Source organism: Heterodontus francisci, chromosome 33 (assembly GCF_036365525.1).
Source record: "Heterodontus francisci isolate sHetFra1 chromosome 33, sHetFra1.hap1, whole genome shotgun sequence".
NCBI lineage: Eukaryota > Metazoa > Chordata > Chondrichthyes > Heterodontiformes > Heterodontidae > Heterodontus > Heterodontus francisci.
Genome location: NC_090403.1, coordinates 15,942,496 through 16,013,466, shown reverse-complemented (window position 1 = coordinate 16,013,466; position 70,971 = coordinate 15,942,496).

The following is a 70,971-nucleotide window of genomic DNA, read 5'->3' as shown; positions in this document are numbered from 1 at the left end:
CAATGCGAATCAAGTTAGGAGCAGTGTGAAACTCGTTGGGAGCAGTGTGAATCAAGTTGGGAGTCGTGTAAATCAAGTTGGGAGCAGTGTGAATCAAGTTGGGAGCAGTGTGAATCAAGTTGGGAGCAGTGTGAATCAAGATGGGAGCAGTGTGAATCAAGTTGGGAGCAGTGTGAATCAAGTTAGGAGCAGTGTGAAACAGGTTGGGAGCGGTGTGAATCAAGTTGGGAGCAGTGTAAATCAAGTTGGGAGCAGTGTGAATCAAGTTGGGAGCAGTGCGAATCAAGTTAGGAGCAGTGTAAATCAGGTCGGCAGCAGTGTGGAACAAGTTGGGAGCAGTGTGGAACAAGTTGGGAGCAGTGTGAAACAAGTCGGGAGCAGTGTGAATCAAGTTGGGAGCAGTGTGAATCAGGTCGGGAGCAGTGTGAATCAAGTTGGGAGCAGTCTGAAACAAGTTGGGAGCAGTGTGAAACAAGATGGGAGCAGTGTGAATCAAGTCGGGAGCAGTGTGAATCAAGTCAGGAGCAGTGTGAATCAGGTCGGCAGCAGTGTGGAACAAGTTGGGAGCAGTGTGAAACTGGTCGGGAGCAGTGTGAATCAAGTTGGGAGCAGTGTGAATCAGGTTAGGAGCAGTGTGAAACAGGTTGGGAGCAGTGTAAATCAAGTTGGGAGCAGTGTGAATCAAGTTTGGAGCAGTGTAAATCAAGTTGGGAGCAGTGTGAATCAAGTTGGGAGCAGTGTGAATCAAGTTGGGAGCAGTGTGAATCAAGTTGGGAGCAGTGTGAATCAAGTTAGGAGCTGTGTGAAACAGGTTGGGAGCACTGTGAATCAAGTTGGGAGCACTGTGAATCAAGTTGGGAGCAGTGTGAATCAAGTTGGGAGCAGTATGAATCAAGTGTGGAGCAGTGTGAAACAGGTTGGGAGCAATGTGAATCAAGTTGGGAGCAGTGTGAATCAAGTTGCGAGCAGTGTGAATCAAGTTGGGAGCTATGTGAATTAAGTTGGGAGCAGTTTGAAACAAGTTGGAAGCAGTGTGAAACAAGATGAGAGCAGTGTGAATCAAGTCGGGAGCAGTGTTAATCAAGTTGGGAGCAGTGTGAAACAAGTTGGGAGCAGTGTGAAACATGATGGGAGCAGTGTGAATCAAGTCGGGAGCAGTGTGAATCAAGTTGGGAGCAGTGTGAATCAAGTTGGGAGCAGTGTGAATCAAGTTGGGAGCAGTTTGAAACAAGTTGGAAGCAGTGTGAAACAAGTTAGGAGCAGTGTGAAACAGGTTGGGAGCAGTGTGAATCAAGTTGGGAGCAGTGTGAATCAAGTCGGGAGCAGTGTGAATCAAGTTGGGAGCAGTGTGAAACAAGTTGGGAGCAGTGTGAATCAAGTTGAGAGCAGTTTGAAACAAGTTGGAAGCCATGTGAAACAAGATGGGAGCAGTGTGAATCAAGTCGGGAGCAGCGTGAATCAAGTTGGGAGCAAAGTGAAACAAGTTGGGAGGAGAGTGAATGAAGTTGGGAGCAGGTTGAAACAAGTTGGAGCAGTGTGAAACAAGATGGGGGCAGTGTGAAACAAGTTGGGAGCAGTGTGAATCAGGTCGGCAGCAGTGTGAATCAAGTTGGGAGCAATGCGAATCAAGGTAGGAGCAGTGTGAAACACGTTGGGAGCAGTGTGAATCAAGTTGGGAGCAGTGTAAATCAAGTTGGGAGCAGTGTGAATCAAGTTGGGAGCAGTGTGAATCAAGTTAGGAGCAGTGTGAATCAAGTAGTGAGCAGTGCGAATCAAGTTGGGAGCAATGCGAATCAAGTTAGGAGCAGTGTGAAACAAGTTGGGAGCAGTGTGAATCAAGTTGGGAGCAGTGTAAATCAAGTTGGGAGCAGTGTGAATCAAGTTGGGAGCAATGCGAATCAAGTTAGGAGCAGTGTGAAACAAGTTGGGAGCAGTGTGAATCAAGTTGGGAGCCGTTGAAATCAAGTTGGGAGCAGTGTGAAACAGGTTGGGAGCAGTGTGAATCAAGTTGGGAGCAGTGTGAATCAAGTTGGGAGCAGTGTGAATCAAGTTGGACGCAGTGTGAATCAAGTTAGGAGCAGTGTGAATCAGGTCGGCAGCAGTGTGGAACAAGTTGGGAGCAGTGTGGAACAAGTTGCGAGCAGTGTGAAACAAGTCGGGAGCAGTGTGAATCAAGTTGGGAGCAGTGTGAATCAGGTCGGCAGCAGTGTGAATCAAGTTGGGAGCTGTGTGAATCAGGTCGGCAGCAGTGTGGAACAAGTTGGGAGCAGTGTGAAACAGGTCGGGAGCAGTGTGAATCAAGTTGGGAGCAGTGTGAATCAAGTTAGGAGCAGTGTGAAACAGGTCGGCAGCAGTGTGGAACAAGTTGGGAGCAGTGTGAATCAGGTTGGGAGCACTGTGAATCAAGTTGGGAGCAGTGTGAAACAAGTTGGGATCATTGTGAAACAAGATGGGAGCAGTGTGAATCAAGTCGGGAGCAGTGTGTATCAAGTTAGGAGCAGTGTGAATCAGGTCGGCAGCAGTGTGGAACAAGTTGGGAGCAGTGTGAAACTGGTCGGGAGCAGTGTGAATCAAGTTGGGAGCAGTGTGAATCATGTTAGGAGCAGTGTGAAACAAGTTGGGAGCAGTGTAAATCAAGTTGGGAGCAGTGTGAATCAAGTTTGGAGCAGTGTAAATCAAGTTGGGAGCAGTGTGAATCAAGTTGGGAGCAGTGTGAATCAAGTTGGGAGCAGTGTGAATCAAGTTGGGAGCAGTGTGAATCAAGTTAGGAGCTTTGTGAAACAGGTTGGGAGCAGTGTGAATCAAGTTGGGAGCACTGTGAATCAAGTTGGGAGCAGTGTGAATCAAGTTGGGAGCAGTATGAATCAAGTTAGGAGCAGTGTGAAACAGGTTGGGAGCAGTGTGAATCAAGTTGGGAGCAGTGTAAATCAAGTTGGGAGCAGTGTGAATCAAGTTGGGAGCAGTGTGAATCAAGTTGGGAGCAGTGAGAATCAAGTTGGGAGCAATGCGAATCAAGTTAGGAGCAGTGTGAAACAAGTTGGGAGCAGTGTGATTCAAGTTGGGAGCAGTGTAAATCAAGTTGGGAGCAGTGTGAATCAAGTTGGGAGCAGTGTGAATCAGGTTGGGAGCACTGTGAATCAAGTTGGGAGCAGTGTGAAACAAGTTGGGATCATTGTGAAACAAGATGGGAGCAGTGTGAATCAAGTCGGGAGCAGTGTGTATCAAGTTAGGAGCAGTGTGAATCAGGTCGGCAGCAGTGTGGAACAAGTTGGGAGCAGTGTGAAACTGGTCGGGAGCAGTGTGAATCAAGTTGGGAGCAGTGTGAATCATGTTAGGAGCAGTGTGAAACAAGTTGGGAGCAGTGTAAATCAAGTTGGGAGCAGTGTGAATCAAGTTTGGAGCAGTGTAAATCAAGTTGGGAGCAGTGTGAATCAAGTTGGGAGCAGTGTGAATCAAGTTGGGAGCAGTGTGAATCAAGTTGGGAGCAGTGTGAATCAAGTTAGGAGCTTTGTGAAACAGGTTGGGAGCAGTGTGAATCAAGTTGGGAGCACTGTGAATCAAGTTGGGAGCAGTGTGAATCAAGTTGGGAGCAGTATGAATCAAGTTAGGAGCAGTGTGAAACAGGTTGGGAGCAGTGTGAATCAAGTTGGGAGCAGTGTAAATCAAGTTGGGAGCAGTGTGAATCAAGTTGGGAGCAGTGTGAATCAAGTTGGGAGCAGTGAGAATCAAGTTGGGAGCAATGCGAATCAAGTTAGGAGCAGTGTGAAACAAGTTGGGAGCAGTGTGATTCAAGTTGGGAGCAGTGTAAATCAAGTTGGGAGCAGTGTGAATCAAGTTGGGAGCAGTGTGAATCAAGTTAGGAGCTGTGTGAAACAGGTTGGGAGCAGTGTGAATCAAGTTAGGAGCACTGTGAATCAGGTTGGGAGCAGTGTGAATCAAGTTGGGAGCAGTATGAATGAAGTTAGGAGCAGTGTGAAACAGGTTGGGAGCAGTGTGAATCAAGTTGGGAGCAGTGTAAATCAAATTCGGAGCACTGTGAATCAAGTTGGGAGCAGTGTGAATCAAGTTAGGAGCAGTGTGAAACAGGTTGGTAGCAGTGTGAATCAAGCTGGGAGCAGTGTGAAACAGGTTGGGAGCAGTGTGAATCAAGTTGGGAGCAGTGTTAATCAAGTCGGGAGCAGTGTGAATCAGGTCGGCAGCAGTGTGGAACAGGTTGGGAGCAGTGTGGAACAAGTTGGTAGCAGTGTGAAACAAGTCGGGAGCAGCGTGAATCAAGTTGGGAGCTGTGTGAATCAAGTTAGGAGCAGTGTGAAACAGGTTGGGAGCAGTGTGAATCAAGTTGGGAGCAGTGTGAATCAAGTTAGGAGCAGTGTGAAACAGGTTGGGAGCAGTGTGAATCAAGTTGGGAGCAGTGTAAATCAAGTTAGGAGCAGTGTGAATCAAGTTGGCAGCAGTGTGAATCAAGTTGGGAGCAGTGGAAATCAAGTTGGGAGCAGTGTGAATCAATTTGGGAGCAGTGTGAATCAAGTTGGGAGCAGTGTGAATCAAGTTGGGAGCAGTGTGAATCAAGTTAGGAGCAGTGTGAAACAGGTTGGGAGCAGTGTGAATCAAGTTGGGAGCAGTGTAAATCAAGTTGGGAGCAGTGTGAATCAAGTTGTGAGCAGTGTGAATCAAGTTAGGAGCAGTGTGAAACAGGTTGGGAGCAGTGTGATTCAAGTTGGGAGCAGTGTGAATCAAGTCGGGAGCAGTGTGAATCAAGTTGGGAGCAGCGTGAATCAAATTCGGAGCAGTGTGAATCAATTTGGGAGCAGTCTGAAACAGGTTGGGAGCAGTGTGAATCAAGTCGGGAGCAGTGTGAATCAAGTTGGGAGCAGTATGAATCAAGTGTGGAGCAGTGTGAAACAGGTTGGGAGCAGTGTAAATCAAGTTTGGAGCAGTGTGAATCAAGTTGGGAGCAGTGTGAATCAAGTTACGAGCAGTGTAACAATAACAAGAAATGCTGGAATCACTCAGCAGGTCTGGCAGCATCTGTGGAAAGAGAAGCAGAGTTAACGTTTCGGGTCAGTGACCCTTCTTCGGAATTGACAAATATTAGAAAAGTCACGGTTTATAAACAAGTGAGGTGGGGGTTGGGCAAGAGATAACAAAGGAGAAGGTGCAGATTGGACCAGGCCACATAGCTGACCAAAGGTCACGGAGCAAAGGCAAACAATATGTTAATGGTGTGTTGAAAGACAAAGCATTAGTACAGATTAGGTGAGAATATACTGAATATTGAACAGCAGCAAGCGCAAACCTGAAGAAAAACAACCTGAAAAAAACGCGAAACGTTAACTCTGCTTCTCTTTCCACAGATGCTGCCAGACCTGCTGAGTGAATCCAGCATTTCTTGTTTTTGTTTCAGATTTCCAGCATCCGCAGTATTTTGCTTTTATTATAGGAGCAGTGTAAATCAAGTTGTGAGCAGTGCGAATCAAGTTGGGAGCAATGCGAATCAAGTTAGGAGCAGTGTGAAACAAGTAGGGAGCAGTGTGAATCAAGTTGGGAGCAGTGTAAATCAAGTTGGGAGCAGTGTGAATCAAGTTGGGAGCATTGCGAATCAAGTTAGGAGCAGTGTAAATCAAGTTGGGAGCAGTGTGAATCAAGTTGGGAGCAATGCGAATCAAGTTAGGAGCAGTGTGAAACACGTTGGGAGCAGTGTGAATCAAGTTGGGAGCAGTGTAAATCAAGTTGGGAGCAGTGTGAATCAAGTTGGGAGCAGAGCGAATCAAGTTAGGAGCAGTGTAAATCAGGTCGGCAGCAGTGTGGAACAAGTTGGGAGCAGTGTGGAACAAGTTGGGAGCAGTGTGAAACAAGTCGGGAGCAGTTTGAATCAAGTTGGGAGCAGTGTGAATCAGGTCGGCAGCAGTGTGAATCAAGTTGAAGCAGTGTGAATCAGGTCGGCAGCAGTGTGGAACAAGTTGGGAGCAGTGTGAATCAGGTCGGGAGCAGTGTGAATCAAGTTGGGAGCAGTATGAAACAAGTTGGGAGCAGTGTGAAACAAGATGGGAGCAGTGTGAATCAAGTCGGGAGCAGTGTGAATCAAGTCAGGAGCAGTGTGAATCAGGTCGGCAGCAGTGTGGAACAAGTTGGGAGCAGTGTGAAACTGGTCGGGAGCAGTGTGAATCAAGTTGGGAGCAGTGTGAATCAGGTTAGGAGCAGTGTGAAACAGGTTGGGAGCAGTGTAAATCAAGTTGGGAGCAGTGTGAATCAAGTTTGGAGCAGTGTAAATCAAGTTGGGAGCAGTGTGAATCAAGTTGGGAGCAGTGTGAATCAAGTTGGGAGCAGTGTGAATCAAGTTGGGAGCAGTGTGAATCAAGTTAGGAGCTGTGTGAAACAGGTTGGGAGCAGTGTGAATCAAGTTGGGAGCACTGTGAATCAAGTTGGGAGCAGTGTGAATCAAGTTGGGAGCAGTATGAATCAAGTGTGGAGCAGCGTGAAACAGGTTGGGAGCAATGTGAATCAAGTTGGGAGCAGTGTGAATCAATTTGGGAGCAGTGTGAATCAATTTGGGAGCAATGTGAATTAAGTTGGGAGCAGTTTGAAACAAGTTGGAAGCAGTGTGAAACAAGATGAGAGCAGTGTGAATCAAGTCGGGAGCAGTGTTAATCAAGTTGGGAGCAGTGTGAAACAAGTTGGGAGCACTGTGAAACAAGATGGGAGCAGTGTGAATCAAGTCGGGAGCAGTGTGAATCAAGTTGGGAGAAGTGTGAATCAAGTTGGGAGCAGTGTGAATCAAGTTGGGAGCAGTTTGAAACAAGTTGGAAGCAGTGTGAAACAAGTTAGGAGCAGTGTGAAACAGGTTGCGAGCAGTGTGAATCAAGTTGGGAGCAGTGTGAATCAAGTCGGGAGCAGTGTGAATCAAGTTGGGAGCAGTGTGAAACAAGTTGGGAGCAGTGTGAATCAAGTTGAGAGCAGTTTGATACAAGTTGGAAGCCATGTGAAACAAGATGGGAGCAGTGTGAATCAAGTCGGGAGCAGCGTGAATCAAGTTGGGAGCAAAGTGAAACAAGTTGGGAGGAGTGTGAATGAAGTTGGGAGCAGTTTGAAACAAGTTGGAGCAGTGTGAAACAAGATGGGAGCAGTGTGAAACAAGTTGGGAGCAGTGTGAATCAGGTCGGCAGCAGTGTGAATCAAGTTGGGAGCAGTGTGAATCAAGTTGGGAGCAATGCGAATCAAGGTAGGAGCAGTGTGAAACAAGTTGGGAGCAGTGTGAATCAAGATGGGAGCAGTGTAAATCAAGTTGGGAGCAGTGTGAATCAAGTTGGGAGCAGTGTGAATCAAGTTAGGAGCAGTGTAAATCAAGTAGTGAGCAGTGCGAATCAAGTTGGGAGCAATGCGAATCAAGTTAGGAGCAGTGTGAAACAAGTTGGGAGCAGTGTGAATCAAGTTGGGAGCAGTGTAAATCAAGTTGGGAGCAGTGTGAATCAAGTTGGGAGCAGTGTGAATCAAGTTGGGAGCAGTGTGAATCAAGTTAGGAGCTGTGTGAAACAGGTTGGGAGCAGTGTGAATCAAGTTGGGAGCACTGTGAATCAAGTTGGGAGCAGTGTGAATCAAGTTGGGAGCAGTATGAATCAAGTGTGGAGCAGCGTGAAACAGGTTGGGAGCAATGTGAATCAAGTTGGGAGCAGTGTGAATCAATTTGGGAGCAGTGTGAATCAAGTTGGGAGCAATGTGAATTAAGTTGGGAGCAGTTTGAAACAAGTTGGAAGCAGTGTGAAACAAGATGAGAGCAGTGTGAATCAAGTCGGGAGCAGTGTTAATCAAGTTGGGAGCAGTGTGAAACAAGTTGGGAGCAGTGTGAAACAAGATGGGAGCTGTGTGAATCAAGTCGGGAGCAGTGTGAATCAAGTTGGGAGCAGTGTGAATCAAGTTGGGAGCAGTGTGAATCAAGTTGGGAGCAGTTTGAAACAAGTTGGAAGCAGTGTGAAACAAGTTAGGAGCAGTGTGAAACAGGTTGGGAGCAGTGTGAATCAAGTTGGGAGCAGTGTGAATCAAGTCGGGAGCAATGTGAATCAAGTTGGGAGCAGTGTGAAACAAGTTGGGAGCAGTGTGAATCAAGTTGAGAGCAGTTTGAAACAAGTTGGAAGCCATGTGAAACAAGATGGGAGCAGTGTGAATCAAGTCGGGAGCAGCGTGAATCAAGTTGGGAGCAAAGTGAAACAAGTTGGGAGGAGTGTGAATGAAGTTGGGAGCAGTTTGAAACAAGTTGGAGCAGTGTGAAACAAGATGGGAGCAGTGTGAAACAAGTTGGGAGCAGTGTGAATCAGGTCGGCAGCAGTGTGAATCAAGTTGGGAGCAGTGTGAATCAAGTTGGGAGCAATGCGAATCAAGGTAGGAGCAGTGTGAAACAAGTTGGGAGCAGTGTGAATCAAGTTGGGAGCAGTGTAAATCAAGTTGGGAGCAGTGTGAATCAAGTTGGGAGCAGTGTGAATCAAGTTAGGAGCAGTGTAAATCAAGTAGTGAGCAGTGCGAATCAAGTTGGGAGCAATGCGAATCAAGTTAGGAGCAGTGTGAAACAAGTTGGGAGCAGTGTGAATCAAGTTGGGAGCAGTGTAAATCAAGTTGGGAGCAGTGTGAATCAAGTTGGGAGCAGTGTGAATCAAGTTGGGAGCCGTGTAAATCAAGTTGGGAGCAGTGTGAAACAGGTTGGGAGCGGTGTGAATCAAGTTGGGAGCAGTGTAAATCAAGTTGGGAGCAGTGTGAATCAAGTTGGACGCAGTGTGAATCAAGTTAGGAGCAGTGTGAATCAGGTCGGCAGCAGTGTGGAACAAGTTGGGAGCAGTGTGGAACAAGTTGCGAGCAGTGTGAAACAAGTCGGGAGCAGTGTGAATCAAGTTGGGAGCAGTGTGAATCAGGTCGGCAGCAGTGTGAATCAAGTTGGGAGCTGTGTGAATCAGGTCGGCAGCAGTGTGGAACAAGTTGGGAGCAGTGTGAAACAGGTCGGGAGCAGTGTGAATCAAGTTGGGAGCAGTGTGAATCAAGTTAGGAGCAGTGTGAAACAGGTCGGCAGCAGTGTGGAACAAGTTGGGAGCAGTGTGAATCAGGTCGGGAGCAGTGTGAATCAAGTTGGGAGCAGTGTGAAACAAGTTGGGATCAGTGTGAAACAAGATGGGAGCAGTGTGAATCAAGTCGGGAGCAGTGTGAATCAAGTTGGGAGCAGTGTGAATCATGTTAGGAGCAGTGTGAAACAAGTTGGGAGCAGTGTAAATCAAGTCGGGAGCAGTGTGAATCAAGTTTGGAGCAGTGTAAATCAAGTTGGGAGCAGTGTGAATCAAGTTGGGAGCAGTGTGAATCAAGTTGAGAGCAGTGTGAATCATGTTGGGAGTCGTGTGAATCAAGTTAGGAGCTGTGTGAAACAGGTTGGGAGCAGTGTGAATCAAGTTGGGAGCACTGTGAATCAAGTTGGGAGCAGTGTGAATCAAGTTGGGAGCAGTGTGAATCAAGTTAGGAGCAGTGTAAATCAAGTAGTGAGCAGTGCGAATCAAGTTGGGAGCAATGCGAATCAAGTTAGGAGCAGTGTGAAACAAGTTGGGAGCAGTGTGAATCAAGTTGGGAGCAGTGTAAATCAAGTTGGTAGCAGTGTGAATCAAGTTGGGAGCAATGCGAATCAAGTTAGGAGCAGTGTGAAACAAGTTGGGAGCAGTGTGAATCAAGTTGGGAGTCGTGTAAATCAAGTTGGGAGCAGTGTGAAACAGGTTGGGAGCGGTGTGAATCAAGTTGGGAGCAGTGTAAATCAAGTTGGGAGCAGTGTGAATCAAGTTGGACGCAGTGTGAATCAAGTTAGGAGAAGTGTGAATCAGGTCGGCAGCAGTGTGGAACAAGTTGGGAGCAGTGTGGAACAAGTTGCGAGCAGTGTGAAACAAGTCGGGAGCAGTGTGAATCAAGTTGGGAGCAGTGTGAATCAGGTCGGCAGCAGTGTGAATCAAGTTGGGAGCAGTGTGAATCAGGTCGGCAGCAGTGTGGAACAAGTTGGGAGCAGTGTGAAACAGGTTGGGAGCAGTGTGAATCAAGTTGGGAGCAGTGTGAATCAAGTTAGGAGCAGTGTGAAACAGGTCGGCAGCAGTGTGGAACAAGTTGGGAGCAGTGTGAATCAGGTCGGGAGCAGTGTGAATCAAGTTGGGAGCAGTGTGAATCAAGTTGGGATCAGTGTGAAACAAGATGGGAGCAGTGTGAATCAAGTCGGGAGCAGTGTGTATCAAGTTAGGAGCAGTGTGAATCAGGTCGGCAGCAGTGTGGAACAAGTTGGGAGCAGTGTGAAACTCGTCGGGAGCAGTGTGAATCAAGTTGGGAGCAGTGTGAATCATGTTAGGAGCAGTGTGAAACAAGTTGGGAGCAGTGTAAATCAAGTTGGGAGCAGTGTGAATCAAGTTTGGAGCAGTGTAAATCAAGTTGGGAGCAGTGTGAATCAAGTTGGGAGCAGTGTGAATCAAGTTGGGAGCTGTGTGAAACAGGTTGGGAGCAGTGTGAATCAAGTTGGGAGCAGTGTAAATCAAGTTTGGAGCAATGTGAATCAAGTTGGGAGCAGTGTGAATCAAGTTGGGAGCAGTGAGAATCAAGTTGGGAGCAATGCGAATCAAGTTAGGAGCAGTGTGAAACAAGTTGGGAGCGGTGTGATTCAAGTTGGGAGCAGTGTAAATCAAGTTGGGAGCAGTGTGAATCAAGTTGGGAGCAGTGTGAATCAAGTTGGGAGCATTGTGAATCATGTTGGGAGGAGTGTGAATCAAGTTAGGAGCAGTGTGAAACAGGTTGGGAGCAGTGTGAATCAAGTTAGGAGCACTGTGAATCAAGTTGGGAGCAGTGTGAATCAAGTTGGGAGCAGTATGAATGAAGTTAGGAGCAGTGTGAAACAGGTTGGGAGCAGTGTGAATCAAGTTGGGAGCAGTGTAAATCAAATTCGGACCACTGTGAATCAAGTTGGGAGCAGTGTGAATCGAGTTAGGAGCAGTGTGAAACAGGTTGGTAGCAGTGTGAATCAAGCTGGGAGCAGTGTGAAACAGGTTGGGAGCAGTGTGAATCAAGTTGGGAGCAGTGTTAATCAAGTCGGGAGCAGTGTGAATCAGGTCGGCAGCAGTGTGGAACAGGTTGGGAGCAGTGTGGAACAAGTTGGTAGCAGTGTGAAACAAGTCGGGAGCAGCGTGAATCAAGTTGGGAGCTGAGTGAATCAAGTTAGGAGCAGTGTGAAACAGGTTGGGAGCAGTGTGAATCAAGTTGGGAGCAGTGTGAATCAAGTTAGGAGCAGTGTGAAACAGGTTGGGAGCAGTGTGAATCAAGTTGGGAGCAGTGTAAATCAAGTTGGGAGCAGTGTGAATCAAGTTGGGAGCAGTGTGAGTCAAGTTAGGAGCAGTGTGAATCAAGTTGGCAGCAGTGTGAATCAAGTTGGGAGCAGTGTAAATCAAGTTGGGAGCAGTGTGAATCAAGTTGGGAGCAGTGTGAATCAAGTTGGGAGCAGTGTGAATCAAGTTGGGAGCAGTGTGAATCAAGTTGGGAGCAGTGTGAATCAAGTTAGGAGCAGTGTGAAACAGGTTGGGAGCAGTGTGAATCAAGTTGGGAGCAGTATAAATCAAGTTGGCAGCAGTGTGAATCAAGTTGTGAGCAGTGTGAATCAAGTTAGGAGCAGTGTGAAACAGGTTGGGAGCAGTGTGATTCAAGTTGGGAGCAGTGTGAATCAAGTCGGGAGCAGTGTGAATCAAGTTGGGAGCAGCGTGAATCATGTTCGGAGCAGTGTGAATCAAGTTGGGAGCAGTGTGAAACAGGTTGGGAGCAGTGTGAATCAAGTCGGGAGCAGTGTGAATCATGTTGGGAGCAGTATGAATCAAGTGTGGAGCAGTGTGAAACAGGTTGGGAGCAGTGTAAATCAATTTTGGAGCAGTGTGAATCAAGTTGGGAGCAGTGTGAATCAAGTTACGAGCAGTGTAACAAAAATAAGAAATGCTGGATTCACTCAGCAGGTCTGGCAGCATCTGTGGAAAGAGAAGCAGAGTTAACGTTTCGGGTCAGTGACCCTTCTTCGGAATTGACAAATATTAGAAAAGTCACGGATTATAAACAAGTGAGGTGGGGGTTGGGCAAGAGATAACAAAGGAGAAGGTGCAGATTGGACCAGGCCACATAGCTGACCAAAGGTCACGGAGCAAAGGCAAACAATATGTTAATGGTGTGTTGAAAGACAAAGCATTAGTACAGATTAGGTGAGAATATACTGAATATTGAACAGCAGCAAGCGCAAACCTGAAGAAAAACAACCTGAAAAAAACGCGAAACGTTAACTCTGCTTCTCTTTCCACAGATGCTGCCAGACCTGCTGAGTGAATCCAGCATTTCTTGTTTTTGTTTCAGATTTCCAGCATCCGCAGTATTTTGCTTTTATTATAGGAGCAGTGTAAATCAAGTTGTGAGCAGTGCGAATCAAGTTGGGAGCAATGCGAATCAAGTTAGGAGCAGTATGAAACAAGTTGGGAGCAGTGTGAATCAGGTTGGGAGCAGTGTAAATCAAGTTGGGAGCAGTGTGAATCAAGTTGGGAGCATTGCGAATCAAGTTAGGAGCAGTGTAAATCAAGTTGGGAGCAGTGTGAATCAAGTTGGGAGCAATGCGAATCAAGTTAGGAGCAGTGTGAAACACGTTGGGAGCAGTGTGAATCAAGTTGGGAGTCGTGTAAATCAAGTTGGGAGCAGTGTGAATCAAGTTGGGAGCAGTGTGAATCAAGTTGGGAGCAGTGTGAATCAAGTTCGGAGCAGTGTGAATCAAGTTGGGAGCAGTGTGAATCAAGTTAGGAGCAGTGTGAAACAGGTTGGGAGCGGTGTGAATCAAGTTGGCAGCAGTGTAAATCAAGTTGGGAGCAGTGTGAATCAAGTTGGGAGCAGTGCGAATCAAGTTAGGAGCAGTGTAAATCAGGTCGGCAGCAGTGTGGAACAAGTTGGGAGCAGTGTGGAACAAGTTGGGAGCAGTGTGAAGCAAGTCGGGAGCAGTGTGAATCAAGTTGGGAGCAGTGAGAATCAGGTCGGCAGCAGTGTGAATCAAGTTGAAGCAGTGTGAATCAGGTCGGCAGCAGTGTGGAACAAGTTGGGAGCAGTGTGAATCAGGTCGGGAGCAGTGTGAATCAAGTTGGGAGCAGTGTGAAACAAGTTGGGAGCAGTGTGAAACAAGATGGGAGCAGTGTGAATCAAGTCGGGAGCAGTGTGAATCAAGTCAGGAGCAGTGTGAATCAGGTCGGCAGCAGTGTGGAACAAGTTGGGAGCAGTGTGAAACTGGTCGGGAGCAGTGTGAATCAAGTTGGGAGCAGTGTGAATCAGGTTAGGAGCAGTGTGAAACAGGTTGGGAGCAGTGTAAATCAAGTTGGGAGCAGTGTGAATCAAGTTTGGAGCAGTGTAAATCAAGTTGGGAGCAGTGTGAATCAAGTTGGGAGCAGTGTGAATCAAGTTGGGAGCAGTGTGAATCAAGTTGGGAGCAGTGTGAATCAAGTTAGGAGCTGTGTGAAACAGGTTGGGAGCAGTGTGAATCAAGTTGGGAGCACTGTGAATCAAGTTGGGAGCAGTGTGAATCAAGTTGGGAGCAGTATGAATCAAGTGTGGAGCAGTGTGAAACAGGTTGGGAGCAATGTGAATCAAGTTGGGAGCAGTGTGAATCAAGTTGGGAGCAGTGTGAATCAAGTTGGGAGCAATGTGAATTAAGTTGGGAGCAGTTTGAAACAAGTTGGAAGCAGTGTGAAACAAGATGAGAGCAGTGTGAATCAAGTCGGGAGCAGTGTTAATCAAGTTGGGAGCAGTGTGAAACAAGTTGGGAGCAGTGTGAAACAAGATGGGAGCAGTGTGAATCAAGTCGGGAGCAGTGTGAATCAAGTTGGGAGCAGTGTGAATCAAGTTGGGAGCAGTGTGAATCAAGTTGGGAGCAGTTTGAAACAATTTGGAAGCAGTGTGAAACAAGTTAGGAGCAGTGTGAAACAGGTTGGGAGCGGTGTGAATCAAGTTGGGAGCAGTGTGAATCAAGTCGGGAGCAGTGTGAATCAAGTTGGGAGCAGTGTGAAACAAGTTGGGAGCAGTGTGAATCAAGTTGAGAGCAGTTTGAAACAAGTTGGAAGCCATGTGAAACAAGATGGGAGCAGTGTGAATCAAGTCGGGAGCAGCGTGAATCAAGTTGGGAGCAAAGTGAAGCAAGTTGGGAGGAGTGTGAATGAAGTTGGGAGCAGTTTGAAACAAGTTGGAGCAGTGTGAAACAAGATGGGAGCAGTGTGAATCAAGTTGGGAGCAGTGTGAATCAGGTCGGCAGCAGTGTGAATCAAGTTGGGAGCAGTGCGAATCAAGTTGGGAGCAATGCGAATCAAGGTAGGAGCAGTGTGAAACAAGTTGGGAGCAGTGTGAATCAAGTTGGGAGCAATGCGAATCAAGTTAGGAGCAGTGTGAAACAAGTTTGGAGCCGTGTAAATCAAGTTGGGAGCAGTGTGAAACAGGTTGGGAGCGGTGTGAATCAAGTTGGGAGCAGTGTAAATCAAGTTGGGAGCAGTGTGAATCAAGTTGGGAGCCGTGTAAATCAAGTTGGGAGCAGTGTGAAACAGGTTGGGAGCGGTGTGAATCAAGTTGGGAGCAGTGTAAATCAAGTTGGGAGCAGTGTGAATCAAGTTGGACGCAGTGTGAATCAAGTTAGGAGCAGTGTGAATCAGGTCGGCAGCAGTGTGGAACAAGTTGGGAGCAGTGTGGAACAAGTTGCGAGCAGTGTGAAACAAGTCGGGAGCAGTGTGAATCAAGTTGGGAGCAGTGTGAATCAGGTCGGCAGCAGTGTGAATCAAGTTGGGAGCAGTGTGAATCAAGTTGGGAGCAGTGTGAATCAAGTTGGGAGCAGTGTGAATCAAGTTGGGAGCAGTTTGAAACAAGTTGGAAGCAGTGTGAAACAAGTTAGGAGCAGTGTGAAACAGGTTGGGAGCAGTGTGAATCAAGTTGGGAGCAGTGTGAATCAAGTCGGGAGCAGTGTGAATCAAGTTGGGAGCAGTGTGAAACAAGTTGGGAGCAGTGTGAATCAAGTTGAGAGCAGTTTGAAACAAGTTGGAAGCCATGTGAAACAAGATGGGAGCAGTGTGAATCAATTCGGGAGCAGCGTGAATCAAGTTGGGAGCAAAGTGAAACAAGTTGGGAGGAGTGTGAATGAAGGTGGGAGCAGTTTGAAACAAGTTGGAGCAGTGTGAAACAAGATGGGAGCAGTGTGAAACAAGTTGGGAGCAGTGTGAATCAGGTCGGCAGCAGTGTGAATCAAGTTGGGAGCAGTGTGAATCAAGTTGGGAGCAATGTGAATCAAGGTAGGAGCAGTGTGAAACAAGTTGGGAGCAGTGTGAATCAAGTTGGGAGCAGTGTAAATCAAGTTGGGAGCAGTGTGAATCAAGTTGGGAGCAGTGTGAATCAAGTTGGACGCAGTGTGAATCAAGTTAGGAGCAGTGTGAATCAGGTCGGCAGCAGTGTGGAACAAGTTGGGAGCAGTGTGGAACAAGTTGCGAGCAGTGTGAAACAAGTCGGGAGCAGTGTGAATCAAGTTGGGAGCAGTGTGAATCAGGTCGGCAGCAGTGTGAATCAAGTTGGGAGCTGTGTGAATCAGGTCGGCAGCAGTGTGGAACAAGTTGGGAGCAGTGTGAAACAGGTCGGGAGCAGTGTGAATCAGGTTGGGAGCAGTGTGAATCAAGTTAGGAGCAGTGTGAAACAGGTCGGCAGCAGTGTGGAACAAGTTGGGAGCAGTGTGAATCAGGTCGGGAGCAGTGTGAATCAAGTTGGGAGCAGTGTGAAACAAGTTGGGATCAGTGTGAAACAAGATGGGAGCAGTGTGAATCAAGTCGGGAGCAGTGTGTATCAAGTTAGGAGCAGTGTGAATCAGGTCGGCAGCAGTGTGGAACAAGTTGGGAGCAGTGTGAAACTGGTCGGGAGCAGTGTGAATCAAGTTGGGAGCAGTGTGAATCATGTTAGGAGCAGTGTGAAACAAGTTGGGAGCAGTGTAAATCAAGTTGGGAGCAGTGTGAATCAAGTTGGGAGCAGTGTGAATCAAGTCGGGAGCAGTGTGAATCAAGTTGGGAGCAGTGTGAATCAAGTTGGGAGCAGTGTGAATCAAGTTGGGAGCAGTTTGAAATAATTTGGAAGCAGTGTGAAACAAGTTAGGAGCAGTGTGAAACAGGTTGGGAGCGGTGTGAATCAAGTTGGGAGCAGTGTAAATCAAGTTGGGAGCAGTGTGAAACAAGTTGGGAGCAGTGTGAATCAAGTTGAGAGCAGTTTGAAACAAGTTGGAAGCCATGTGAAACAAGATGGGAGCAGTGTGAATCAAGTCGGGAGCAGCGTGAATCAAGTTGGGAGCAAAGTGAAACAAGTTGGGAGGAGTGTGAATGAAGTTGGGAGCAGTTTGAAACAAGTTTGAGCAGTGTGAAACAAGATGGGAGCAGTGTGAATCAAGTTGGGAGCAGTGTGAATCAGGTCGGCAGCAGTGTGAATCAAGTTGGGAGCAGTGTGAATCAAGTTGGGAGCAATGCGAATCAAGGTAGGAGCAGTGTGAAACAAGTTGGGAGCAGTGTGAATCAAGTTGGGAGCAATGCGAATCAAGTTAGGAGCAGTGTGAAACAAGTTGGGAGCAGTGTGAATCAAGTTGGGAGCCGTGTAAATCAAGTTGGGAGCAGTGTGAAACAAGTTGGGAGCAGTGTGAATCAAGTTGGGAGCAATGCGAATCAAGTTAGGAGCAGTGTGAAACAAGTTGGGAGCGGTGTGAATCAAGTTGGGAGCAGTGTAAATCAAGTTGGGAGCAGTGTGAATCAAGTTGGACGCAGTGTGAATCAAGTTAGGAGCAGTGTGAATCAGGTCGGCAGCAGTGTGGAACAAGTTGGGAGCAGTGTGGAACAAGTTGCGAGCAGTGTGAAACAAGTCGGGAGCAGTGTGAATCAAGTTGGGAGCAGTGTGAATCAGGTCGGCAGCAGTGTGAATCAAGTTGGGAGCAGTGTGAATCAAGTTGGGAGCAGTGTGAATCAAGTTGGGAGCAGTTTGAAACAAGTTGGAAGCAGTGTGAAACAAGTTAGGAGCAGTGTGAAACAGGTTGGGAGCAGTGTGAATCAAGTTGGGAGCAGTGTGAATCAAGTCGGGAGCAGTGTGAATCAAGTTGGGAGCAGTGTGAAACAAGTTGGGAGCAGTGTGAATCAAGTTGAGAGCAGTTTGAAACAAGTTGGAAGCCATGTGAAACAAGATGGGAGCAGTGTGAATCAAGTCGGGAGCTGCGTGAATCAAGTTGGGAGCAAAGTGAAACAAGTTGGGAGGAGTGTGAATGAAGGTGGGAGCCGTTTGAAACAAGTTGGAGCAGTGTGAAACAAGATGGGAGCAGTGTGAAACAAGTTGGGAGCAGTGTGAATCAGGTCGGCAGCAGTGTGAATCAAGTTGGGAGCAGTGTGAATCAGGTCGGCAGCAGTGTGAATCAAGTTGGGAGCTGTGTGAATCAGGTCGGCAGCAGTGTGGAACAAGTTGGGAGCAGTGTGAATCAAGGTAGGAGCAGTGTGAAACAAGTTGGGAGCAGTGTGAATCAAGTTGGGAGCAGTGCGAATCAAGTTGGGAGCAATGCGAATCAAGGTAGGAGCAGTGTGAAACAAGTTGGGAGCAGTGTGAATCAAGTTGGGAGCAGTGCGAATCAAGTTGGGAGCAATGCGAATCAAGTTAGGAGCAGTGTGAAACAAGTTGGGAGCAGTGTGAATCAAGTTGGGAGCAGTGTAAATCAAGTTGGGAGCAGTGTGAATCAAGTTGGGAGCAATGCGAATCAAGTTAGGAGCAGTGTGAAACAAGTTGGGAGCAGTGTGAATCAAGTTGGGAGCCGTGTAAATCAAGTTGGGAGCAGTGTGAAACAGGTTGGGAGCGGTGTGAATCAAGTTGGGAGCAGTGTAAATCAAGTTGGGAGCAGTGTGAATCAAGTTGGACGCAGTGTGAATCAAGTTAGGAGCAGTGTGAATCAGGTCGGCAGCAGTGTGGAACAAGTTGGGAGCAGTGTGGAACAAGTTGCGAGCAGTGTGAAACAAGTCGGGAGCAGTGTGAATCAAGTTGGGAGCAGTGTGAATCAGGTCGGCAGCAGTGTGAATCAAGTTGGGAGCTGTGTGAATCAGGTCGGCAGCAGTGTGGAACAAGTTGGGAGCAGTGTGAAACAGGTCGGGAGCAGTGTGAATCAAGTTGGGAGCAGTGTGAATCAAGTTAGGAGCAGTGTGAAACAGGTCGGCAGCAGTGTGGAACAAGTTGGGAGCAGTGTGAATCAGGTCGGGAGCAGTGTGAATCAAGTTGGGAGCAGTGTGAAACAAGTTGGGATCAGTGTGAAACAAGATGGGAGCAGTGTGAATCAAGTCGGGAGCAGTGTGTATCAAGTTAGGAGCAGTGTGAATCAGGTCGGCAGCAGTGTGGAACAAGTTGGGAGCAGTGTGAAACTGGTCGGGAGCAGTGTGAATCAAGTTGGGAGCAGTGTGAATCATGTTAGGAGCAGTGTGAAACAAGTTGGGAGCAGTGTAAATCAAGTTGGGAGCAGTGTGAATCAAGTTGGGAGCAGTGTGAATCAAGTTGGGAGCAGTGTGAATCAAGTTGGGAGTAGTGTGAATCATGTTAGGAGCTGTGTGAAACAGGTTGGGAGCAGTGTGAATCAAGTTGGGAGCACTGTGAATCAAGTTGGGAGCAGTGTGAATCAAGTTGGGAGCAGTATGAATCAAGTTAGGAGCAGTGTGAAACAGGTTGGGAGCAGTGTGAATCAAGTTGGGAGCAGTGTAAATCAAGTTGGGAGCAGTGTGAATCAAGTTGGGAGCAGTGTGAATCAAGTTGGGAGCAGTGAGAATCAAGTTGGGAGCAATGCGAATCAAGTTAGGAGCAGTGTGAAACAAGTTGGGAGCAGTGTGATTCAAGTTGGGAGCAGTGTAAATCAAGTTGGGAGCAGTGTGAATCAAGTTGGGAGCAGTGTGAATCAAGTTGGGAGCAGTGTGAATCATGTTGGGAGCAGTGTGAATCAAGTTAGGAGCAGTGTGAAACAGGTTGGGAGCAGTGTGAATCAAGTTAGGAGCACTGTGAATCAAGTTGGGAGCTGTGTGAATCAAGTTGGGAGCAGTATGAATGAAGTTAGGAGCAGTGTGAAACAGGTTGGGAGCAGTGTGAATCAAGTTGGGAGCAGTGTAAATCATATTCGGAGCACTGTGAATCAAGTTGGGAGCAGTGTGAATCAAGTTGGGAGCAGTGTGAAACAGGTTGGTAGCAGTGTGAATCAAGTTGGGAGCAGTGTGAATCATGTTAGGAGCAGTGTGAAACAAGTTGGGAGCAGTGTAAATCAAGTTGGGAGCAGTGTGAATCAAGTTGGGAGCAGTGTGAATCAAGTTGGGAGCAGTGTGAATCAAGTTGGGAGTAGTGTGAATCAAGTTAGGAGCTGTGTGAAACAGGTTGGGAGCAGTGTGAATCAAGTTGGGAGCACTGTGAATCAAGTTGGGAGCAGTGTGAATCAAGTTGGGAGCAGTATGAATCAAGTTAGGAGCAGTGTGAAACAGGTTGGGAGCAGTGTGAATCAAGTTGGGAGCAGTGTAAATCAAGTTGGGAGCAGTGTGAATCAAGTTGGGAGCAGTGTGAATCAAGTTGGGAGCAGTGAGAATCAAGTTGGGAGCAATGCGAATCAAGTTAGGAGCAGTGTGAAACAAGTTGGGAGCAGTGTGATTCAAGTTGGGAGCAGTGTAAATCAAGTTGGGAGCAGTGTGAATCAAGTTGGGAGCAGTGTGAATCAAGTTGGGAGCAGTGTGAATCATGTTGGGAGCAGTGTGAATCAAGTTAGGAGCAGTGTGAAACAGGTTGGGAGCAGTGTGAATCAAGTTAGGAGCACTGTGAATCAATTTGGGAGCAGTGTGAATCAAGTTGGGAGCAGTATGAATGAAGTTAGGAGCAGTGTGAAACAGGTTGGGAGCAGTGTGAATCAAGTTGGGAGCAGTGTAAATCAAATTCGGAGCACTGTGAATCAAGTTGGGAGCTGTGTGAATCAAGTTGGGAGCAGTGTGAAACAGGTTGGTAGCAGTGTGAATCAAGCTGGGAGCAGTGTGAAACAGGTTGGGAGCAGCGTGAATCAAGTTGGGAGCAGTGTTAATCAAGTCGGGAGCAGTGTGAATCAGGTCGGCAGCAGTGTGGAACAGGTTGGGAGCAGTGTGGAACAAGTTGGTAGCAGTGTGAAACAAGTCGGGAGCAGCGTGAATCAAGTTGTGAGCTGTGTGAATCAAGTTAGGAGCAGTGTGAAACAGGTTGGGAGCAGTGTGAATCAAGTTGGGAGCAGTGTGAATCAAGTTAGGAGCAGTGTGAATCAAGTTGGGAGCAGTGTGAATCAAGTTGGGAGCAGTGTGAATCAAGTTGGGAGCAGTGTGAATCAAGTTAGGAGCAGTGTGAAACAGGTTGGGAGCAGTGTGAATCAAGTTGGGAGCAGTGTAAATCAAGTTGGGAGCAGTGTGAATCAAGTTGTGAGCAGTGTGAATCAAGTTAGGAGCAATGTGAAACAGGTTGGCAGCAGTGTGAATCAAGTTGGGAGCAGTGTGAATCAAGTCGGGAGCAGTGTGAATCAAGTTGGGAGCAGCGTGAATCAAGTTGGGAGCAGTGTGAATCAAGTTGGGAGCAGTGTGAAACAGGTTGGGAGCAGTGTGAATCAAGTCGGGAGCAGTGTGAATCAAGTTGGGAGCAGTGTGAATCAAGTTGTGAGCAATGTGAATCAAGTCGGGAGCAGTGTGAAACACGTCGGGAGCAGTGTGAATCAAGTTGTGAGCAGTGTGAAACAGGTCGGGATCAGTGTGAATCAAGTTGGGAGCAGTGTGAATCAAGTTGGGAGCAGTGTGAAACAAGTCGGGAGCAGTGTGAATCAAGTTGGGAGCATTGTGAAACAAGTTGGGAGCAATGTGAAACAGGTCGGGAGCAGTGTGAATCAAGTTGGGAGCAGTGTGAATCAAGTTCGGAGCAGTGTGAAACAATTTGGGAGCAGTGTAAATCAAGTTGGGAGCAGTGTGAATCAAGTTGGGAGCAGTGTGAATCAAGTTAGGAGCAGTGTGAAACAGGTTAGGAGCAGTGTGAATCAAGTTGGGAGCAGTGTGAATCAAGTTGGGAGCAGTGTGAATCAAGTTGGGAGCAGTGTGAAACAAGTAGGGAGCAGTGTGAATCAGGTCGGCAGCAGTGTGGAACAGGTTGGGAGCAGTGTGGAACAAGTTGGTAGCAGTGTGAAACAAGTCGGGAGCAGCGTGAATCAAGTTGTGAGCTGTGTGAATCAAGTTAGGAGCAGTGTGAAACAGGTTGGGAGCAGTGTGAATCTAGTTGGGAGCAGTGTGAATCAAGTTAGGAGCAGTGTGAAACAGGTTGGGAGCAGTGTGAATCAAGTTGGGAGCAGTGTAAATCAAGTTGGGAGCAGTGTGAATCAAGTTGGGAGCAGTGTGAGTCAAGTTAGGAGCAGTGTGAATCAAGTTGGCAGCAGTGTGAATCAAGTTGGGAGCAGTGTAAATCAAGTTGGGAGCAGTGTGAATCAAGTTGGGAGCAGTGTGAATCAAGTTGGGAGCAGTGTGAATCAAGTTGGGAGCAGTGTGAATCAAGTTAGGAGCAGTGTGAAACAGGTTGGGAGCAGTGTGAATCAAGTTGGGAGCAGTGTAAATCAAGTTGGGAGCAGTGTGAATCAAGTTGTGAGCAGTGTGAATCAAGTTAGGAGCAGTGTGAAACAGGTTGGGAGCAGTGTGAATCAAGTTGGGAGCAGTGTGAATCAAGTCGGGAGCAGTGTGAATCAAGTTGGGAGCAGCGTGAATCAAGTTGGGAGCAGTGTGAATCAAGTTGGGAGCAGTGTGAAACAGGTTGGGAGCATTGTGAATCAAGTCGGGAGCAGTGTGAATCAAGTTGGGAGCAGTGTGAATCAAGTTGTGAGCAATGTGAATCAAGTCGGGAGCAGTGTGAAACACGTCGGGAGCAGTGTGAATCAAGTTGTGAGCAGTGTGAAACAGGTCGGGATCAGTGTGAATCAAGTTGGGAGCAGTGTGAATCAAGTTGGGAGCAGTGTGAAACAAGTCGGGAGCAGTGTGAATCAAGTTGGGAGCATTGTGAAACAAGTTGGGAGCAATGTGAGACAGGTCGGGAGCAGTGTGAATCAAGTTGGGAGCAGTGTGAATCAAGTTCGGAGCAGTGTGAAACAATTTGGGAGCAGTGTAAATCAAGTTGGGAGCAGTGTGAATCAAGTTGGGAGCAGTGTGAATCAAGTTAGGAGCAGTGTGAAACAGGTTAGGAGCAGTGTGAATCAAGTTGGGAGCAGTGTGAATCAAGTTGGGAGCAGTGTGAATCAAGTTGGGAGCAGTGTGAAACAAGTAGGGAGCAGTGTGAAACAAGTCGGGAGCAGTGTGAAACAATTTAGGAGCAGTGTGAAACACGTTGGGAGCAGTGTGAGTCAAGTCGGGAGCAGTGTCAACCAAGTCGGGAACAGTGTGAATCAAGTTGGGAGCAGTGTGAAACAAGTCGGGGGCAGTGTGAATCAAGTTTGGAGCCATGTGAAACAGGTTGGGAGCAGTGTGAATCAAGTTGGGAGCAGTGTGAATCAAGTAGGGAGCAGTGTGAAACAAGTCGGGTGCAGCGTGAGTCAAGTCGGGAGCAGTGTCAACCAAGTCGGGAACTGTGTGAATCAAGTTGGGAGCAGTGTGAAACAAGTCGGGAGCAGTGTGAATCAAGTTGGGAGCAGTGTGAATCAAGTCGGGAGCAGCGTGAATCAAATCGGGAGCAGTGTGAAACAAGTTGGGATCAGTGTGAAGCAAGTCGGGAGCAGTGTGAAACAGGTTGGGAGCAGTGTGAAACAATTTGGGAGCGGTGTGAATCATGTTGGGAGCAGTGTGAAACAAATTGGGAGCAGTGTGAATCAAGTTGGGAGCAGTGTGAATCGAGTTGGGAGCAGTGTGAAACAAGTCGGGAGCAGTGTGAATCAAGTTGGGAGCCGTGTGAATCAAGTTGGGAGCAGTTTGAAACAAGTTGGGTGCAGTGTGAATCAAGTTGGGAGCAGTGTTAAATAGGTCGGGAGCAATGTGACACAGGTCGAGAGGAGTGCAAGTCAGGTCGGTATCAGTGTAAAGCAGACCGGGAGTGGATGGGGCTGTGATCTGTGATTCTGAACCAAATAGGGGAGGAGAAAAAAGGAAAATAATCACAAAGCCACATCACAGGTCATGGAGTTATTTGGGGTCAGTACACTGGTAGGCTTTTAATTTAATGTGAATTAATCAACTTTAAAGGAATATTTGATCAATTGATTAGCATAAAAACTGAAAACTAAAGCCAATTTAATAATTTATCATAGAATTAAAAATAGTGCTGTAATAATTAATCAGATAAAGTTAAAATTAAATAACAGGGGTTAGCAAAAGTAAAGTCTGAATTTTTCAGTAAATTGTATCCAAGGTTTTTAGATAGTAAGAGTTAGGAGCAGTGTGAAACAGGTTGGTAGCAGTGTGAATCAAGCTGGGAGCAGTGTGAAACAGGTTGGGAGCAGTGTGAATCAAGCTGGGAGCAGTGTGAAACAGGTTGGGAGCAGTGTGAATCAAGTTGGGAGCAGTGTTAATCAAGTCGGGAGCAGTGTGAATCAGGTCGGCAGCAGTGTGGAACAGGTTGGGAGCAGTGTGGAACAAGTTGGTAGCAGTGTGAAACAAGTCGGGAGCAGCGTGAATCAAGTTGGGAGCTGAGTGAATCAAGTTAGGAGCAGTGTGAAACAGGTTGGGAGCAGTGTGAATCAAGTTGGGAGCAGTGTGAATCAAGTTAGGAGCAGTGTGAAACAGGTTGGGAGCAGTGTGAATCAAGTTGGGAGCAGTGTAAATCAAGTTGGGAGCAGTGTGAATCAAGTTGGGAGCAGTGTGAGTCAAGTTAGGAGCAGTGTGAATCAAGTTGGCAGCAGTGTGAATCAAGTTGGGAGCAGTGTAAATCAAGTTGGGAGCAGTGTGAATCAAGTTGGGAGCAGTGTGAATCAAGTTGGGAGCAGTGTGAATCAAGTTGGGAGCAGTGTGAATCAAGTTGGGAGCAGTGTGAATCAAGTTAGGAGCAGTGTGAAACAGGTTGGGAGCAGTGTGAATCAAGTTGGGAGCAGTATAAATCAAGTTGGCAGCAGTGTGAATCAAGTTGTGAGCAGTGTGAATCAAGTTAGGAGCAGTGTGAAACAGGTTGGGAGCAGTGTGATTCAAGTTGGGAGCAGTGTGAATCAAGTCGGGAGCAGTGTGAATCAAGTTGGGAGCAGCGTGAATCAAGTTCGGAGCAGTGTGAATCAAGTTGGGAGCAGTGTGAAACAGGTTGGGAGCAGTGTGAATCAAGTCGGGAGCAGTGTGAATCATGTTGGGAGCAGTATGAATCAAGTGTGGAGCAGTGTGAAACAGGTTGGGAGCAGTGTAAATCAATTTTGGAGCAGTGTGAATCAAGTTGGGAGCAGTGTGAATCAAGTTACGAGCAGTGTAACAAAAATAAGAAATGCTGGATTCACTCAGCAGGTCTGGCAGCATCTGTGGAAAGAGAAGCAGAGTTAACGTTTCGGGTCAGTGACCCTTCTTCGGAATTGACAAATATTAGAAAAGTCACGGATTATAAACAAGTGAGGTGGGGGTTGGGCAAGAGATAACAAAGGAGAAGGTGCAGATTGGACCAGGCCACATAGCTGACCAAAGGTCACGGAGCAAAGGCAAACAATATGTTAATGGTGTGTTGAAAGACAAAGCATTAGTACAGATTAGGTGAGAATATACTGAATATTGAACAGCAGCAAGCGCAAACCTGAAGAAAAACAACCTGAAAAAAACGCGAAACGTTAACTCTGCTTCTCTTTCCACAGATGCTGCCAGACCTGCTGAGTGAATCCAGCATTTCTTGTTTTTGTTTCAGATTTCCAGCATCCGCAGTATTTTGCTTTTATTATAGGAGCAGTGTAAATCAAGTTGTGAGCAGTGCGAATCAAGTTGGGAGCAATGCGAATCAAGTTAGGAGCAGTATGAAACAAGTTGGGAGCAGTGTGAATCAGGTTGGGAGCAGTGTAAATCAAGTTGGGAGCAGTGTGAATCAAGTTGGGAGCATTGCGAATCAAGTTAGGAGCAGTGTAAATCAAGTTGGGAGCAGTGTGAATCAAGTTGGGAGCAATGCGAATCAAGTTAGGAGCAGTGTGAAACACGTTGGGAGCAGTGTGAATCAAGTTGGGAGTCGTGTAAATCAAGTTGGGAGCAGTGTGAATCAAGTTGGGAGCAGTGTGAATCAAGTTGGGAGCAGTGTGAATCAAGTTCGGAGCAGTGTGAATCAAGTTGGGAGCAGTGTGAATCAAGTTAGGAGCAGTGTGAAACAGGTTGGGAGCGGTGTGAATCAAGTTGGCAGCAGTGTAAATCAAGTTGGGAGCAGTGTGAATCAAGTTGGGAGCAGTGCGAATCAAGTTAGGAGCAGTGTAAATCAGGTCGGCAGCAGTGTGGAACAAGTTGGGAGCAGTGTGGAACAAGTTGGGAGCAGTGTGAAGCAAGTCGGGAGCAGTGTGAATCAAGTTGGGAGCAGTGAGAATCAGGTCGGCAGCAGTGTGAATCAAGTTGAAGCAGTGTGAATCAGGTCGGCAGCAGTGTGGAACAAGTTGGGAGCAGTGTGAATCAGGTCGGGAGCAGTGTGAATCAAGTTGGGAGCAGTGTGAAACAAGTTGGGAGCAGTGTGAAACAAGATGGGAGCAGTGTGAATCAAGTCGGGAGCAGTGTGAATCAAGTCAGGAGCAGTGTGAATCAGGTCGGCAGCAGTGTGGAACAAGTTGGGAGCAGTGTGAAACTGGTCGGGAGCAGTGTGAATCAAGTTGGGAGCAGTGTGAATCAGGTTAGGAGCAGTGTGAAACAGGTTGGGAGCAGTGTAAATCAAGTTGGGAGCAGTGTGAATCAAGTTTGGAGCAGTGTAAATCAAGTTGGGAGCAGTGTGAATCAAGTTGGGAGCAGTGTGAATCAAGTTGGGAGCAGTGTGAATCAAGTTGGGAGCAGTGTGAATCAAGTTAGGAGCTGTGTGAAACAGGTTGGGAGCAGTGTGAATCAAGTTGGGAGCACTGTGAATCAAGTTGGGAGCAGTGTGAATCAAGTTGGGAGCAGTATGAATCAAGTGTGGAGCAGTGTGAAACAGGTTGGGAGCAATGTGAATCAAGTTGGGAGCAGTGTGAATCAAGTTGGGAGCAGTGTGAATCAAGTTGGGAGCAATGTGAATTAAGTTGGGAGCAGTTTGAAACAAGTTGGAAGCAGTGTGAAACAAGATGAGAGCAGTGTGAATCAAGTTGGGAGCAGTGTGAATCAAGTTGGGAGCAGTGTGAATCAAGTTGGGAGCAGTGTGAATCAAGTTAGGAGCAGTGTGAAACAGGTTGGGAGCAGTGTGAATCAAGTTGTGAGCAGTGTGAATCAAGTTAGGAGCAGTGTGAAACAGGTTGGCAGCAGTGTGAATCAAGTTGGGAGCAGTGTGAATCAAGTCGGGAGCAGTGTGAATCAAGTTGGGAGCAGCGTGAATCAAGTTGGGAGCAATGTGAATCAAGTTGGGAGCAGTGTGAAACAGGTTGGGAGCAGTGTGAATCAAGTCGGGAGCAGTGTGAATCAAGTTGGGAGCAGTGTGAATCAAGTTGTGAGCAATGTGAATCAAGTCGGGAGCAGTGTGAAACACGTCGGGAGCAGTGTGAATCAAGTTGTGAGCAGTGTGAAACAGGTCGGGATCAGTGTGAATCAAGTTGGGAGCAGTGTGAATCAAGTTGGGAGCAGTGTGAAACAAGTCGGGAGCAGTGTGAATCAAGTTGGGAGCATTGTGAAACAAGTTGGGAGCAATGTGAAACAGGTCGGGAGCAGTGTGAATCAAGTTGGGAGCAGTGTGAATCAAGTTCGGAGCAGTGTGAAACAATTTGGGAGCAGTGTAAATCAAGTTGGGAGCAGTGTGAATCAAGTTGGGAGCAGTGTGAATCAAGTTAGGAGCAGTGTGAAACAGGTTAGGAGCAGTGTGAATCAAGTTGGGAGCAGTGTGAATCAAGTTGGGAGCAGTGTGAATCACGTTGGGAGCAGTGTGAAACAAGTAGGGAGCAGTGTGAATCAGGTCGGCAGCAGTGTGGAACAGGTTGGGAGCAGTGTGGAACAAGTTGGTAGCAGTGTGAAACAAGTCGGGAGCAGCGTGAATCAAGTTGTGAGCTGTGTGAATCAAGTTAGGAGCAGTGTGAAACAGGTTGGGAGCAGTGTGAATCAAGTTGGGAGCAGTGTGAATCAAGTTAGGAGCAGTGTGAAACAGGTTGGGAGCAGTGTGAATCAAGTTGGGAGCAGTGTAAATCAAGTTGGGAGCAGTGTGAATCAAGTTGGGAGCAGTGTGAGTCAAGTTAGGAGCAGTGTGAATCAAGTTGGCAGCAGTGTGAATCAAGTTGGGAGCAGTGTAAATCAAGTTGGGAGCAGTGTGAATCAAGTTGGGAGCAGTGTGAATCAAGTTGGGAGCAGTGTGAATCAAGTTGGGAGCAGTGTGAATCAAGTTAGGAGCAGTGTGAAACAGGTTGGGAGCAGTGTGAATCAAGTTGGGAGCAGTGTAAATCAAGTTGGGAGCAGTGTGAATCAAGTTGTGAGCAGTGTGAATCAAGTTAGGAGCAGTGTGAAACAGGTTGGGAGCAGTGTGAATCAAGTTGGGAGCAGTGTGAATCAAGTCGGGAGCAGTGTGAATCAAGTTGGGAGCAGCGTGAATCAAGTTGGGAGCAGTGTGAATCAAGTTGGGAGCAGTGTGAAACAGGTTGGGAGCATTGTGAATCAAGTCGGGAGCAGTGTGAATCAAGTTGGGAGCAGTGTGAATCAAGTTGTGAGCAATGTGAATCAAGTCGGGAGCAGTGTGAAACACGTCGGGAGCAGTGTGAATCAAGTTGTGAGCAGTGTGAAACAGGTCGGGATCAGTGTGAATCAAGTTGGGAGCAGTGTGAATCAAGTTGGGAGCAGTGTGAAACAAGTCGGGAGCAGTGTGAATCAAGTTGGGAGCATTGTGAAACAAGTTGGGAGCAATGTGAGACAGGTCGGGAGCAGTGTGAATCAAGTTGGGAGCAGTGTGAATCAAGTTCGGAGCAGTGTGAAACAATTTGGGAGCAGTGTAAATCAAGTTGGGAGCAGTGTGAATCAAGTTGGGAGCAGTGTGAATCAAGTTAGGAGCAGTGTGAAACAGGTTAGGAGCAGTGTGAATCAAGTTGGGAGCAGTGTGAAACAAGTTGGGAGCAGTGTGAATCAAGTTGGGAGCAGTGTGAAACAAGTAGGGAGCAGTGTGAAACAAGTCGGGAGCAGTGTGAAACAATTTAGGAGCAGTGTGAAACACGTTGGGAGCAGTGTGAGTCAAGTCGGGAGCAGTGTCAACCAAGTCGGGAACAGTGTGAATCAAGTTGGGAGCAGTGTGAAACAAGTCGGGAGCAGTGTGAATCAAGTCAGGAGCAGTGTGAATCAGGTCGGCAGCAGTGTGGAACAAGTTGGGAGCAGTGTGAAACTGGTCGGGAGCAGTGTGAATCAAGTTGGGAGCAGTGTGAATCAGGTTAGGAGCAGTGTGAAACAGGTTGGGAGCAGTGTAAATCAAGTTGGGAGCAGTGTGAATCAAGTTTGGAGCAGTGTAAATCAAGTTGGGAGCAGTGTGAATCAAGTTGGGAGCAGTGTGAATCAAGTTGGGAGCAGTGTGAATCAAGTTGGGAGCAGTGTGAATCAAGTTAGGAGCTGTGTGAAACAGGTTGGGAGCAGTGTGAATCAAGTTGGGAGCACTGTGAATCAAGTTGGGAGCAGTGTGAATCAAGTTGGGAGCAGTATGAATCAAGTGTGGAGCAGTGTGAAACAGGTTGGGAGCAATGTGAATCAAGTTGGGAGCAGTGTGAATCAAGTTGGGAGCAGTGTGAATCAAGTTGGGAGCAATGTGAATTAAGTTGGGAGCAGTTTGAAACAAGTTGGAAGCAGTGTGAAACAAGATGAGAGCAGTGTGAATCAAGTTGGGAGCAGTGTGAATCAAGTTGGGAGCAGTGTGAATCAAGTTGGGAGCAGTGTGAATCAAGTTAGGAGCAGTGTGAAACAGGTTGGGAGCAGTGTGAATCAAGTTGTGAGCAGTGTGAATCAAGTTAGGAGCAGTGTGAAACAGGTTGGCAGCAGTGTGAATCAAGTTGGGAGCAGTGTGAATCAAGTCGGGAGCAGTGTGAATCAAGTTGGGAGCAGCGTGAATCAAGTTGGGAGCAGTGTGAATCAAGTTGGGAGCAGTGTGAAACAGGTTGGGAGCAGTGTGAATCAAGTCGGGAGCAGTGTGAATCAAGTTGGGAGCAGTGTGAATCAAGTTGTGAGCAATGTGAATCAAGTCGGGAGCAGTGTGAAACACGTCGGGAGCAGTGTGAATCAAGTTGTGAGCAGTGTGAAACAGGTCGGGATCAGTGTGAATCAAGTTGGGAGCAGTGTGAATCAAGTTGGGAGCAGTGTGAAACAAGTCGGGAGCAGTGTGAATCAAGTTGGGAGCATTGTGAAACAAGTTGGGAGCAATGTGAAACAGGTCGGGAGCAGTGTGAATCAAGTTGGGAGCAGTGTGAATCAAGTTCGGAGCAGTGTGAAACAATTTGGGAGCAGTGTAAATCAAGTTGGGAGCAGTGTGAATCAAGTTGGGAGCAGTGTGAATCAAGTTAGGAGCAGTGTGAAACAGGTTAGGAGCAGTGTGAATCAAGTTGGGAGCAGTGTGAATCAAGTTGGGAGCAGTGTGAATCACGTTGGGAGCAGTGTGAAACAAGTAGGGAGCAGTGTGAATCAGGTCGGCAGCAGTGTGGAACAGGTTGGGAGCAGTGTGGAACAAGTTGGTAGCAGTGTGAAACAAGTCGGGAGCAGCGTGAATCAAGTTGTGAGCTGTGTGAATCAAGTTAGGAGCAGTGTGAAACAGGTTGGGAGCAGTGTGAATCAAGTTGGGAGCAGTGTGAATCAAGTTAGGAGCAGTGTGAAACAGGTTGGGAGCAGTGTGAATCAAGTTGGGAGCAGTGTAAATCAAGTTGGGAGCAGTGTGAATCAAGTTGGGAGCAGTGTGAGTCAAGTTAGGAGCAGTGTGAATCAAGTTGGCAGCAGTGTGAATCAAGTTGGGAGCAGTGTAAATCAAGTTGGGAGCAGTGTGAATCAAGTTGGGAGCAGTGTGAATCAAGTTGGGAGCAGTGTGAATCAAGTTGGGAGCAGTGTGAATCAAGTTAGGAGCAGTGTGAAACAGGTTGGGAGCAGTGTGAATCAAGTTGGGAGCAGTGTAAATCAAGTTGGGAGCAGTGTGAATCAAGTTGTGAGCACTGTGAATCAAGTTAGGAGCAGTGTGAAACAGGTTGGGAGCAGTGTGAATCAAGTTGGGAGCAGTGTGAATCAAGTCGGGAGCAGTGTGAATCAAGTTGGGAGCAGCGTGAATCAAGTTGGGAGCAGTGTGAATCAAGTTGGGAGCAGTGTGAAACAGGTTGGGAGCATTGTGAATCAAGTCGGGAGCAGTGTGAATCAAGTTGGGAGCAGTGTGAATCAAGTTGTGAGCAATGTGAATCAAGTCGGGAGCAGTGTGAAACACGTCGGGAGCAGTGTGAATCAAGTTGTGAGCAGTGTGAAACAGGTCGGGATCAGTGTGAATCAAGTTGGGAGCAGTGTGAATCAAGTTGGGAGCAGTGTGAAACAAGTCGGGAGCAGTGTGAATCAAGTTGGGAGCATTGTGAAACAAGTTGGGAGCAATGTGAGACAGGTCGGGAGCAGTGTGAATCAAGTTGGGAGCAGTGTGAATCAAGTTCGGAGCAGTGTGAAACAATTTGGGAGCAGTGTAAATCAAGTTGGGAGCAGTGTGAATCAAGTTGGGAGCAGTGTGAATCAAGTTAGGAGCAGTGTGAAACAGGTTAGGAGCAGTGTGAATCAAGTTGGGAGCAGTGTGAAACAAGTTGGGAGCAGTGTGAATCAAGTTGGGAGCAGTGTGAAACAAGTAGGGAGCAGTGTGAAACAAGTCGGGAGCAGTGTGAAACAATTTAGGAGCAGTGTGAAACACGTTGGGAGCAGTGTGAGTCAAGTCGGGAGCAGTGTCAACCAAGTCGGGAACAGTGTGAATCAAGTTGGGAGCAGTGTGAAACAAGTCGGGGGCAGTGTGAATCAAGTTTGGAGCCATGTGAAACAGGTTGGGAGCAGTGTGAATCAAGTTGGGAGCAGTGTGAATCAAGTAGGGAGCAGTGTGAAACAAGTCGGGTGCAGCGTGAGTCAAGTCGGGAGCAGTGTCAACCAAGTCGGGAACTGTGTGAATCAAGTTGGGAGCAGTGTGAAACAAGTCGGGAGCAGTGTGAATCAAGTTGGGAGCAGTGTGAATCAAGTCGGGAGCAGCGTGAATCAAATCGGGAGCAGTGTGAAACAAGTTGGGATCAGTGTGAAGCAAGTCGGGAGCAGTGTGAAACAGGTTGGGAGCAGTGTGAAACAATTTGGGAGCGGTGTGAATCATGTTGGGAGCAGTGTGAAACAAATTGGGAGCAGTGTGAATCAAGTTGGGAGCAGTGTGAATCGAGTTGGGAGCAGTGTGAAACAAGTCGGGAGCAGTGTGAATCAAGTTGGGAGCCGTGTGAATCAAGTTGGGAGCAGTTTGAAACAAGTTGGGTGCAGTGTGAATCAAGTTGGGAGCAGTGTTAAATAGGTCGGGAGCAATGTGACACAGGTCGAGAGGAGTGCAAGTCAGGTCGGTATCAGTGTAAAGCAGACCGGGAGTGGATGGGGCTGTGATCTGTGATTCTGAACCAAATAGGGGAGGAGAAAAAAGGAAAATAATCACAAAGCCACATCACAGGTCATGGAGTTATTTGGGGTCAGTACACTGGTAGGCTTTTAATTTAATGTGAATTAATCAACTTTAAAGGAATATTTGATCAATTGATTAGCATAAAAACTGAAAACTAAAGCCAATTTAATAATTTATCATAGAATTAAAAATAGTGCTGTAATAATTAATCAGATAAAGTTAAAATTAAATAACAGGGGTTAGCAAAAGTAAAGTCTGAATTTTTCAGTAAATTGTATCCAAGGTTTTTAGATAGTAAGAGTTAAATAAAAGCATTTCAGTTAACCTCCCTTTCAAATAAAGTGACATCAGCACATGAGAAGCAGCTGATTGGTGAGTAACTGGCGAGTGTTTATTTCTTTAAGTAGTAAGTTTAATGGTATAATAAATAGAGACATGGCAGGGCAGGTTGAACCTGTGGAGTGCGCATCATGTTCAATATGGGAACTCTGGGACACTCCTCATGTCTGGGCCAACCACATGTGCAGGAAGTGTTGTCAGCTGGAGAAGCTCCAGCTCCGGGTTTCGGAGCTTGAGAAGCAATTGGCATTGCTGTGGCACATCCGCAAGAATGAAAGTTTCATGGATGGCATGTTTATAGATGTGGTCACCCTGCAGCTGAAGGGTATGGAGGCAGAGGAGGAATGGGTGACTACCAGGCCGTCATGAAGGACCAGGCAGGTAGTGCAGGAGAACCCTGTGTGAACCTCACTCTCCAACCAGCATTCCATTCTGAATACTGGTGAGAGTGATGGTTCTGCTGGGGTGTGCAGCTGGAGCCCAGTCCTTGGCACTATGGCTGGTTCAGCTGTACAGGGGGGCAGGAGGAAGATTGTAAAATAGGGGATTCGTTAGTTAAGGCAACAGACAGGCATTTCTGCAGCTGCAGGCGTGAATCCAGGGTGGTATGTTGCCTGCCTGGTTCCAGTGTCAAGGATGTCACTGAACGGCTGCAGAGCACTCTGAGGGGGGAGTTCCATATTGGAACCAATGACATAGGTAGAAATAGGGATGACGTCCTGCAGGCAGAAGCTATGGAAGAAACTAACAAGCAGGACCTCAAAGGTAGTAATATCCAGATTACTCCCAGTACCACGTGATAGTGAGTACAGAAATAGGATGGAGTAGATGAATGCTTGGCTGGAAAGATGGTGCAGATGGGAGGGCTTTAGATTCCTGGGATATTGGGATTGTTTCTGGGGGTGACGGGACTTGTACTGGCCAGACAGGTTGCAGCTGAACAGAGCTGGGACCAATGTCCTTGCGGGGTGATTTGCGGGTGAAATTGGGGAGGGTTTGCACTAAATTACATAAGAAAATAAGAAATAGGAGCAGGAGTAGGCCACTTGGCCCCTCAAGCCTGCCCCGCCATTCAATAAGATCATGGCTGATCTGCCCCAGATCTCAACTCCTCTTTCGTGCCAGCTCCTCATAGCCCTCAACTTCCCGATATTTCAAAAATCTATCTACCTGCTCTTCAAGTACTTTCAATGATCTAGCCTCCACAACTCTCTGGGATAGAGAATACCAGACATTCACTATCCTCTGAGAGACGAAATTGCTTCGCATCTCAGTTTTAAATGAGTGTCCCATTATTCTGTAACGATGTCACCTAGTTCGTGATTCCCCCACTGGTGGAAACATCTTCTCAACATCTACCCTGTCAAGCCCCCTCAGAATCTTGTACGTTACAATAAGATCACCCCTCATTCTTCTAAACCCTAATAAATAAAGGCCTAACCTGTTTAGCCAGTCTTGATAAGTCATCCCCTTCATCCAGGAATCAGCCAAGTGAATCTCTTTTGAACTGCCTCCAATGCCAGTAAATCCTTCCTTAAATACAGGGACCAAAACTGTACACAGTACTCCAGGTGTGGCCTTACCAACACCCTGTACAGTTATAACAAGACTTCCCTATTTTTAAACTCCAACTCCCTAGCAATAAAGGCCAAAATTCCATTTGCCTTCTTAATTACTTGCTGCACCTGCATGCTAACCTTTTGTGTTTCATGCACAAGAACACCCAGATCCCTCTGTGCTGCACTTTTTTGAAGTCTCTCTCCTTTTAAATAATAGTCTGCCTTTTGATTCTTCCTACCAAAGTGCATGACCTCACACTTTCCTACATTAAACTCCATCTGCCAAGATTTTGCCCACTCACTCAACCTAACGATATCACCTTGCAGATTCCTTATGTCCTCATCACAACATGCCCTCCCACCTATTTTTGTATCATCAGCAAATTAGGATATATTACTCTCTGCCCCCTCCTCCAAGTCATTAATATAGATAGTAAATAATTGAGGCCCTAGGACTGATCCTTGTGGCACTCCACTAGTTACGTCTTTCCAACCTGAAAAGACCCATTAATCTCGACTCTCTGTCTTCTGCGTGTTAACCAATCCTCAAACCATGCTAATGCATTACCCCCAATACACTTTATCGAATGCCTTCTGGAAATCCAAATACACGACATCTACCGTTCCACTTTATCAACTCTACTTGTTATATCCTCAAAGAACTCTAGCAAATTTGTCAAACATGATTTCCCTTTCACAAAACCATGATGACTGTTTGATTGCGTTAAACTTTTCTAAATGTCCTGCTATTTCTTCCTTAATAATGGACTCTAGGATTTTCCCAATGACCGATTTTAGGCTGACCGGCCTATAGTTTCCTACTTTTTGTCTCCCTCCCTTCTTGAACAGGGGCATCACATTAGCGGTTTGCCAATCTGCTGGGACCCTCCCGGAATTCAGTGAGTTCTGGAATATTTCCACCAATGCCTCCACTATCTCTGCAGCCACTACCTTTAAAACCCTTGGATGCAGGCCATCAGGTCCTGGCGACTTGTCTGCCTTTAGTCCCATTAGCTTGTCAAAGACTTTGTCCCTTGTGATAGAGACTGTTACAGGATCTTTCCTCCCATTAACTCCTTGCTTATCTGATATCTGTGGGATGTTTATAGTGTCCTCCACTGTGAAGACCAATGCAAAATATTGGTTTAAATTATCTGCCATTTCTCTGTTCCCCGTTATCAATTCTCCAGTCGCATCCTCCAATGGTGCTACGCTTACTTTAGCTACTCTCTTTTTATATACCTGTAGAAGTTCTTGCTGTTTGTTTTTATATTTCTTGCCATATTAATTTCATAAATTGGCAGGGATGTGGGAGCTAGGAGGTAATATTAGAGAGGAAAATCAAGCTGCACAGAGAATTGGGAATGAGAGATGGCACTACAGTAGGAAATAGTAAGGTTACAAAATTCTTACAGGGCTCGACAGGGTTGATAAAGGAAGGATGTTTTCCATGACTGGTGAGTCCAGAACCAGGGGACACAGGCTCAGAATAAGGGGCTGGCCATTTAGGACTGAGGTGAGGAAGAATTTCTTCACTCAGATGGTGGTGAATCTTCGGAATTCTCTGCCCCAGAAAGCTGTGGAGGCTCAGTCATTGAGTGTGTTCAAGACTGAGATCGATAGATTTCTACATATTAAAAACATCAAGGGATATGGGGATAGTGCAGGAAAATGGTGTTGAAATAGAAGATCAGCCATGATCTCATTGAATGGCGGAGCAGTATTGAAGGGCTGAATGGCCTATTCCTGCTCCTATTTCTTATGTTCTTATGTCAGAGCAAGAGGGAATATGAAAGGTCTAAATTAGATTTTCTGTGCATATATGTGAATATGCAGAGTGTGTTAAATGAGGTTGGTGAGCTGCAGCTGCTGATGGCCATGTGGAAATATGATATCATGGCGATAGCGGAGACCTGGCTCAAAAAAGGGCAGGACTGGAGACTAAATATTTCTGGATACAAGGTGTTCGAGAAAGATAGGGAAGCAAAGAAAGGAGAAGAGGTAGCAGTATTGATTAAGGAGAATATTAGAGTGCTGGAGATAGAGGATGTCCTAGAGGGGTCAAGGACAGAATCTATTTGGTTAGAGCTAAGAAACAATAGAGGTACCATTACATTGTTCTATAGGCCACCAACTAGTGGGAAAGGTATAGAGGAACAAATTTGCAAGGACATTGTAGAGGGGTGCAAGAATTAAAGAACAGTTATAATGGGGACCTTTAATTATCCTAATACAGACTGAGACCGGGTAGAGAGGGGCAAGAGTTTCTAGAATGTGTTCAGGAGAGTTTTCCACATCAGTATCTTTCCAGTCCACCAAGAAAGGAGGCATAATAATAGTAAAAGCAAAATACTGCCGATGCTGGAAATCTGAAATAAAAACAAAAAGGGCTGGAAATACTCAGCAGATCTGGCAGCATCTGTGGAGAGAGAAGCAGAGTTAACGTTTCAGGTCAGTGACCTTTCATCAGAAAGGAGGCATTGCTGGATCTGGTCTGCGGAATGAGGTGGGTCAAGTGAATCAAATACCAGTGGGGGAACATAAGAACATACGAATTAGGAGCAGGAGTAGGCCACTCGGCCCCTCGAGCTTGCTCCACCATTCAATAAGATCATGGTTGATCTGATGGTCACCTCGACTCCACATGCCTGCCTACCCCCAGTAACCTTTAACCCCTTTGCTTATCAGGATTCTATCTACCTCTGCCTTATAAATATTTAAAGACTCTGCTTCCACTGCCTTTTGAGGAAGAGAATTCCAAAGACTCACAATGCTCTGAGAGAAAACATTTCTCCTCATCTCTGTCATAAATGGGCGACCCCTTATTTTTAAATAGTGATGCCTAGTTCGAGATTCTCCCACAAAGGGAAACAAATGCCTAATAAAGGTGTTCAAAATCATGAGGGGTCTGGACAGAGTAGATAGAGAGAAACTGTTCCCATTGGCGGAAGGATCGAAAACAAGAGGCCACTGATTTAAGGTGATTCGCAAAACAAGCAACGGCACAACGAGGAAGAATAGTTTCACACAGCGAGTGGTTAAGATCTGGAATGGACTGCCTGAGAGTGTAGTTGAAGCAAATTCAATCATGGCTTTCAAAATAGAATTGGATAATTATCTGAAGAGAAAAAAGAATTGCAGGGCGACAATGAAAACTCAGGGTAGTGGGACTAGGTGAGTTGCTTTTGCAGAGAACTGGCATGGACATGATGGGCCGAATGGCCTCCTTTCGTGCTGTAACTATTCTATGATTCGATGATATATACATACTGAGCTGGACCCAGCCAGACTGGTGTGGAGATAGAACCAGATTGATCTGGATCGAGCCAGATGAAAGCCAGAGTGAGCTGGATAGTTGGAAATGCTATGATTCTATTTATGACTCAAAATAAGTACTAAGGTAATGCAAAAATCTTACTGTAAAATGAGCGCAAAGAACAGAAACAGAAATGAAGTTGAGATAAACAATCATTTATTTAAACATAACACTGTATACAAACATTTCCAAATCATCCTATCTTAATAGGAACAGCAATAATGAAGTTCAGTCTAGTTGTTATAATATGTGCAAAACATGATACTCATGCAGAAAATGAATGCCCCTGCCTGGATGTTGTGATGATGGACACATATTGGGATGAAATAAAGTAGTGGTTGTCACAAATGTGTACAAAATAGACTATCCTTAAACAAGGAATGAATGAATTGTGAGGAGAGCGTGCAATAATGATCAGGATTATTTAAACAAGTTAAATACCAATGAAATGAAGGGTTAATTCCATTCATGAGGTAATTTTGACAAGTACCAAATCACTAACAGTAATATACACTGCTCTTATGTTTAAAAATAAAACTTCAAGCATTACAAGAAAGACTTGCATCTCAAAGCACTTTACAGCCAATGAGGTACTTTTGAGTTGTTAGAAATGTGTCAGCAAATATGCGCACAGCAAGCTCCCACAAACAGCAATGTGATAATGACCGTAATGTTCCAGTCGTGAATGGTGGTGAACAATTGAACAACTAACAGGAGGAGGAGGCTCCACAAAAATCCCCATCCTCAACTAAAATAAAAGCAAAATACTGCAGATGCTGGAAATCTGAAATAAAACCAGAAATGCTGGAAATACTCAACAGGTCTGGCAGCATCTGTAGAGAGAGAAGCAGAGTTAACGTTTCAGGTCAGTGACCTTTCATCAGAACTGGTAAAGGTTAGAAAAGTATTAGGTTTTAAGCAAGTTGGGGGCGGTGGGGGGGGTGGGTGTTGGTGGTGATGGTGGGGAAGAGAACAAAAGGGAAGGTGTGAGATAGGGCAGAGGGCAGGAGAGATTAAATAACAAAGATGTCATGGGACAAAGGCAAAGAGCATGTTAATGCTTGTGATGAAAGAAAGAGCAGTAGTCCAGAGAGAGTGTGAATGGCAGATCTGCCCAAAAGCACAACATGAAAAGCAGGTGCATGGTTAAAAAATAAAATAAAATGATTTTAAAAAGAAATAAAAAATAAAAAGAGGCCAGCCATGCTCTAAAATTGTTGAACTCAATGTTGAATCTGCAAGGCTGTAGAGTGCAAATCGAAAGATGAGATGCTGCTCCTCGAGCTTGTGTTGATGTTCACTGGAACACTGCTGCAGGCCACGGACAGAAATGTGGGCAAGAGAGCAGGGTGGTGTGTTTAAATGCCCACAGACCTGACAAGTTAACTCTGCTTCTCTCTCCACAGATGCTGCCTGACCTGCTGAGTATTTCCAACACTTTCTGTTTTTATCCCCATCCTCAATGATGGGGGAGGCCAGCACATCAGTGCAAAAGACAAGGCTGAAGCATTTTCATCCATTTTAAGCCTGAATTGCTGAGTGGATGATCCATCTCGGCCTCCTCCTGAGGTCCCAAGCATCACAGATGGCAGTCTTCAGCCAATCTCATTCACTCCAAGTGATATCAAGAAATGGCTGAAGATGTGAATAAGATGCAATGAGATGCTTTTCGTTTCAGTCTCCGAATTGGGTAACTAATAATTATTTGATGATGTTTTATTTTAAATTAGTGGTAAAATCATTCATATGGTTACAGTTTGAGAACTAAATACTGCAAAGGCTATGGGCTCTGACAACATACCGGCAACGGTACTGAAGACTTGTACTTCAGAACTAGCCACGCCCTAGCCAAGCTGTTCCAGTACAGCTACAACACTGGCATCTATCCGGCAATGTGGAAAATTGTCCATCATCTCAGTCCCAGAATATCACTGTAGGAATTCCTCAGGGTAGAGTCCTAGGCCCAACCATCTTCTGCTGCTTCATCAATGACCTTCCTTCCATCATAAGGCCTGAAGTGGGGATGTTCGCTGATGATTGCACAATGTTCAGCACCATTCATGACTCCTCAGATACTGAAGCAACCTGTGTCTAGATGCAGAAAGACTTGGACAACATCCAGGCCTGGGTATGATAAGTGACAAGTAACATTCGCATCACACATGTGCCAGGCAATGACCATCTCCAACATGAGAATCCAACCATCTCCCCTTGACATTCAATGGCATTAAGATTGCTGAATCCCACACTATCAACATCCTGGAGGTCACCATTGACCAGAAACTGAACTGGACCAGCTACATAAATACTGTGGCTACAAAAGCAGGTCAGAGGCTGGGAATTCTGCAGCAAGTAACTCACTTCCTGTCTCCCCAAGCCTGTCCACCATCTTGCACTGCACCAAGGCACAACGCAGGACTGTGATGGAATACTCTCCACTTGCCTGGATGGGTGCAGCTCCAACCACACTCAGGAAGCTTGACACCATCCAGGACAAAGCAGCCCACTTGATTGGCACCCCATTCACCACCTTCAACATTCACTCCCTTGACCACCGACGCACAGTGGCAGCAGTGTGTACCATCTACAAGATGCACTGCAGCAACACACCAAGCCTCCTTCAACAGCACCTTCTGCAACCTCTACCACCTAGAAGGACAAGGGTAGCAAATGCATGGGAACACCACCGCCTGCAAGTTCCCCTCCAAGCCACACACCATCCTGACTTGGAACTATATCGTCGTTCCTTCACTGTTGCTGGGTCAAAATCCTGAAACTCTCTTACTAGCAACACTGTTGGTGCACCTACACCCCAAGGACTGCAGCGGTTCAAGAAGGCAGCTCGCCACCACCTTCTCAAGGGCAATTAGGGATGGCCAATATATGCTGGCCTGGCCAGCAATGCCCATGTCCCATGAACGAATAAAAAAAATGACCAGATAATTTGTTTCAGTGATTTAGTTAAGGAATAAGTATTGGTCAGGACACCAGGGTGAACTCCCCGGTTCTTCTTCAAAGCAGTATCATGGGATCTTTTATGTGCACTTGAGAGGGCAGGTAGGGCCTTGGTTTAGCATTGCATCTAAAAGATGGCACCTCCAGCAGCACGTCACTCACTCAAGTACTGCACTGAAGTGTCAGCTTGGATTATCCGCTCAAGTCTTTGGAATGGAACTTGAACCCACAATCTTCTGAATCAGAGGTGAGAGCAACTGAGCAACTGCAGCTCCTACAGAGCAAACCAGGTGACTGACTAAAGCAGGAGATATCTGTTGGCCACCGGGCAGGCAATGGGAGCTTCTGCCCAAGGCAGGTCAGACCATCAGGTGACCTTTAAAATAAGAGCAGAGACATCCTGCACATGTTTTCCCAGGATATTAAACACGAGCCGGCGCTCCTCTTTCCTGCTCACGTAGCATGGATATGTCTATTTGCTTCACATGTCAGAATTATCTCATAGAGGGAAATACCCGTTCAGTTCGTTGAAACTGAACTTGTTAAATAAATCCTGATCATTTTGTCACGTCTCCTGCTTCTGCAGCAATTATGAGAATCATGTCTAAATGTTTCTAAAAACACATGATGAAGACAATATAATTATTCATTCAGAGAACAATGTTCAACTGATTTTCTGCCTGACTTGCTGGGTATTTTAATGGATAATGTTGGGTTACTCAGACTAGACTGCAGCCTGCACTCACAGCTGATGCTGATATTCTGAGCACTGCATTGAAGGTGCCTTTTGAATTCTCCTGAAGGCATAGTCGTTGAGATGGTGGATGCCTCTACTACTGGGCTTGGAGTTCCTGGGGTAGGTCAGAGAAAACTACCCCTGATTTGAACCAAACCTATCTGACAAGACCGAGGTGAGTTATGGCAGAGGCTTGTTTTAAACCCCACCTGATTTCACACTGAAGTCAATGGCGTGTCAAATTGGGTGGGGTGTAAAACGGAGTGTCGACCTGAACTCCTCAGTCCCACTGGGTGAGTTAGATTAAAATCAAGGCTCCAGCCTTTTCCTGATCACATAAGAGCCATTCAATACGATGATGGCTTATCCTCTACCTCAACAATACCTTCCTGCACTATCCCCATATCTCTTATTCCCAGGAGTATCTAAAAATCTACCTAACTCCAATTTGAATATACTCAATGACTGAGCATGCAACAGCCCTCTGAGGTAGAAAATTCCAAAGCTTCACAACTGAGTGAAGAAATTTCTTCTCACCTCAGTCCGAAATGGCCAACCGCTTATTCTGAGACTGTGACCCCCCCCCCCCCACAGTTCTGGGCTCCCCAGCAAGGGGAAACCATCCAACCAGCATCTACCATGTCAAGCCCCGTGAGAATTTTATGTGTTTCAATCAGATCATCTCTCATTCTTCTAAACTCCAGGGAATATAGACCTAGTCTACTGAATCTCTCCTCATTGGACAATCCATTCATCTCAGGGGTCAGTTTAGTGAACCTTCGTTGCACTCCTTCCTTCGGTAAGGAGACCAAAACTGTACACAATACTCAAGATGTGATTTCATCAAGGCCCTATATAATTATAGTAAGACTTTTTGGCTGCAAACTTTGGCTCCGAAGCACCCATTTCTCACCTTTCCGGGTGCCATTCTGTGTGCAAAATGGCATCTGCTCTGCACGTGTGCCCTTTTGGCTTGGGCTGCGCTAGATGTCATTTTGGTGAGGGCATTACCTTGGGCGCGGGAGAATGTGCCGGAAGTATGCAGGGGAGGCAGATAGTGGGTTCAGTCAGCTTGTAACGCTGATTTGACACCAGCGGTGTCATTTCAACCTCAAATGCTCCAGCTGAACATGCAGTCAGCAGCAGAAAGGAAGCCCCTACCTGTGCCTTTTAAAGGGAACATCAATTACTTTCTGGTTAGTTGCTGATTGATTTCCATTGGCTGTTGCTGAGTTATTTAAAGTTGGTGAAGTCTGCAGAGGCGCTGAAGGCCTTGGTTCTCATTTCAATCATTCTGCTCAGACCACTTGCTGACAGTCACATGTGCTATAGTTACCATCTCCCTTGGCCTGCAACATGACAGTGAGATAAAGCAGAGGCAACAAAGAGGAGGACAAGCTGCTCGAAGAGGGAGGAGGAATAGGGGAGAAGGGTTCTCAGCAGGAGGCCATATTTGTACTATACTGGTCAGTGTGCTGTTGATATTAAATGAGGATAGTAGAGTTTGGGTCAAAGTAACAGGAGTTTATTTACAGGGGTCTTATCTCTAAGGCATCAACATTAACACTGAGCAACATGAGGTTCATACTCATGACATCACATCCTGTGATGATGCTCAAGGTCTATATCCATAATCTACCCAGCAACAGCTTATGTACATTATACTACAATCTCCACCTCGGGTCTTCAGGGAGCATATCTCTTCCCTCAGTGAGGAACAGTGTGTGCGATGTCTCTGTTTTACAAAGGAGATGCTCACTGAAAACCACCACCTGCTGCAGGCAAACCTGCAGCCTCAAAGCAGGGCAAGGATGGCACTGCCAGTGGCTCTAGAGCTGACTGTGGGAATGAGCTTCTTCCTGTTGGGATCCTTCCAGGTTGGAGCAGGTGACATCTCTAACATCTCGTAGTTTGCCATCCACTGCTGTTTCAGGGAGGTCATTGACTCTCTTTATGCCAGGAGTGGGGAATATATTGCTTTCTTTCTTTCCAGAAAGGAGTAGGCTGAGCATTTACGTGGCTTTGCCAGGATAGTGAGCTTCCCTATGGTACAGGGTGCCATTGACTACACCACATTACTTTGAAGGCACTAAATGAAAGATATTTTGCAACCGTAAAGGTCTCCACTCCTTGGCCGGAATTTTACGCCACCCTGATGAGTGGGATGGTAGCGGGGGGTGGTGTAAAATGGAGCGGGAGGCACTGGGAGACCTTCTCGACCTGCTCCCACCTCCGCCACCACTTTACGCAGGGCAGCGGCGGCGAAAAACGGCCCGCCCGCCCAGGCCAATCAAGGCTCTTAAGTGGCCACTTAATACGTGGTAAGCGGGCGTCCAAGAGCTGGGAGAAGCTGCCTAATGAAACCAGGAGACTTCTCAGCATCCCGGGGTGGCCCTCATGGTCGGGCTCCCTGTGCCCGATGGAGGGCTGCCCTTGCTACCCAACTACCCCCACAACCCAACACGCCCCCCCCCCCCTTCCTCCCAAATGACCACCCTGGCCTCGCCGGGGTCTAATTGATTACCCCGGTGAGGTAACCAAAACTTACCTTCCTTCCCGGCTCCCAGGCATGCTGGGCTGCAGTCCCAACAGTGGCCACCGCTCCCGGTAGCGCTGCTGGGACTAAGAGCTGCCGACCCCCTGATTGGCCGGCAGCTCTATTAGGTGGGACTTCCTACCTCAAGCGTGTGGAAGTCCCGCCTCTCGCCACTTAAAGCCCGGGGACCCGCAAAATATGGGTCAGATCCCCAGGTGAGGGGGAAGCGGGTTCGCCACCGATTTTTCAGTCAGTGGCCAGCTCCTGTCCGCCTCGGGTAAAATTCCAGTCCTTGAGTCTGCAGTTGGTGTGGGAGCATGCTTAGTGCATCATGCAGCTGAATGTCCGGTATCCTGGCAGCAATCAAGAATTATTCTGTGCCAGTCCACTGTACCATCCAAATTTGAGCCACCAAGATAAACCAGAGGGTGGTACTGGAGAGCAAGGGCTATCTGCTGACCACGTGGCTGATGGCTCCAGTGCACAATCTAAGTGCATGTTGACAGCATTCATATAACGAGAGTCATGCTGCCACATGAAATGTCATCGAGCAGACCATTGGGATGCTTAAGCAACACTTCCGCTGCCTGAATTCCTCTGGAGGAGTCCTGCAATACTCACCAGAGCACATTTCACAACTTGCCATCGTCTGCTGCAGGAACTCGTCATAATGGGTCTTGTCACCAGGTATATGGCAAGCAGCAGAGAGAAGGAGGAAGAAGAGGAGGAGAAGAAGGAAGGGGAGGAGACAACCAACACATTCCCTTTTCTGTCGTGCTGTCCGTAATCGGCTAGTCTGACCTTGGTACCAGTGAACACAACCCCAATTCCCCATTCAACAGTCCCACACCCTACCTGCCCTCTGTTACTGACCATCACAGTATCCTCTTGGTCTTAATACTGAAATAAAAGCCACCACAAAACAAACATTCCAAACAAATGTTATCAAACAAAATTACTTACACAAGCCAACTAATCAGCCTTGTGCATTCCTTTAGTGCCTGTCTTGTGGGTGCCTTTGCCTGTCCTGTGGGTGCCTTTGCCTGTCCTTATGCTCCAATGCAGTGCTACCCCAGTGCCTGCAGCATGGCTGGTGGAAGGCTGCTGACTTTCACTGGGGGAGACTCCAGATGGCCTTGCAGGATGACCTCGGGCAGACTTCAGACTGTATCACCACAGTATGGGTGGCAGCAGTCTTGGCTGGCTGTCTGATAGACAACAGCAAGGGCAGTGATGGAGTTGCAGTGGTGGGAAAATGAACATAGGAATATAGGAAATAAGGGCAGGAATAGGCCATTCAGCCTGTCAAGCCTGTTCCGTCATTCAAACAGATCATGGCTGATCATCTACCTCTACGCCAATTTTCCCCATTATCCCCATATTCCTTGACATCATTAGTATCCAGTAATCTATTAACTTCTGTCTTGACCATGCTCAATGATTGTGATTCCACAGCCATCTGGGGTTGAGAATTCCAAAGATTCACCACCCTTTGAGTAATGAAATTCTTCCTCATCTCAGTCTTAAATGGCCTGTCCCTTATTCTGAGACTATGTCCCCTGGTTCTAGACTCACTAGCCATAGGAAACATTCTATCCACATCTACTCTGTCATACTCTGTAAGAATTTTGTAAGTTTCAATGAGATCACATCTCATTCTTCTAAACTCGAGACAGTCTCTCCTCATAAGACAATCCCTCCATCCCTCCGTTGCACTCTTTCTACGGTAAGAATATCCTTCCTTGATAAGGAGACAAAAAGGACACCCAGATCCCTTTGGACATCAAAGCTTCCCAACCTCTTACCCTTTAAGAAATGTTCTGCCTTTCTGTTTTTTCTACCAAAGTGGATCACCTGGCACTTACTTTATATTCCATCTGCCGTGTTCTTGCCCATTCACTTAACCTGTCCAAGTCCGCTTGATACCTCTTTGCATCCTCCTCACAACACACATTCCCACCTAGTTTTGTGTCATCAGCAAATTTGGAAATATTACATTTGGTCCCCACATCCAAATCATTTATATAGATTGTGAACAGCTGTGGCCCAAGCAATGATCCTTGCGGTACCCCACTAGTAACAGCCTGCCATCCTGAGAATGGCCCATTTATTGCTACTCTCTGCTTTCTGTCTGTTAACCAATTCTCAATTCATAGCAGTATATTACCCCCAATCTCTTGTGCTCTAATTTTGTTCACTAACCTCCTGTGTGGGACCTTATCAAAAGCCTTCTGAAAATCCAAATACACCACATCCACTGGCTCTGTTTTATCAATGCTACAAGTAGCATCCTCAAAAAACTCCAACAGGTTTGTCAAACATGATTTCAAGTTATCACATCCTTTATAATAGATTCTGTCATTTTACATATTACTGACATCAAACTAACAGGTCTGTAGTTCTCCGTTTTCTCTCTCATTCCCTTCTTAAATAGTGGGGTTACATTTGCTACTTTCCAGTTTGCAGGAACCCTTCCAGAATCTATAGAATTTTGAAAGATAACCACCAATGCATCCACTATCTCTATAGCCATCTCCATCAATGTTCTGGGATGTAGCTCATCTGGTGCAGGGGATTTATCAACTTTCAATCCAGTTAATTTTTCAAGTACTACCTCTTTATTGATACTAATTTCTCTTCCTCATTTTTACAAGTCCCTTGGTTCCCCAATATTTCTGGGACATTTTCTGTATCTTCCTTCGTGAAGACAGATACAAAGTAATTGTGTAGTCTCTGCTATTTCCCCATTCTCCACCTCAAATTCTCCTATCTCTGTCTGTAATGGACCCACATTTGTCCTTGCTAATCTTTACCTTGTACATACCTAAAGAGGCTTTTACAGTCCGCCTTTATGTTTCTAGCTAGCTTGCTTTTACCCTTTTCCCTCTCTTTATCAGTTTCTTGATCCCTCTTTGCTGGATTCTAAATTGCTCCCAATCCTCGGGCTTACCAATTTTTCTGACCTTATGAGCCACTTCCTTTGATCTAATGCAATCTTTAACTTCTATCGTTAGCCACAGTTGATTCACCCTTCCTGTTGGGTTTTTGTGTTTAGAGGAATGTACATTTGTTGTAAACCTTGTGATGCTTCTTTAAATATTAGCCATTGCCTGTCTACCGTCAAATTTTTAAATGTATTTTCCAAATTCACCATAGCCTGCTTGCCCCTCATATCTTCATAGTTTCCTTTGTTCAGATTTAAGACCCTAGTTTCAGAATGAAGTATATCTCTTTCAAAGTTATTATAAAATTCTATCATATTTCCTACTGGTTCCTTTACATCAAGGTTATTAATTATCCCTTTATCATTACTTCATACTAAATCTAAAATAGCCCAATCCTTAGTCGGTGCCTCAATATATTCCTTCAGAAACCCATCTTGTACACACTCCAGGAATTCATTCTCCACAGCTTTGGTACTAATTAGGTTTACCCAGTCTATATGTAAATTAAAATCGCCCATTATTACAGTATTGCCCATGATATATGCAGCTCTAATTTCCTGATTTATACTGTTCCCCACATTACTACTACTGTTTGGTGGCCTATAAACAACTCCTACCAATGTCTCTGTCCCTTTCTGTTTCTTAGGTCGACCCAAACGGATTTTACATCTTGCTCCTTCGATCTCTCATGTACTGATTAACAGCACTACCCCACCTCCTTTTCCCCTCTGCCTATCTTTCCTAAATGACTGATATCCCTGAACATTAACTTCCCAGTCCTGGTCACGCTGTATCTATGTCTCCGTAATGGCAACTAATCATACCCATTTCCCTTTACTTGTGCCTTCAAATCATCCAACTTGTTGCGAATGCTGCATGCATTCAGATAGAGTGCCCTTAACTTTGTCTTAACATTATTTCTGATTTTGATCCTATTTGATCCTTTGTTTCATCTGCCTTCTAATTTCGCTTACTACTTTGCTCATTCCTGTAACCTGTTTTGCTTCCCTCCAGTCTGTTCTCCCTCTAAGATTCCCAACACCCTGCCAATCTAGTTTAAACCCTCTCCAACAGCACTAGCAAATCTCCCTGTGAGGATGTTAGTTCTGGTCCTGCTAAGGTGCAACCCATCCATCTTGTACAAGTTCCACCTACCTCAGAACTGGTCCCAATGCCTCAGAAATCTGATGCCTTCCCTCCTGCACCAATTCTCCAGTCATGCTGTCATCCTGAGAGAGGTCAACAGATCTGTGCTCCACGGTAGCACTGCCACCCCCTCAGGGTGGTGCCTCAGCAATCCTAGCAATGAGTTGGAGCACAGATTGCTGGCTGCTTTGACATCCTGCAAGCCCCTTTGAACACTGGTATCCTCAGCCATGGTGGCAGCAGTCTGAGTTTGCATGGTGTCACGCCAATGTGCTTTGTTGAATGATCATTTTCTTTAATCTACTGACTGGAAATCTGAATTTATATTTTTTGAAGAAATTTTAAAAAGAACAGATAAAAAAAGAGGATTTTGCTGGCATCTTAGGATGGCCACCTAATTTGCAACACTGTATCCTACATTGCAAGGACTGCGAGGAGGGAGACAAAATGTCTGCTAATTTCCCAACAAGAACCAAGACCCAGGAGGTTTAAGGGAACTACCTGTTCTTTTAGCAAGAGGAAATACTGCTAACTGCTATGTTTGCATCACTGGGTGACTGTCATGTGACAAGCCCCTCCCCATCTTTGTTTTTAAGCTTGTTTTTCTCTGCAGCCGAAGGAGAAGCTTCTGGTTTCTGACATGTGCAGACTTAAGTGGGGGTCACTCGCTCTCTCTTCATTTCATCTTACAAGCTTCGAACTCTGCCTGTTGACTGACCACCTTTGCATACTATGGCTACAATCAGAAACCTTATTGGAGGAAATCAACCACATCGCTGTCTCCAAGAAACCCACCGAACCAGTCATCTACCGTTTCAAACTAAAAAGCTCAGGACCACCGAATTCAGCTAGAAGCCAGCCAAATGCCACAGCCTGTATCCCCCTTTTTTCTATGGACTCTAACTCAACCAATTTACCTTTCCCCACTCTGTAACCTATTTGTGTGAGTGTAAACCTCTAGTGTGTGAGTGAGTGAAGGTTGGTACCGAGTTTATTATTTTCATTAGTTCGGTTTAGGTACAATAAAGTTAATCTCTTTCTCTGTTAACTCAAGAAAACCTGTCCGAATGGTTCTTGTTATGATCATAGCAAGTAAGTAATCAAATACCTATTGAATTAGCCAGTACATCCACTTTAAGAAAGAATTAAACCTGTTTTGGTCAAATAGGGAGTGGGAAAAAAGGGAAGCCCTTCCACCCCTCCTCACCTGACCATAACAATGGCTTCAGTCCGTGCTTCCACTGCAGCAGCCAGACATTGAGTGGCTTCTAACTGCTGTAATAGAAGCTGAGACATAGGCCATCAGATATTGCACAATGGTTGTGTCCTTAAGTTTTCTCATGGAGTTGTCTGCCAGTTCCACACTGGAAAAGATGGGCTCCAAGCTTTGTGTAGAGCCCTGTGCCAAGTTGATGCCAGGCTCCTTCATGCTCCTTGACATTGACCTCAGGCTCCCTGACAGGCCTAGCCGATGCACTAAGCATTTCTGTGTGCATGCCCATCAGCCTTTTCCTGTACAGCAACAAACTGACGTCCTCACCTAAGGCCTCTGCAACAGAACTTGTGTGCAGTCTTCATGTATCCTCTACAGTACACATAGTGCCAGTGTGAGCTGGTGGCTCTGACTGTGAGATCATGTGAAGGTGTTTCATCTTCTTCCACTTCTTACTCCTGCACACTGCCTGGCCAGGTGGTGGTTCTTGGGTATCTGAAAGGAGAAAGGCACAAGGTTGGGTTGCGATGAGGAGAGGGAGGTAAGTAAGAGGTGCATACAGAGATCAGCTTCAGCTAGGAAATCAGAAGACATTGTGTGATAAGGGGGAAGTGGGATGGGAGAGGGAGGATTAGGTATGAGTATACCACCATCTTGAAACCTTTTGGCCTTGCCACTGGCCACAGCCTCAACCAGAGGTACTCCAGTCATGGTGAGCACTGTCTCCTTCAACTGGATGAAGACATGCAGCCCCGCCTGTCCCCTGCCACTTAGCTCCTGCTGCCTGTGGTTGTACACCACCTTGTCCTGCAAGAGGGAGTGAAGTGTGTCAGTGAGTCTGGGTGCATTGCGTTTGGGTGATGTGGCTATCATGGTTGAATAGCTGGCAGTGTGTGCGAGCTATGAGATGAGGGTGAGACTTGCAGCAGGGCTAAGTGTGTGAGGGTGAGGTGAAGTTATGAATGTTAAGTATGGGTCGTGATTGGTGCAGGTTGTTGGTAGGCGAGTGATGGGGCTGTGGTGCATCGAACACTGTGTATGGTTAGTGGTGCAGTTGGTGGATTTGATGATGTCCTGGCTGACCTTGCCCACTCGTGTGAGGTCATTGAACTACATTTGGCACTGCATCCGGGTCCTCAAGGCTACATTGCTTGTATTGTCCTGCCTAGCTGTCTATTCCCATTGCCTTCTCAGAGTTTGTCTGGAGGTCCTCCTAGCTCCCTGTAGATAGAGGATCTCTCTCCTCTTAACAAGCTCCCGTACCAAGCTGCCCAGTATTGCATTGGCGGACTTTGGAGCTTGCTCTCTACTATGTTATGCCATTCCTATATCTTTCCCAGGTCGAAATCACTTATGCACTGGCCTCCAGCACCTTCTCCCGCCAAACTGCACCTCCTTTTTAAGAGGTGCAGACTTGCTTTAAGTAGTGAGGGCTAGCTTCAACATGTAACATAAAAGCAAAATAATGCAGATGCTGGAAAGTGCTGGAAATACTCAGCAGGTCAGGCAGCATCTGTGGAGAGAGAAGAAAAGGTAACATTTCAGGTCTGTGGCCTTTCATCGGAACTGTCAAAGGTTAGAAAAGAATTAGATTTTATGCAAGTGAAGGCGAGTAAGGTGGGGGAGAGAAAGGTGTTTGATAGGGCAGAGGGCAGGAGAGGTTAAATACCAAAGCTGTCCTGAGACAAAGGCAAAGCATGTGTTAATGCTTGTGGAGAAAGACAAAGCATTAGTCCAGAGACAGTGTTAATAGTGGAAAAATAAGCACCTCTGACTACATGAAAAGCAGGCACATGGTTAAAAAAAAATTAATAAAAGGCCAGTCATGCTCTGAAGTTATTGAACTCAATGTTCAGTCTGCAAGGCTGTCGAGTGCCTAATCGAAAGATCAGGTGCTGCTGCTTGAGCTTGCGTTGATGTTCACAGGAACACTGGAGCAGGCCAAAGACAGAGATGTGAGCATGACAGCAGGGGGGAGGGTTGAAATGGCAAGCAACTGGAAGCTCGGGGTCATACTTTCGGACTGAGCGGAGGTCTTCTGCAAAGCGGTCACCCAATCTGCGTTTGGTCTCCCCAATGTAGAGGAGACCGTATTGTGAGTAGCGAATACAGTGTACGAAATTGAAAGAAGTACAAGTAAATCAGTACTTCATCTGAAAGTAATGTTTGGGGCCTTGGATAGTGAGGAGAGAGAAGGTAAAAGGGCAGGTATTACAACTCCTGGGATTGTATGGGAAGGTGCCGTGGGAAGGGGACGAGGTGTCGGGGGTAATGGAGAAGTGGAAAATTCATCGATACTCCCTGAGCCAACTGTACAGAGGTTGGAGATATTTTGAGGACCTAATCTAGGATCTTCATTTGTCACCTGAGTTCCTCAATGACGTGGTGAGGGAATGGTGCAACTAGCTTTATGAAGGTCATCAGCTTCATTCCCAGGTAGACACTGCTCTCCCTGTGCAAGTCAAAGTTACAATGGCCTTCAATTTCTTTGCAACTGGCTCTTTCCAGTGAGCATCAAGTGATTAGAAAAGACCTGCACACCATCGCCCTGTCCATGTGCTTGATGTGGCAGTGACAAGCAAGAGAAATACCAGGATCCTGGTGACTTTTCCAATCCTCGTCCTTCTCTTGTGAGCAGGGAGGTTCAACTGAGCCTTGGAAAGGAGAAGGAGAGGCTGACCTCCACATCTGGGGTCTCCCCTCAGGGCGCTCTGAATGCGGACAGTGGCTCCTCAGCCCTTCCATCAGTGCGCCCAGCTCCAGCAGGCGCAATGCCTGAGGAGAGTCCTGCACCAGTGCAGGAAATCCTCAGGCAGCTGGAAGACACCCCCTGAAGTCATCACAGGCCAATGGACAGCCTGGTCAGCAGCCTGCCTCCAGCCCAGCTGCTAACGCAGGGATCATACCATGCAGGAGCACTCGCAAAAGTATTAAGAAAGTCACCTAGCCACATTCGGGGGCACATGGGTGTAGGAAATATGCGATGTCTTGATTAATTCAACGTTCTTTTGTGTAAATCATTAACGATTATTGTCTGAATGCCATTTTCCATTATGCCTTAATTGTGCGCTGCTGACTTCCCCCTTCCCCCTCAGTGCAATGACAATGTAACCACAGTCCTCATTAACATATGGTCTCCCCTGGGCACTAATGCTCATTGCAGCTGGTCACAAGTCAGGGAGCACAAATGGAAAGAAGGCGACAGTCTACATGCATTAAAGTGCATCTTTATGGGATTCTCTGTGATAGAGCATCAGGGAGGCTGGAAGTGAGTGATTATGAGATTGTCTCTTGCCTCCTTGGCACGTCACCCACTCTGCCTGGTCTCCGGTGCAAGGTCTTCACCATCCAGTGCTGCTTGCTCCTCTCCCTCTTCTGCATCCTCTTTGTCGGTGGATGGGTGTCGCTCAGGCATCTTGTCATGTAAGGCCTCCCCCATCTGCAGTGCTAGATTGTGTAGAGCACAGCTGACCAGCATGATACACAAGACCTTTGCTGGGGCACATTGCAGGATTCCACTAAATTGATCGAGGCAGCAGAATCTCATCTTCAGTAGCCTAAAGGCCTGCTGGATGGTTGCTTGAATGGAGCCATGGCAATTGTTGTACCTCTCCTCCGCTACATTGCGAGGGTTCCTCAGAGGTGTAAGAAGCCAAATCTTCAATGGGTAGCCTTTGTCCCTGAGAATCCACCCCTGAAGGTGAGTGGGGGACCTGAAAAGCTGTGGCATCTAGGACTGTCAAAGTATGCTGGAGTCGTGGCTGCTTCCTGGGAAGCGGGTACACGCCTGCAGCAAATGCTTTCAGTGTTCGCAGACCAGTTGAACGTTGATTAATTGGAAGACCTTCCTGTTGATGAAGGCTGCTGGCTGGTCGATTGGAGCCTTGATGGTCACATGTGTGCAATCTATCAACACCTTGCATCTGGAGGAATCCAGCGATGGCCCCGTATCCAATAGCCCTCTCGACCTGACTGTCAGGATCATTCTGGTAGCGCACATAGTCACTGGCCCTCTTGAACAGGGCATTGGTCACCTCCTTGATACACTGAGTGGTGTAATGAGTCACAAACAAATTCATTTGTTCTCACACCCTCTTTACTTTTTGCATGCATTTCTTAATACAACAGTCAAAGTAATATTACAATACAATTCCCTCAACTTGAACTGTTTGGATACATACAAACTCAATTGGGAAGATGAGGTGATTTGTCTCTTTGTTTGTGTGGGTTCTTGGATGGTATAGCACCGGAACGTTTGATTCCAGCTTCTTTTAGCCTTCCTTAGTGCCATGGACAGTATATGGTCACTGGCAGAATCGCCCGCATCAATCACTGTTGGTTCATAGTTTGGGTGGTCACCACTCCTGACAGCTATCCCTCACTTGTGCATCCAGTAATTGTTACCCATCCCTTTATCAGGAATATCTTTGATAATCCAGACACATTGCATGCCTGCACACTTACAGTTTCAATAGTTTGTGGTTAACTGCAGTTAATAAATAAGTTCAGAGATCATCTGCTGACACCATTTGTCTTTTCAAGATACATCAAGTTAACAATCTCAAATCTTTAATGGGAACACTATCATCTCCAAGCTCCCCTCTAAGTCACACATCAAGACTTGGAAAACTATCGCCATTCCTTCATCAACACTGGGTCAAAATCCTGGAATTCTCTCCCCAACAGAACTGTGAGAGTATCTTCACCACACAGACTGCAGCAGTTCAAGAAGGCAGAACACCACCACCTTCTCGAGGGCAATTAGGGATCAGCAATAAATGATGGTGTTGCCAACACCCACATCCCATGAATGAATAAATATAAGACCGCAATTGTTGACAACGCGATGTAACGGTTGGCGCTGTTTTTGGCACATGCGCAAATACAGCATGTGCCACGAAAACGTCACAGCCTGCGACTGTAGCAGCTGCCAGGACTAAAGATGGCGCTGTTCAAAAAATCACAGAGATGAAACCTAACAAACACGTGGCAGAATACAATGGCCGGAGTGAGAGAGTGGAGTGGAGCGGGCCGGGGAGAGCAGCGGTAGCGTGCTGTGGGGGGAGAAAGAGGGAGGGGTGGGGGGGAGAACGAGGGGGAGGGGAGAAAGAGGGGGGGAGAAGAGGGGGGAGAAGAAAGAGGGGGGGAGAAAGAGGGGGAGAAAGAGGGGGGGAGAGAAAAGAGGGGGGAGAAGAAAGAGGGGGGGAGAAAGAGGGGAGGGAGAAGAAAGAGGGGGGGAGAAAGAGGGGGTGAGAAAGAGGGGGGGAGAAAGAGGGGGAGAAAGAGGGGAGGGAGAAAGAGGAGTGGGTGAGGAAAGAGGGGTGGGAGAAGAAAGAGGGGGGGAGAAAGAGGGGGGAGAAAGAGGGGGGGAGAAGGGGGGGAGAAAGAGGGGGGGAGAGAAAGAGGGGGGGAGAAAGAGGGGGAGAGAAAGAGAGGGGGGAGAAGAAAGAGTGGGGGAGAAAGAGGGGGAGGGGGGAGAAGGGGGGAGAAAGAGGGGGAGGGGGAGGGGGAGAAAGAGGGAGAGGTGGGGGGGGAGAAAGAGGGAGGGGGGGGAGACGGGGAGAGAGTGGGGGGGGAGAAGGGGAGAGAGTGGGGGGGGAGAAGGGGAGAGAGTGGGGGGGAGAAAGAGGGAGAGGGGGGTAGAAGGGGAGAGAGTGGGGGGAGGAGAAGGGGAGAGAGTGGGGGGGGAGAAAGAGGGAGAGGGGGGGAGAAGGGAGAGAGTGGGGGGGGGGGAGAAGGGGAGAGAGAGTGGGGGGGGGAAGAAGGGGTGAGAGTGGGGGGAGGAGAAGGGGAGAGAGTGGGGGGGGGGAAGAAGGGGAGAGAGTGGGGGGGGGCCGAGCAGCGGAACGGAAGAGGAGTGCCTTTTTCTGTGCATGCGCCATAAACACAACAGCAAAAGACTTACCGGCCCAGTCCCTGGACACGGTGACACCAAGGTCTTCGCTACGCTCGCTCCCCGCGGCTCTCTACGGCCTCTCGCTTCCGGCCCTCTCCATTCAGCCTGTTCCTCCAGCTGCGGATGCCCAATCCAGTTGCTTTATCCCCTACCCAGTTGCTTTCTCTACTTCTCCTCAGTACTTCAGGCATTGCAACTGTTTGGTCCCTGCATTTTGCATGCTCCCTCTCCCCACCCCTCCCCTCTTCACCCACCCCCCCTTTACCCCCCTACCTCCACCCCTCCTTTACCCCCCTACCTCCACCCTCTCCATCTACCCCCCTACCTCTGCCCCCCCACCATAGTTGAATATCTGAAGTGCAGTTGCAAAGTCGGGGAAATAGCATGCAAAACAAAACCTCAACAATTCTGGATTTAATTATTGAAAAGTTTTATTAAGTTCATTCAGTATCCGAGGAACTGCTGTGCATGGATACATGAGTGTTGTGTCCAGCATTCCCGTTAGACAGACAGGCCGAGTCTCTGCTATGCACAGCTAAAGAGATTGTTCCTGGAGAGCCTTGTGGTGAATGGAACGCTTGGCTCTCTATTCCACTACTGTATTGTCATGTGAAGAAGGCAAAGTCACAAGAGTCTGAGCTCAGTCTATTCTTGGTGAATGTTCCCAAGCGCATCCCAATGTGCATTTCCCAATTCATCCATAAATGCAATGTTCCTTTCCACATCGTGATGAGCTCCGCAGCATGATCCAGTTGCCTTCATTGCTTGAATGCTGACCTTAAGTCTCAAGGATTGTTTTCTCGACGGCATGTTTTACATGAAAAGAAGAAAAGCAAATCAGAGTCAGAGCTTGCCTCCCTCCATCCACTGAAATTACTGTTGTGCACACCTTTTTAAGTTCTGCAGTGAAGGCACCAATTGATAACGTCGCCAATGAAGCACTTATTACCCACCTCAGATGCAGGAATCAGCACATCCTTGCGTCATCTCCTGCACTGCCTCCTTTGCTGGAATGCCGTCCTTAAGTGTCGAGGATTGTTTTCTCAAGGGCACATTTTACACGAAAGGAATAATGAAAGAACATCAGTGTCAGAGCTTCCCTCCTCCAATGAAATTACTGTTGCGCATGCTTTATGCTCTGCAGTATAGGCCAATGAATCACTTAGTACCCACCTCAGCTGTAGGAGTCAGGATGATGTAACTGCCCCTATCTCGTGATGGTTCAATGATGCTCTCAGGGAAAACATGAATGATGTGAGGGTGCTGGAAAAAGAAGCACATTTCTTTTGGACTATGAACATAAAGCAGGCCATTTAGCCCAGCTGTTCCCTGCTAGTGGTTATGCTACTCGTGCGTCTTCCCATCCATTCCCATTTAATCCTGCCTACTACTATCAGCATCATCTTCCATTTCTTTCACTCTTATCTACCTTTGCCTTAAAGCAACACTGAGGATGGAGAATGGTGTGGCTGCACTCCCACCTCACCAGTTGTGTACGCAGCAAGAGCATTCACATTTGTGCTACCACTGGACACGGCATGCTTGTTTCTTTTAGTGCTCAGTCTCTTCTTGCTGAATGTCCCCAAGTGCTTGACCCCTTTGGACGCCTTCTCTGCTTGACAGGCAGCAGCTGGCAATTGCGGAGTCTCACAAGGCTCTGCATGGTTGTTTCAAAGGGCGGATGGGGAAACATGTGGCTGTGTGTCCACGTGCACTGCTTGGATGGGTGCAGGAACAGGTGACTGTGTAACTGAACAGCAAGGAGAGGGTACCGCAGGTGGGGGAAGTGGAGCTTTGAACAGGCAGGCGTATGTATGGTCCATCAGATCATTAGGCCAGGGGGTGAAACGCTCAGGATCCATGGATTGTGGCACACGACTGATGTCCAGCGCGTGGCCACCTCCATCCGAAGGTGCTTCCGGCAATTGTTGGGCAAATTAATTGGCTCCATCTCATCAGCCAGTCCTTGTGTTTATGGCGCATGCACAGAAAAAGGCACTCCCCTTCCGCTCCGCTGCTCCCCACCTCCCCCCCGACCTCCCTTCCCCCTCCCTCCCGACCTCCCTTCCCCCCCCCCCCCGTCCCTCCCTTCCCCCTCCCTCCCTCCCCTCCCTTCCCTTCCTCCCTTGAAATGTATTTTCAGAGCAACTTACCTTGGAACAATCTCCTCTGTCTAATAAAAATGAAGCAAATGTCCAAAATGACTAAATAATTGAGATAAAATGCCCGACGAAACCTCTCCTCCTTCCATTTTCAAAAACTCGCGCCGAAGCTTTCGGAAGATTGACGCACATGCGCACACGGTCTCGGGCCCTCTGCGCATGCGCTGTGGTCCGGATTGCCAGGACCAGTTTGCGCATGCGCAAAGGCCAACCGGGCGTGTTCCCTGAGGAAGATGACGTTACGCGATGACGTCGTCTGCGCATGCGCAAACTGGTCCTGGAAATCCGGACCGCAGCGCATGCGCAGAGGGCCCGAGACCGTGTGCGCACGTGTCGCACCGCGGCGCATTCTGATGACGTAGCGTTGTCATCAATCACTTTGTAAATATAATGTCAACAGGACCCTATTGTTTCCTTTGAAGCTTTCTGATGGAGAATCTGAAATAGAATTATAGAATTTTACAGCACAGAAGGAGGCCATTTGGTCCCTCACCCTAATGCCGACTTTTTGAAAAATATTTTCCTTTTGTCCTATTCGTCTGATCTTCTCATACTCTTTAAGATAATTCTTTTTCAATTCGTTCATTCATTAGTTTTATGAATTCTGCTCCCCCAACTATTTCTGGTCGAGTATTCCATATCTTAAAAAAATCTCTGTGTAAAAACTATCTCCTATATATATCAATATTTCTTAGAAAGCAGGTCCTAAAATTTAGCAGTGACGACAAACTTGCCTCTGTGTGTAATGTAATAAAAGACCAGCAGAGGGAGTGCTGATGCTTTGTATTGATAGATGAAGCCAGCATAATCCAGAGAGTATTAACAGCTTAGTAGGAAACTCGGAAGTATCTGAAAAAATCCAAATAAAGCTTTGCTTTGATTGTCTCTTCAATCGGAATCCATTTTTAATAGAACCTATAATCACACTAGCACTGATGTAGCACCTCATACCACCCTACATCATTCTATCCATCACTTAAAGAAAGAGCAGTGGGTGACTCATTGAAAGGGTAAGCAGGAGCTAGCAACAGGGGTCAGAAACTCTTCTGCATCCCCCACTTCAGTCGTCTCACCATTGCTGGCTGTCCCCTCAGCTAGCTAGTCCCCAAGCTCTGGAATTCCCTCCCTAAATCTCTCGCAATCTCCATCTCTCTCCTCCATAAGAGGCTCCTTAATACCTACCTTTTTGATTAAGAATTGGGTACCTGTTCTAATATCTCCTTCCTTGGCTGTGTATCTAATTTTGTCTGATAACATTCCTGCGAAACACCTTGGGATGTGTATTAAAGAGATAGGACAGTGTGGATAGAAAATGAGTTAAAGGACACTGGGGTATAAAAAGCTACAATACACATGGTTGTGCTTTACAGTATCTGTAACTATCCTGCCTCTCTTCCTTTCGTACTCTTTCATCTTGTTACAACACTCTTCTGTAAAAAAAACAAGGCAGAGTTCTCATTTGGCAACTCTGCTATTCCTTCATCCTCCATAAGATTTCCTTTTTCATCTCTAAAAAATGTTATCTTTCTCTGAGGTGGTTGACCTGTGTTCTGTTGGTGGTGGTGAGGATTGATTATCCTTCCACAAGGCGTTAAGATGCATTTTTGGAAGCCATGGGATCACAGCCCATGAAAGGCAGCATTTGAGGTCATGACCAATGAATTCAGAGTCCTCCTGGAACTTGCCTGATAATCGTTGAGGGATCATAGAGGAGTTTTTGACTGTAGTTTCCTGAATCGTCTTTCAGTCTCTGTGTTTGAAGTTACTAAACGGAGAGAAATCATTGGGAATCCATGGTTTACACTGAGGATCCCAAGAGAAGGAAAAGCCTGACTATAAATTTCCAAAATACTGCAGCATAATGTAGAAATTCCATGGTGGAAGCAGGCCACTTGGCCCAACCAGTCCATGTTGGTGTTTAACCTAATCCCATGTCCCCACGCTGCTCCCATATTACTGTAACCCACTTGTATTCAATCACCTAGCTAACCTATCATTAAATGTTGACATGGGCTCTGCTTCATTCACTAATTCTGTCTACTGCAGGAGTGTCCAAACTGTTCATGTGGGGGGCCAATATTGTAATTTTTGTTCTACATAGGGGGTCGGTGAGAAAATTTCGGAAAGATAAAGGCATTAAAAATTTATCTTACCATCGAAACAACCAGTGTGCATTTTTGTAAAGAAGCTTGAAATGAGAAAACGAATTTATTAACTTACTTTCTCGTCACTGTGTTGAACACTGATTCAGTGATATACCTGGCATTTGTTTGCATTAGTACTTAATCTGTGCCTGCACACATGATGTAGCAATGCGGAGTATTCCAGATGTACATCTGTCAGGAGTGAGCTTGATCTCTTTCTCTTCCCTCTTTCTCTCTCCTCTCTCTTTGTCTCTCTCCGCCTCCGTCTCTTTCTTCCCTTCCGCCCCTCTCTCTCTCTCCCCCTCTCTGTCTCACCTTCTAACCCCTCTCTTTCTTTCTATCTCCATCTTCTCTCTGTCTCTCTCTCTCTCCCCCTCTCTTTCTGTCTCTCTCTCCTGCTCCACTCTGTCTCTCCCACTCTGTCTCTTTCTCCCCTGCGTCTCCCTCTCCTCCTCTCTCCGTCTCTCTTTCCCCCACTCTGTCTCCCTTTCCCCTTTCTCTCTCTGTCTCTCTGTCATGCCAAGGTGCATTGTTGAATGATAATTTTCTTTAATTCGCTGAATGGAGATTTGAATTTATATTTTTTAAAAGACGTTTAAAAAAGAAAAGGATGACTTTGCCAGCAGCTTAGGATGGCCACCTAATTTTCAACACTGTATCCTACATTGCAAGGCTTGTGAGGAGGGAGACAAAGGGCTGGATTTTGTGCCGGGCGGACAGGAGCTGGCCACTGACGTAAAAGCCGGTGGCGAAGCGCAGCCCAGCCCGGGGATCCAACCAGCATTTTACGGGTCCCCGGGCTTTAACTGTTCTGAGGCGGGACTTCCTCCCGCTTGAGGGAGGACATCCCACCTCATTGAGCTGCCGGACAATCATCGGGCCGGCAGCTCAGTCCCAAAAGCGCCACCGGGAGCGGTGGCCACTGCTGGGACTGCATCCCAGCCGAGGACATGGAGCCATGACTGAAGGTATGTAAGGGCTACCTTGCCTGGGAGATCGGTCATGCCCTGGTGATGCAAGGGTGGTCGTTTGGGGGGAAGGGGGGCATCTCGGGCCCTGGGAGTGCTTGGAGAAGCAGATGCGGCCCTCAATTGGGTGACCTGTATCCCATTGTCAGGGACCCGCACCCCCCACCACCCCGGTGCACTGAGAGGCCGCCAAGTATCACTGTGTGGCCTTTCACCTCTCCCGGATGCCCGCTTGCCATGGGTAAAATACCCGTGGAGGCAGGCGAAGGCCCTTAAGTGGCTGTTAAGTGGCCACTTAAGGGCCTTGATTGGCCTCAGGCAGGCGGCCCATTTCTCTCCTCCCCCCCCCCTCCCCCCCGGCCCACGTAAAGTGGGGCAGAGCAAGGAACGGGCCGGGAAGGCCTCCTGGAGCCTCCCGCTCAATTGTATTCCACCCCCCGACCACCACCTGGCTCACTGGGGTGGTGCAAAATTCCGGACAAAATGTCAGTTCATTTCCCAGCAAAAACCAAGACCCAGGAAGTTTAAGGGATCTACTTGTTCTTTTTAACAAGAAGAGAAACATTGCTACCATGTTTCAATCACTGGGTAACTCTCATGCATCAAGCCCCTCCCCAACTGTGGTTTTAAGTTGGTGTTTTCTCTGCAGCAGAGTAGAAGCTTCTGGACTCTGGCACGTGCAGACCCTAAGTGGGGTTTCCTCTCTCTCTCTCTTTCTCCCTCTCCATTCCAGCTTGAAAGTTTCGACTTCTGCCTGTTGACTGACCACCTCTGCATACTTCGGCTACAATCGGAAACCCCGTTGAAGGAAATCATCCAATGAACAAAGAACAAAGAACAGTACAGCACAGGAACAGGCCATTCGGACCTCCAAGCCTGCGCCGATCTTGATGCCTGCCTAAACTAACACCTTCTGCACTTTGGAGACTGTATCCCTCTATTCCCATCCTACTCATGTATTTGTCAAGATGTCTCTTAAACGTCGCTATCGTACCTGCTTCCACCACCTCCCCCGACAACAAGTTCCAGGCACTCACCACCCTCTGTGTAAAGAACTTGCCTCGCACATCCCCTCTAAACTTTGCCCCTCGCACCTTAAACCTATGTCCCCTAGTAACTGACTCTTCCACCCTGGGAAAAAGCTTCTGACTATCCACTCTGTCCATGCCGCTCATAACTTTAGAACATAGAACATAGAACATAGAACATTACAGTGCAGTACAGGCCTTTCGGCCCTCGATGTTGCGCCGACCTGTGTAAATTTTGTAAATTAAATTAAATTAAACTTTGTAAACCTCTATCATGTCGCCCTCCACCTCCGTCGTTCCAGTGAAAACAATCCGAGTTTTTCCAACCTCTCCTCATAGCTAATGCCCTCCAGACCAGGCAACATCCTGGTAAACCTCCTCTGTACCCACTCCAAAGCCTCCACGTCCTTCTGGTAGTGTGGCGACCGGAATTGCACGCAATATTCTAAGTGTGGCCTAACTAAGGTTCCGTACAGCTGCAACATGACTTGCCAATTTTTTTACTCTATGCCCTGACCGATGAAGGCAAGCATGCCGTATGCCTTCTTGACTACCTTATCCACCTGCGTTGCCACTTTCAGTGACCTGTGGACCTGTACGCCCAGATCTCTCTGCCTGTCAATACCCCAAAGGGTTCTGCCATTTACTGTATACTTCCCCCCTGCATTAGACCTTCCAAAATGCATTACCTCACATTTGTCCGGATTAAACTCCATCTGCCATTTTTCTGCCCAAGTCTCCAACTGATCTATATCCTGCTGTATCCTCTGACAATCCTCATCATTATCCGCAACTCCACCAACCTTTGTGTCGTCCGCAAACTTACTAATCAGACCATCTACATTTTCCTCCAAATCATTTATATATACTACAAACAGCAAAGGTCCCAGCACTGATCCCTGCGGAACACCACTCGTCACATCCTCCATCCACATCACTATCTCCAAGAAACCCATCGAACCAGTCATCCACCTCTTCAAATTAAAAGCCTCAGGACCACCGAATTCATCCAGAAGCCAGCTGAATCACCAGACGCCACAGACTGAATACCCCTTTTTACTAAGGACTCTAACTGACCAATCTACCTTTACCATTCTATAACCTATTTGTGTGTGTGTAAACCTCTCGTGTGTGTGTGAATGGAAGTTGGCACGTAGTTTGTTTTTTTTATTAGGTTTGTTTAGGTACAATATAGTTAACCTCTTTCTTTGTTCAACTCAAGAAGGGCTGTCCTATTATTTCATGTTATGATTATAGCAAGTAAGTAATCAAAACACCTACTGAATTGGCCAGTACATCCTTTCTCTGTCTCCCTCTCTCCTCTCTCTCTGTGTCTCTTTCTCCCCCCCTCTCTGTCTGTCTCTCTCCCTCTTCTCTCATCCCCTGCCCCCCCGCTCCCACTCTGCCCCTCTCCCCCTTCCCCTCCCCCTCTCTGCTCCCCCTTCCCCCTCTGCCCCCTCTCTGCCCCCTCTCTGCTTCCCCTGCCCACCCCCCATGCCTGCTCCCTTCTCTCTCTCTCTGACCATTGCTCTGAGCAGGATCTGCAGTTTCCGAACTTTGGTCAGATTCGGGGGTTTCTGGCAGGTTCCAATTTTTTTGAAAGCCCGCCGGAAAATCACAAATCTGTCCGAAGTTCAGAAGCTGCTGTTCCCTTTCTCAATCCCTGTCAGCTGTGAATAAGGAAGGGGTGTTAATGAGCACTAGATAAAGAACTGAGCTTAGAAATTCCAATTCAGCTGTGAAACTGACAGTGTGATTTTAAAAAAAAGCCAGTCTGGAGAAAAAGATAGCCAATGGGAACTTTCTCATCTCTGAAATTACCAGTCACGGACCTCTGGCAAGGATGAGAAATGGCTGGGTACAGTTTACATCTGCATGCTGGATGGAAACCTTTGGTGAACTGTATGTTGGACAACACTGGTTTGGTGTATTCCACATCCTCATAACCCTCTGTGTAAACAGGTTTTTCCTGCTCTCTGTCCTAAATCTCTTACATCTGTGTTTCCTCATTCTAGACTCTGAAACAATAGAAACAATTTCCATCTACTATGGAAAACAAAAATATTTCTGAGATCCATAGAGTAACGAATGTAATACATGTCTTCAAACCAGGAGATCGGGATAAGCCAAGAATATATAGTCAGTTGATTACACTTTCGAAAACTACTGGATACCATGATCCATGCTGGAAGTATTTGGGGTGATATCAACTTAAGATGCCTGGCAGGAACTGGGAGGGTCCAGGTCTGATGCCCATTTATGTCTTGTCTAATTTTATGCTCCATCGACTTAAAAGAAAGTAAAGTCAGGCAAGGTGCAAAACAGACATTTGATCCACATTCACCCTATTCCTGCCAGGTGGGTTCAGTTAAAATGACCCCATTTGAGAAAGATGGAAACAAGAAGCACTTTTTCACACAAAAAATAGTGGGAATCGGGAACTCTCCCTCCCAAAAGTGTGGGGGCTAACTGACACTTTAGAGACTGAGATTGATAGGTTTTTGAGGTAAGTGTATCAAAGGGATGTGGAGCGAAGCCGGGCAAATGGAGTTGAAGCAGATCAGCCATGATCTAACTGAATGGTGGAATAGGTTCAAAGGACTGAATGGCCTCATCCTGTTCCTACAAATTAATGAGGAGCAGTCAGCACAGATTTCTGAAGGCAACTCACACTTGACCAACTGTTACAAACTCGGACTCAGTAGCGTCAATTCCTGCTATAAGTGGACCCCACGTCCCTTATGTTCTGGAGCTGCCTTACGCAGCTCAATATTGCTTACATGATAGTGTACCTAAGGGATGCAGGAAAGTTTCCCCTCAATATATAGACTGGATATCTTATCTTTTGGACAGCTCCTTGTGTCTAATCTTTCAGTAGGTGGACTGTTTATACTTGAGTGAGCCAAGCCCAAAATTAATCATTTCAAAGTAGGTGCACATACAAAATAATGAGCACACTACAGTTCTCCACATCAGTGGGTCATTTTGCATGAATTAGAAAAACTTCAAACTACCATCCTGCATTCTAATCCTGGTTGAAAGTGGTGTCCTATTGAAAAACATATCTGTCAGTTTCTGGCCCAATTTTATCTCCCTGCGTTCATAAGCTGAGAGACAACTTGTGCCAGAAAAGCTCTCCCGGGCACTCAGGATCAAAAACCTCCCAATCTAAAGGGTGTGACATCTTTATTGACGACTGATACAGGTTAATGCGTTGCTTCCCACTGTTTCCCATGACTCTATGAAGACCCATGAAGCAGGGAAATCTCCCAGTGACCACCCCTGACCTTTGCCAGGTGGTGTGGGAAAGGAGAGGCCAGCAGGGTTTCCAGTGAGGATAGGGGCAGAGAAACAGGAATCAGGTAATAGGGCCTCAGTAATCTTCCCCTCCCATATTTACTTTAATCCTGGCTGAGAATGAGAATCCCCTCCTGGAATTCCAAGCTTGGCTTTTGTAGAAATAAATGTTTTAAAAATACTCCATGTGTTTAAATCTATGCTGTACACCTCATCAGCTGCAGGAGGACTAGCTAACCTTCAGTTATCTTTTTGAGGGTCTCCTGTGCCCAACGGGAGTGACTCAAGCAGTCTATCAACCGTTTATTTCCAGATCAGGCTTTGGATTTTAATGTTTTTCCACAGGGCCGTATTATTCTTAGACCATGACGTTTATGGCCAGTGTGCTTGAAACATTTTATAACCTGAGGGATCATTATGCACTGACTATTGTACAGAATAGCTGTCTGTTATTGAAGAAAGATGGTAACTGGCCTCCCACTTCCTACCCTAAGTAAACCTGAGCGGATTCAAAACTCTACCGCCTGTATCCAGTCTTGTTCACCCATCACCTCTGTGTTCGCTGACCTACATTGGCTCCTGGTCCAGCACTGCCTCGATTTTAAATCTCTTATCCATGTGTTAAAATCCCTCCGATGCCTCACCCCTCCCAACTCCCCTTGAATAAATGTTGTGGTGAAAATCAATTTTCTAGATACCAACTCAAAAAAAAAGGGTCAGGGAGTAAATCAGAGGTAAAATTCAACTTTAATCATTGCTATTATATCGGGGTTGAATTTCTGTGCTGCTCATGTGCTGTAACTTTGGCAGAAGGTCAGCAGAACCCCCAGGGAAATGGTGTAAAACTGAGGTTCCTCAGACACTGAAGGAAAGAAAAAAACTTGCCTTTATTTAGCGTCTTTCATGACCTCAGGTTGTCCCAAAATGCTTCACAGCTAATGAAGTATTTTTAAAGTGTAGTCACTGTTATAAAATAGGAAACACAGCAGCACATGGCAAGGTTCTACAAACAGTAATGAGATAATGATCATATAATCTATTGTGGTAATGATGAATGAAGGATAAGTATTTGCCAGAACTCCTTTGCTCTTCCTTGAAAGAGTGCAATGCTATTTTTTATGTCCACCTGAGAGAGAGGTAGGGGGTCTCAGTTTATTGTCTCATCCAATAGATATCACCACTGATAGTTCATACAAGTATACAAATTAGGAGCAGGAGTAGGCCACTTGGCCCCTCAATCCTGCTCCGCCATTCAATAAGTTCATGGCTGATCTGATTGTAACCTTGATTCCACATTCCCGCCTACTCCCAATAACCTTTCATCCCCTTGCTTATGAATCTATCTACCTCTACCTTAAAAATATTCAAAGACTCTGCTTCCACTGCCTTTTGATGAAGAGAGTTCCAAAGATTCATGATCCTCTAAGAGAAAACATTTCTCCTTATCTCCGTCTTAAATGGGTGACCCCTTATTTTTAAATAGTGACCCCTAGATCTAGATTCACCCACAAGGGAAAACATCCTTTTCACATCCACCCTGTCAAGACCCCTCAGGATTTGATATGTTTCAATCAAGTTGCCTCTTACTCTTCTAAACTCCAGTGGATACAAGCCTAGTCTGTCCAACCTTTTCTCATAAGACAACCCGCCCATTCCAGGTGTTAGTCTAGTAAACCTTCTCTGAACTGCTTCCAATGCATTTACATCCTTCTTTAAATAAGGAGACCAATACTGTACACAGTTCTCCAGATGTGGTCTCACCAATGCCCAGTATAACTGAAGCATAACCTCCCTACTTTTGTATTCAATCCCCCTTGCAATAAACAGTACCATTCTATTAGCTTTCCTAATTACTTGCTGTACTTGCATACTAATCTTATGCGATTCATGCACGATAACACCAGGATGCCTCTGCATCTCAGAGCTCTGCAATCTCTCACCATTTAGATAATATGCTTCTTTTTTATTTTTCCTGCCAAAGTGGACAATTTTACATTTTCCCGCATTATATTCAATTTGCCAGATCTTTGTCCACTCACTTAACCTATCTATATCCCTTTGTAGCCTCTTTATGCCCTCTTCACATTCTCCTCAGTACTCACTAAAGTGTCTGCCAGACGATGTGGGCACAAATTTCTGGAGTGGGCCTTGAATCCACAACCTTCCAACAGAGATGCAAGAGTACTACCACTAGGCCACAGATGACATTGCAGACATAACCCCCCATGGGTGAATGACCAGTTAATTGTTTTTGATGGTGCGGAGTGGGAGATGAACATTAGCCAAGGTAATGGGACAACTCACTGCGACTTCTTTGAAAAGGGGCCATACAGACTTTCACATCCAACTGAAGAGGCAAAGGAGGGCTATTCACTAATGTCTCATCCAAAAGATTCTGAGAGTGTAACATTCCTTGAGGACTACACTGAAGTGTCAGCCTGGGTTATGTATTGGTTGTGGATCTTCACTGCCTGTCAGGTAACTTGGTCTTTCATGTAGACAAATGTCCCAAAGTGCTTCACAGTGACGGAAGCAGAAAAAAATTACACACTGAGTCAAAGAAGATATAAGAAGAGGTGATCAAAGCTTGATCAAAGATGTGGACTTTAAATATGATCTTAAAGGAGGAGAACGAGGAAGAAAGAATTCCAGAGCAAAGATCGCAGACAGCACAACCACAAATGGTGAGGTGAAGGGATGAGGGGATATACAAAAGGCCAGAGTCAGAGCAACAGTGAGTTTGGGGGGAGAATGTTGTATGGGTGAAGATCACAGAGATCAGCAGGGCAAGGTTATGAAGGGATGAAAATTTCAAATTTTAGGTATGAAGGGCCCAGGAGCCAATATACGTCAGCAAGGCCAGGAGTGATGGATGTACAGGACTTGGTGTGGAATAGCAGATCTTTGGTTAAGAACACAAAAATTAACAGGCTTTCATCAAAAAATGTCATTTTTGCCATGCAAACCTTGCCATTCAGTGTTAATGATCGTTCTTCCTTTATATTAGATGATCATTAACACTGAATGGCAAAATTTGCTCACTTCATTACTGAAGCATTCTTTATGTCAACTGAGATTTCCTTCATGCCTGGAGAGCATTGAAATAGTCAAGCCTGAAGATGAGGGTTTCAACCTAGATGGGCTGAGGCAGGGGTAGAGGTGGGTGATGTAATGGAGGTGGTCTTTGTGATGAAAAGGATACGGGGTCTGAAGCACTGCTCGCTCATTTACAATGATAATCTAGACTGACACTTGAGTACAGTCTCTGAGGGAGGTCTGTATTGCTGGAGGTGTCGTCTTACAGATGAATTGCTAAAGCATGATCCCATTTGTTCTCAGGTGGACGTAAAAGGCACTTTTTAAAGATCAAGGGAGTTCACCCACTTTCCTGGCCATCGTTGATCCCCCAAAACTAATTATCTGGTCATTTATCTCATTGCTGCTTGTGGGATCTTGCTGTGCACAAATTGGCTGCCCTGTTTCCTCCATTCCAACAGTATTACAATTCAATAGTACTTTCTTAGCTGTGAAGCAGGTTGGGATGGTGAGAAAAGAAATATATGAATTTAGGTTTGTCCCTTATTTCTTGTGCACTCCACCATCAGGCCTGTGGAACACCCAGACAATTAGCCGTGTAAAAGATCAGAAGAGGTGGATTGGATTCCTGCCCCTGGAACACATGAAGAACCAATGGAGGAGAGTGGGCTTGTAGTGTGATATGGTTCTAGTATTTGGTCCATCACTATGTCAGTGTTCTCTCTCCTCATTGACAGTGTGGAAGAGTCAACTTAAAAATAAATTGCACTCCACAAGATGAGAGATGTTAGTGTTGGGTAATGCTTCCAATTTTGGACATTCGATGTCAGCATCCATTATTCCCAGATCAAGCAAAATCCCTATTTTATTGTAATGGCCACGTGTTGTGACATGGGTGGTTCCCACTATTCAACTCCCCACCTGATCGCAGCAAGTGTAATTGTATTAAGTGTTTAGCCCCCCCCCCCCGCCCTGTTTTATTTTTCAAATAAATAGACAATGACAGGTTTCCTGCAGGTTTTTAAAATCAGAAAGTCAATTATTTATTGATCAATAAGCCTTATTGAAAAATTGTCACAATTGCATTCACTTATGCGTTCGCTCACACATGCACACACAAGAAACAGATAGAGAAGAGAATCTGGTAGCTTAGTGTTAGCAGGGGGAGAAGAGCTACAATAAGCCTGTTGAATTCTCTTGAGACTTGAGTTATAGAGGGTTGCAGACCTGTGGTGATTGTAGATTTCTCTCTTAATTGAAGGTTCTGTTAAAGATGGTGGGTCACTTCTAGCTCTTTCTCTTCTGTATGATGCAGATGTCAGATTTGTTTCCAGTAGGACATGTGCTTTCTGTCTTTCTGGAATACCAGCAGTTACAAATAGCTTCACCTTCTGATTCTCTCTCTCTCTCTTTCTGGCTGTCTTTTTTTAAAAGGTAAAACTGCCACTTCTCACCTCCTGTTAGGAGACATTCTGGTTTCGTCCCCATGGTGATCGCACAATAGCCCAGGATGTGACTACTTCACGCCTCCTTTGTTTTATAAGTAGACATTCAATTCTGGGATGTTTCTATGATAGGTGTGAGATGGGTTTCATTATCACCTTTTGGCTTTGAAGTTTTTTCTTTGTCTTTGTCAGATAATTGAATATATAAAAGATTAATCCCCTTTTCTTTTCTTCCATTTTGAAACATTGTTCACTTGTTAAAAATTAAGGTACTTTCTAAAAGACAAAGTCCATTTTTTCATAACTCTTCAGAGTTACTCCATGAATGTTATATTTTTTTTTATTCAATCATGGGATGTGGGCATCGCTGGCCAGGCCAGCATTTATTGCCCATCCCTAATTACCCTTGAGAAGGTGGTGCCTTCTTGAACCGCTGCAGTCCATTTGGGGTAGGTACACCCACAGTGCTGTTAGGAAGGGAGTTCCAGAATTTTGACCCAGTGACAGTGAAGGAACGGCGATATAGATCCAAGTCAGGATGGTGTGTGACTTGGAAGGGAACTTGCAGGTGGTGGTGTTCCCATGCATTTGCTGCCTTTGTCCTTCTAGTTGGTAGAGGTCACGGGTTTGGAAGGTGCTGTCTATCATCACACTTCCAATGTGCATGGCATTATCATGTGCCTCAACCCAAACTCCAAGGTTGGGTTACTGCTGTGGTGTGGTGGTGTACCAGATGCCACACCAGCTATCCTGTGATGTCTCTGACCGAGATTGGGGGTGGGGAGTAGTTGTGTGTTGTGGCTTGCATCCAAGTACAGGGAAGCTTTCAACCTATCAATCAACAATGGATTTGAGTCCAGCTTGCAGAACCAAAGGCCAATGTCTAGACCACTGCTCTGTCCAGTTCCTCTACAGTTACATTCCTGCTGACAGGCTATTTTTAGGGATTTGCGTGCAGCTGGGGTGACATTAGAAGAGGTCTATGAGCTATGCAGTAGATATGGGCCCTATGAGCCAATAACCTCATGGCCTCCTGACCTAGTTCTGTGCTGGCAGTGCCAGTATTGAGGGATGTAGTGGGGTGGACCTCTTCAGTTGTCAGTGCCATGTGAACGTGAGATTGCTTGCTCTGCCAGTTCCTGGGCTCTGGGACAGCGCATTTACTGACCACCACCCACCCCCCCAACCCCCCCACCCCGCGAAGAGCAGGAAGCAAGTTTGTCAAACAATTTTCCTCCTTCAAACTACAAAATTGGAAGCAGCATGATAATCCCGTTTGGCAGCATTATGCTGAAGCTTTGTGCCTCACCTCTCACTATCTCTGTAACCTACTACACTACGAGATCTTCATATTTCTCCAATGCGGGCCTCTTGATCATCCTTGAATTTCATTGCTCTACTCTTGATGGCTGTGCCTTCAGCTGTCTAGGCCCTCAGCGCTGGAATTCCCTTCCGAAACCTCTTCACCTCTCTACCTCCCCTCGGCCTCTCAGACACTTCTTCAAACCTACCTCTTTGACCAAGTATTTGGTCACTTATCATAAGAGCTCCTTAAGTAGCTCAGTGCCAATTGTTTGTTTATTACTCTTCTGTGAAGCACCTTGGGACATCATATATAAATACAAGTTGTACTTGCATTTAAATTAATTATAAATGTTTGAAAATAAGCAACTTATCTGTAACATATTATGGGGCAGATCTTACTGTTTTGTATGTGAGTGTTAAACAATTAACTGCAGGAACCAATAGGTACGATTGCTTTTCTGTCACCGAGCCCATCAGATTTTTCATTAAAATTAATAAACGGGAACCCAACTGGCCTGACGGGAAGCTGACAGGATCAGGTTGGCCATCCATTTTGCGCCCTGCCTGATTTTACTCTCCGTTAAAATGGGTTGGGTACAAAGTCTGTGTGTGACAGAGAGAAAGATGCATAATGGGCTTTGTAGTTTTAATTCTCCTGCTGCGAAACTCCCTGTCACTTGGACAAGAAAATCTTCTGTTGATTACCACCTACAGCCCTTCCACAGCTGATAACTCCTCGATGTTGAACACCACTTGGAAGAAGAACCAAGGGTAGCATGGGTGGGAGAATTCAATGTCCATCACCAAGAGTGGCTCAGTAGTACCATTACTGACTGAGGGGGGCCAAGCCTGGAAGGACATATCTGCCAGGCTAGGCCTGCAGCAGGTGGTGAGAATCAACAAGAAGAAAAAACCTACTTGACCTCATCCCCACCAATCTACACACCACAGATTCATCTGTTCATGACAGTATTGGCAGGTGACCACCACCCAATCCTTGTGGAGACGAAGTTCCATCTTCACACTGAGGACAACCTTCAACGTGTTGTGTGGCACAACCACCATGCCAAATGGGAGAGACTCAGAACAGATCTAGCAGTTCAAAACTGGGCATCCATGAGGTGCTGAGGGGGATCTGCAGCAGCAGAATTGTATTCAACTACAATCTGTAACCTCATGACCCAGCATATCCCTCA